The sequence below is a fragment of the Hemibagrus wyckioides genome, linkage group LG29, assembly GCF_019097595.1.
Source record: "Hemibagrus wyckioides isolate EC202008001 linkage group LG29, SWU_Hwy_1.0, whole genome shotgun sequence".
Classification (NCBI taxonomy): Eukaryota; Metazoa; Chordata; class Actinopteri; order Siluriformes; family Bagridae; genus Hemibagrus; species Hemibagrus wyckioides.
The window spans coordinates 8,759,759-8,823,586 of record NC_080738.1 but is presented as its reverse complement, the minus strand read 5'-3'; the positions used below and the strand labels follow the sequence as shown (position 1 = coordinate 8,823,586).

The 63,828-nt window shown below is 38.8% G+C and overlaps 2 protein-coding genes across 3 annotated transcripts; both read right to left on the bottom strand.

The window, feature by feature from the left end:
* Positions 1-3,794: 3,794 nt before the first annotated feature.
* tasp1 (taspase, threonine aspartase, 1) lies at positions 3,795-34,136 on the bottom strand. 2 transcript variants are annotated; one of them, XM_058384942.1, is made up of 14 exons: positions 33,952-34,136; positions 33,210-33,427; positions 30,771-30,838; positions 23,575-23,643; positions 21,852-21,972; positions 18,663-18,747; positions 18,511-18,590; positions 16,773-16,879; positions 14,603-14,743; positions 14,362-14,440; positions 13,218-13,328; positions 7,231-7,338; positions 6,723-6,796; positions 3,795-5,770 (listed from the first exon to the last, which is right to left on the bottom strand). In XM_058384942.1, exons 2-14 carry the CDS (start codon positions 33,352-33,354, stop codon positions 5,681-5,683), a joined length of 1,278 nt encoding a protein of 425 aa, XP_058240925.1. In that variant the 5' UTR covers positions 33,355-33,427; positions 33,952-34,136; the 3' UTR covers positions 3,795-5,680. The 2 variants fall into 2 exon arrangements, with proteins under 2 accessions (XP_058240925.1, XP_058240926.1); XM_058384943.1 differs by having other exon boundaries at positions 14,603-14,740.
* A 5,085-nt stretch (positions 34,137-39,221) lies between these two features.
* Positions 39,222-55,669, bottom strand: memo1 (mediator of cell motility 1). The gene is made up of 9 exons (XM_058384627.1): positions 55,262-55,669; positions 51,981-52,062; positions 51,706-51,774; positions 51,519-51,631; positions 50,674-50,785; positions 49,632-49,774; positions 42,438-42,514; positions 42,118-42,222; positions 39,222-39,791 (listed from the first exon to the last, which is right to left on the bottom strand). The coding sequence occupies exons 1-9, from the start codon at positions 55,320-55,322 to the stop codon at positions 39,660-39,662; spliced, it is 894 nt and encodes a 297-aa protein (XP_058240610.1). The 5' UTR covers positions 55,323-55,669; the 3' UTR covers positions 39,222-39,659.
* Positions 55,670-63,828: the final 8,159 nt, after the last annotated feature.

The window sequence follows — 63,828 nt, the reverse complement described above, 5'->3', positions numbered from 1 at the left end:
GCCTCTAATCAAATGCAGGATAAGTGTAATTTCTCATAGTTTTTGCACCCTTGCTTGCAGTTAGTTACTAAATGGACAGGAAGTATTTTCCCAGCATTTATGACCCTTTTGTCCCTCCATTTTATAGTTTTACATTATGACTTATTTTACTGCAATATAAGCTGCCCATTCCCATCCCAAACACACACACACACACACTTTTGTTTTGCTTTCCTTTTGGTGGACTTTCTATTGTAATAATTATTAATGCAGCTAATTAATGTTTTAGTTACTCCTGAGTCTAGGCATAACATCAGCAAAGAAAACCTTCTGGATCTTTTTTTTTTTAAAATCTGGACAATTTTTCATTTCAAATGCCCTTGCACTTTTATCTTCCCATGTATAGTCTCTACTTAACTAAATGTATCTGATGCTGCTCTCTTCTGTGCTTCACATTGCATTGGTAAAAGATCATCAGCAATATCGTTCAGAGAAAACAAACAGGCATGTTCAAACTGTTGTACTGTTAAATGTACATAACCTCAAATGAAAATTAAATAAAATTGTCTGTTAGGCTGAACTGAGTTGATTTTAAAGATGGAAGCATAAAACGTCTTAGTTTCACGCACTCACAAAAAACTCACATTACATTCATGTTAATTTGCATACGTTTTCTGAATGAGAACTTCAGTGGGAGGAACTGGCTCTGGTCGTTCCAGCTATCACTTGGGAGGAATGGGGTCAGTGCAATCCTCAAACTGGAATGTAAATGTTCATTGGTGTTCAGAATGCTGACTCACAGATATATGTTGAACCAAACATGCTCAAGGTGTGTAGTGCCACTTTTCTAAGTCCAGGAAAAACAGCCTCCAGCACGGTCTGTATCCAGAAGGTGGATAGTCACACGCTGCTCCACACTGCTCTTTTAAAGCCACATTTGCTTGAATATCTACAAGCTCCATTTGTAGCAGTCCCACATCTGCCCTTTTGTTTAACTGTTTTGTCTCCTGTGAAAAATGATCTCTGAAGTTTCCAGTCAGTTTCTGTATGAACTCTGCATGAGAGGAAGCATCACTCTCATTGATTTGTTTCAGTGCAGGGAAATGTGTGCAGTCCTCTTTGAGATCCTCTTTGAAAATGTCCAGCTTCCTCTGGAAAGACTGGACAGCTGCCACCAAATCACACACAGTTATTCTTGCATTGCAGTTTTAAGTTGAAATCATTTAGATGTAAAGTTATGTCAACAAGGAAGGCCACAACATCTATTTTTCTCTAAAAAAAAATCTTCTAAAAACTGAGAAAACCACCTGGGCCTTCAGGTTCTTTAGTTGTGCCAAGATTTTTATTTTATTTCTAATTGCCCACAAGTGTGCTAGCACCCTTCCTTTGCTCAGCCATCTAACATTGCAGTGAAGCAGTAGGTCATTTGCATTCACATCAACTTCTGCAAGGAATTCTCAAAGAAGGTGATGCTGATGTGATGAGGATGCCCTGAGAAAGTTTCATTACTGTATCCGTAACTTCTGCATACACTTCTGACAGAGTGGAGCACAGAACAGACTTGTTGATAATGCAGTGATATAAATAGAGGTCTGACTCTTACATCCTTGTCACTGCTCCTTTTTCTTTTCCTATCACGTAGGTCAGTGGTGATGGACACAACATGTTTCAGGCTGACCCCTTTTAGCTAAACATTAACATTAACATTTGTTTTATGGCCAGGTACACCAATCAGGCATAACATTATGACCCCTGACAGGTGAAGTGAATAACACTGATTATCTCCTCATCATGGCACCTGTTAGTTGGGTGGGATATATTAGGCAGCAAGTGAACATTTTTGAAGCAGGAAAAATTGGATTTGAGCAGGATTTGAGCAAGTCTGATGAAGGGACAAATTGTGTTGGCTAGAGGACTGGATCAGAACATCTCCAAAACTGCAGCTCTTGTGGCGTGTTCCCGGTCTGCAGTGGTCAGTATCTATCAAAAGTGGTCCAAGGAAGGAGCAATGGTGAACCGGTGACAGGGTCATGGGCGGCTAACATGGGGAGCGAAGGCTGGCCCGTGTGGTCTGATCCAGCAGACGAGCTACTGTTGCTTAAATTGCCGCAGAAGTTAAGTCAGAATACACAGTGCATGATGGGTCAGGGCTGTTTTGGCAGCAAAAGGGGGACCAACACAATCTTAGGCAGGTGGTCATAATGTTATGCCTGATCAGTGCCTTCTCATCTGGTGTGTGTTGTAAGTGCTGTAACACCTAAGATGTCCTCGATGAAATCTTTTTTCTCTGCATGGTAAAATCTGATGTACATCACAAGCTGAGCATTGTCATTAATATCAGTCGATTCATCAACTGCTAAAGCTATGCAAGGTGCAGTCTGAATAACAGCATCAAGTTTTGATGAACATCCTGTGCTAACATTTCAGCTCTTCTTCTGGCTGTTGCGGCCGAAAAGGGGGTTTGTTTAATTTTTTCTCTCAGTTCATGTCTTTCTTTTTCATCTAAAAGTGTTTCACACGCAAATGAGACACACAGGCTTCGAAAAGCTTGATGCAGGAAGAATAAATGTGTATTTCTCCACCCATTCACCTTGGAAAACTCGGTTTTGAGAAAGCCATTGTTTTTCACTCACTGAAATTTCCATCCGTTTTCATGCCACTCTCTGCAGTCCACATTCATCACAAAGGTGTTCAATGGGATCAAAGTTTGCGGGCCACTTGTTTTCTACTGCATAAACCTTGATATGTACACTTGGGGCACCGCCATGCTGGAACAGGTTAACTTTGTCAATCCGGCATCTAGCATCTACCATTAAATCAAGAAAGATGTTCAGGTCAAGCTGTTGTTCCACACAGTCAAAATGTGTCGGTGGCACAGAAAGTCTGCAGAAACAAGCTAAAGATAATAGTTTGTGTCAGTGTGCTCCATATCTAATATAGGCCTAGTGGGCAATCCATAATTCATCACAAAGGTGTTCAGTGGGATTGACAATAGATCTCTGTGCAGGCCACTCGAGTTCTTCTACAGAGACCTTGGCAAAGCATGTCTCTAGACCTTGATGTGTGCCTGGGGCATTGCCATTTTGGAAAAGGATAGACTTTGTATTATTCATTGTCTGTATCCGATCTATCCTCGGGTCACGGGGAGCCTGTGCCCATCTCAGGCATCAAGGCAGGATACACCCTGGACAGAGTGCCAACCCATCACAAGACACAGCACAAACACACACTCATTCACTCACACAAGCACTTTAGAGACCCCAATCATGTCTTTGGACTGTGGGAGGAAACCCACCAGGGAGAACATGCAAACTGAGAGAACATAAGACTCGAACTCCAGATGGTGGAGATTACATGCAAGTGATTTTCACCACGATTGCCAGTTATCCAGGGTTCAGTGAACTACACATTGGAAGACAGGCCATGATTAAGTTCAGAGGGTATTATGAAGAACAAGGGTATTGTCAAGAACAACAGTACACTAAGTGACAAACAAAACAAAACTGAGTTGGCAGCTGTTTTGCATGATATGGTACATCAGGCTGGATTTTGGTTTGAATGATATTAGAAAGTCATTTGTTGTAGTTGAAAAAATACTATCATGTCATGCTGTAGCTATGCTTATGTTACAATATTGTTACGGAATTCACACTCCATAAAAATTTCTCTGGGATAAAATAATGTCTAAATCTTGAAAACTCATGTGAGCTGCAAGGTTATAAAAACACAGATGTCCATAAAAACAAGCATTAATATTTTGATAACATGATTATACAGTAACAAATGTTTTATGAAAGCTAAAGCCCACACATGGCTGTGGCAATACCCATTTATTTATTTCAGTTCAACAGTCAGGAGCCATCGTAATTTAATACATTTGAAGATGACAGAAATGTTAATTCCTTATATTCATATCACTCTAACAGAAAATAACACACAAACAGTTCCATCAAAGATTCATTTAGCTCTTCTTCATAACATTCTTTCTGGAAAAAAATAAAATCTTAACCTTAAACTTGAACTCAGTTACTGTAGGACAGTTTACATTTTGTGTAAATTGAAATTTATTTCACTTTTTCACTGAACTAAACAAGCAAGGGCACGTTCAAAATATAACAAGGATAAAATACAACACAAAACTTTATTCAAGAGACTTAACTGTGTTGTGGCAATATGAAAAAAAAATCTTACATATTTCTTTCTTCAAGCTTGACATGCCTCTATGAAGCAGATGGAACTTAATAAATACTGTCAATGATAGACAGCTACATCCTTATAATATATGCCATTGAATCTGTCAGATATATCACCAGAATGGAATTTGCAACAGTTTCTGAAATGTAAAGAAAATGTTCCTGCACCAATATACATGTGCAAGGTATATAGCCAGGTTTAATACAAAAAATAGTGCAATTTTAATTTCTAGAGCAATCAGCACATTCATTCATGCTTTCTGAAGAGGATAGTTCCCTGCCCGACAACACGTATGGGACAACTTATACTCACAGCAAAAACTGTTCTAAATATTATACTACTGCAATAAGACTTTGAAAAGCTAATAATAATAATACTCCCAAAAACTACTCTGTGCAACAGCGATAAACATTAATAATAAACAAAATAGAACACAATTTAATGCTGTATGCAATGATCTTAATAAACCATTCCCAGATAAGTGAGTATAGAAACTCCATGTAGTAGCCTATCAAATAAGGTGCATTTATAGTCCATAGATTCTTTTTAAATTAGCACTGTTCATAACAGTACAAAGATACCATCAGAGCATTTTGTAATATTCAGAACAAGATTTGGTCGAGATGCTGTATGGTTCATTTTATTTAATGAAGGGGCAAAGCAAATGGATTTAAATATGGACTGTACAATACATATAAGGAATACAACTGAAAGTATTTATCTGTGCAAAACAAGAGCAGCAGCCTTATCGTTTGTGGTAAGCATATTCAATGATTAAATCCTGTATACCTTCATGTTGCTTGCATGCTCCCAAAATAACAGCTGTAATTCATATTTTATTTACACCGCTCAGCCATAACATTAAAACTACATGTTTAATATCATGTAGATCCCTCTTGTGACACCCAAAGTGCTCCGCCTTGATGGCATGGATTCCTGAAAATATGCTGTGGTGTCTGGCACCATGAGGTAAGCAGCAGATCCTTTAAGTTCTGTAAGCTGTGAATTGGAGCTTCTTATAGATCAGACTTTGTCTAGCGCATCCCAGAGATGCTTGATTTGGAGAATTTGGAGGCCAAGTCAACGCGGTGAACTCTTTCTCATGTTTCTCAAATAATTTCTGCTTCCAACACACCAACTTAGAGAACTGAATGTTCAATTGCTGCCTAATATATCACACCCCTTGAAGAGGTCACTGTAATGAGATAATGAACGCTATTATGTCACCTCTCAGTGGTTGTAATTGTTATGTCTGATCAGTGTCACACGAACAAACACACACATACGTCATCTCATAGCACTATGGATATTAAAAAGAGACTAAAATAAGAGTAAGATTAAGCTACCTTGACTGATTAAATTATTTGTTTCATTGCTTAAATGTAAAGCCTTTTACATGTTAAATAATCTCCAAACTTGTCATTAGCATAGACTTTAGCATAGGCATATTGCTATTAAAAAAACAAAAAAACAACCAAAAAACCCCCAAACAATGTACTCTGATCAGTCACTCAACACCCCCAAGTCGACACACTCCACCTTCAATCGCAAGTGACTGTCCTGCCACAGCCCCAGGAGGCAGTCTAGATATATGAGCCTAGAGAGAGAGAGAGACAGAGAGAGAGAGAGAGAGAGAGAGAGACAGACAGTGAGTGAGTGTGTGTTCACTTAAGTTAGTGTTCATTTCCAAAAGTATTCCATTAAATGATCTGTAAAGTTACTTTCAGACTAAAATCAAAATATTCATTCAGTGAAGAGTGTTAAGTGATAAACTGCATTCAGCATAGACGATATTTAGATAGACGTTTTCAGGAATACAAGTAATATTCAACATATTAGAGTGGCAAGTCATTTCACCCAATCACACCACCTTGGTCACCCTCTTCCTCCAAGTTTCATCAGTGATTGGAAGGAAATTCCCCAGAATTAAAAAAAAAACTATGATAAAATGTATATGATTAACTTAATTAGCTAACTACATACAGATAATTTGTTAATCACATTTTCAGATAACTAAACTAATGGACTGGGCAAGCATCATTCACTGTTGTTGCTTTCGCTAGAGAATGCAATGATTATTTGCATAGACTACTGATATGGCTGCGATAGTGGAGGACAACTAAATTGAAGGTCAATAGAAGAATTCACTAAACACGTCTGCCTTGGTCTACACTTTACCGGCTATTACATGACAGACTTACACAAACTTTCATGTGGTCAATCACTGGTTTGTGAATGCAGAGTGGAGCTGAGGGGAATGAGAGGTAAGTGTGGCAAATTATGGTAATGATTTCTTCTCTTTTGCAGTGAGACAAATAAAAGTGGAAAAGAAAATACCCTGACAGAGAGAGCAGAGCACACAGAGCTGTGTGTGTGAAGTTCCCTGAAAAGCACCAATAAAAATAAAAACAGCACTTTTTGAGTACACAAGCCTGCCTCCAATTTCCACAGTCCCAAATCCTCTGAACCACAACAATGTTCACATTAACTGTACCATTAATTTGAAGGGCTCTATAATTTTATGATATGGCTGGTTGTGATGTTCTTACCCTAGCTTTCCTGTCATTTGCAGACATGTACCCCACACACATACTCTCCGTAGTATGAGTCCACAGAAACTCCACTGTATATTAGGGGCAGAAAAAGAGAGTTATTAGAAAGTTTATATACAAATAAACAAGAGATACACAAAGAAATGCATAAAAGAAATCCCAGCTCCCCACTTGTATGTAGTAGATGAGATGCATATGACCAACATATCAGTGTTACAATATCAGTACAGTACCCTGACTGTAATTCTAAATCTCACTCAAATAAAACAAATATTTTCTTTGCATGGCACAAACATCTTTAGGGGTGTAGCCATTATTTTATCTGTTTAATCATTTAAATATTTGGCTCTCTTTCTGAATTCAGATTTAATATTAAGTTCTTATTTGATGCCCAAGTGCCCTTGCAAAAGATACAAGTATTGTTTTGCTATTAAACATGTAATTGCTGCAAACATCGTGTCACTGAAGTGTGAGTGCTATGCTGCGTTGTGAGTACAGAACATACCTAGTAAGGCCTGCAAATTTCCAGAGCTGTGGTCCTCTCCACATCTACAGCATCTCAGAACAATTATGCCACCCAGAACACCATCCTCACTGGCCAGAAATGGTGAGCCTATAAAAGACACATATAGTCTTTACCTTTACACATGCAGCCGTTTACAATTTTTTTTGTAAATAGTTCTTCACGTGAACAAGGATTTTCCTTATGCGTGATGCCTTTTCTGATCTTGAAGAAATGTTTAATCTCATATTAGATGAAATACTATACATTGTTTCAGAATGTTCTCAAAAGTTCAATCTCTGTTAAATTGTATATGAATAAATTTGAAAATGAATGCATTTCACCATTTGTTATATGTATGTATATGTTATATGTCTGTTGTCCTCAAGTGCTACTGGAAACTTGAAATAGTAAAATAGTATTCTAATAGTATTCAATAAAATGACATTATCCCCATCTCCTGCTCAAGACCTTTTTAGTCAATTTTATTAATATAAATATTACATTTTCATAAATATTTTATATTGTTGCCTTGATTTCACCAATTTGACATGAAACCTGTTTGATGAAATTAGATCTTGAAATAACTGTTGCTTCTGTCACAATCAGCTCATTAATTTTCTCATTACTCCATGAAAAATCTTGAGCCATGTGATGGACCCATCAAGGGTGATTGCCCAGGATAGGCTCCTGATCAACCATGACCCTCTCCAGGATAAATCAGATTTCAAGCAGCTTGGAGGTGCTGTGCCTTGAACATCAGTAATGCAGACCTTTGACCATTGAGCCACCACTATTATAAGCTAGATGGACATCCCATTCAAAAACCATGGACAATGATATTGACTTGGCCTCCTCTACAACAGTCTCCACTGGTCTGAAGAAGGCTACAAGATTTTGGACTGTGTATCCAAACAGTGAATTTGTACTTATCTGGTCAAAAGAGCATTGATAAGGTCAAGCACTGATTTGGGGTGAAAAGGCCTGTCTCACTTTTCACATTCCAGTTTATCCCAAGAATGTTCACTGGGTTAAAAGGGTACATGTCACTGAGGCTCTCCACATCAAACTCATGAAATCTCATCATGACCATACTTTGTGTACAGGGGCACAGACATGCTGGAACATGAAAGGATCTTCCCCAAACTGTAGCCACAAAGTTGGTGACATAGAAGTATCTAAAATTTCTTATGGTGTAGCATTAACATTACTCTTCACATGATAGCCTTTAACATGGCCATTAACATTTCTCTGCCAAACATTACTGTTGGCATTATACATTCTGGTATGTAGTGTACTCTTGGCATCTGCCAAATTCAGATTCATCCATCAAACTGAGAGACAGTTACATGTAAAATTGCACAAACTGACTTGTGGTAAAATTTCTGAGCTCTTCAGTATAACCCATTCTATTGCCAATATTATGGATAGACACAGAGAGAGAAAGAGAGAGAGAGAGAGAGAGAGAGAGTGTCTGACTGTTGTTCTGAAGCTCCAGTATGGCATTGCCCTGCCTGTATACTGTGGGCAGCTGTTGTGCTGAAATATGAACCTTCACTGGCCCTTCTGTCTGGTTACTAAAATGAACAGATGGCAAGCTGATTGTTCCAAACCTATTCCATTTCACAACCACTATGACCACTATGCTCTTGGAAATGGTTTTATTCTCTTGCCCAGTCCTATGTCTTAGCAGAGGTCTATGGTCTATAGAGACCTCATGGCTTGGTTTGGTGCAGTGTGAATTGTGGAACCTTATGCACATAGGTATATGCCTTTCTAAATCATGCCCAATCAGTTGGATTTGCCAAAGCTGTACTCCAGACATGTTCTAGAGATCTCTCAATGTAATCAAAGCAAATAAGATGAAACTGGGTTGAATTGGGTGCCTTAGCCAAGGGTCTGAATACTGAGCTATGCTAAACCAATTTTTGCTCAATCATTATGGATTACTGTGTATGAATTTATTGCAAAAAATTATAAACTGAATCTGGTGGATGTGCTATTACAGTAACAGACTACATCAGGTTCCTCAATCAAAGCCTATCACAGAAACTGAGTGACTGAAACTGTCCAGGTTCCTCAGTTCCTGTTCTTGGCTGACAGAAGTGGAACCCAGCGTAACTATGGAAGTATAATAGTGCCAAAATTCTTGAAAGCAAAATAGCATATTGAATCACATGAACTGAATAAAAACTTGTCACAAAAAAGAAGTTTTAATTTTTCTGCTTTGCGATTTGATCTGAATGAAAAAAATCCTTAGGGTATTTACAGAAAAATACAATCTTCATTATTTTTCAACCTCACAAATTCAGGTTGAAAAAATTCAGGTATTAAAATTCAGGTCGACAAAATATGAGCCTTCAAATTCAGGTCGGAAAATCCAGGTCTTAACATCCAGGTTATTACAGGAAGAGCAACGGATTGCCGATTGGAACATGGCCCTGTAACCTGCAGTGGAGAAACGGCTCTGAGTGAGATTGCGCAGGGATTGCGGGCTGTGAAGACAGTGGACCAGGGGCGTCACTAGGGCTAATCATCATCAATAGGGTTCAAGCCACGAATGATTTTAATCTAGCCCTGAATATTTTATCCTGAATTTCACCACCGGAGTGTAGAGAAATTAAGTAAATGTTGATTGTTTTAGCTGAGCACTGCTGCCGTTTACTGTACACGATTTTGTACACAATCTTATTATTCAGATAAAAGTCTAACTTCTAATATTTAATGTTTAACACAGTTGATAAAAGTAGGCTAACAAATGTATGTTGTGTCAAAAAGGAGGCCCACTGTCTTTGATTCTGAAAACCCCGGACATATAGGACCCATTTGATTATTATTCCATACATAAGACGTACAAAAGCCTTAAATTAAATAAGCCTAAAGATAGATCTAAATAAAATATAAACTATTAAAGTGCTAAGACATTACAGTCTGAACATCATGACCTTCTATTATTCAACTAATGCAGTATTTAAGTTAAAATACAGACATGACTTAGGTGAAAAATGGACCAGAACAGACTCCATCATTTGGCTGTTCTGTCAGTTGATAAAGGAATTCTCAGCACTATAAATACTAGTATGGTAATTGACCGTTTTGCTCAAGTCAAGTCTCTGAGAGCCTCTGAGAGACTTGACTTGTCACCCTCAAAGAAATAGGATAGAAGTCACCAAGAGCATGAAGTAGACAAGATACAAGCAGCAAGACAGGTAAGAAGAGAAGAGAACAAGAAGAGAAGAGAACAAGAAGAGAAGAGAAGAGAAGAGAAGAGAAAAGAAAAGAAGAGGAGAGGAGAGAAGGGAAAAGAGGAGAAGAGAAGAGTAAAGAGAAGAGAAGGGAAAAGAGGAGAAGAGAAGAGAAGAGAAGAGAAGAGAAGAGAAGAGAAGAGAAGAGAAGAGAAGAGAAGAGAAGAGAAGAGAAGAGAAGAGAGAAGAAAAGAGGAGAAGAGAAGTGAAGTGAAGTGAAGTGAAGGGAAAAGAGTAGTAGAGAGGGAAGAGAAATGAAGTGAAGAGAAAAGTAGAAAAGATGAGAGACAAGAAGAAGAGAGAAGAGACAATGAAAGAAGAGAGAAAAGAAGAGAGGAGCCAAAAAGAAAGAGAAGAGAAGAGAAGAGAAGAGAAGAGAAGAGAAGAGAAGAGAAGAGAAGAGAAGAGAAGAGAAGAGAAGAGAAGAGGAGGCTGTAAAAACAAAAATAATAGAGATTATTGTAAAATAATAATAATAAAAAGGATCTAAACGGCACTGCTACACACACAAGCTGTTAAAGAGATAATATTGCAAGGCATACCTGTGTAAGAGAGAAAATGTAATGAATTTAATACAGTCCTTTTTTTAGTAGCAGGACTCTGAAATGATGGGAGGAGTCAGAAAAAAGATTGAATTAAATGTTCTAAAGTTTGTGTTAATTTGTGTTTATTATTAAACAATATTACATCAAATGCTCTTACAAAACGTGTTATTCTTGCTTACCCCCACTCCCTAATTAGCCCCTGATGTTTTCAAATCCTAGAAACTCCCCTGCAGTGGACCAAGGGGTAAGTTAAATTAGTTTTATTAATTAACAGGGCAGTAGGAGTTATTTTAGTGTACTGTTCACTTTTTTGTGTCTTCGGCACAATTAGTCAATAAGCAAAGTTACGTTCTTTTTTAGACTAATATTGGATTAAAATAACTCATACTGCCCTGTTAATTAATAAAACTAATTTAACTTACCCCCTGGTCCATTGTGTTCACAGCCTGCAATCCCTGTGCTCTCACTCAGAGCCGTTTCTCTGCTGCAGGTTCATTACAGAGCCGTGTTCCAATCGGCAAGTGATTCTCCGTGAAGTAAACTACACAGGGAGCAGGATGCACTCTTTAAAGTGCACTGCGACACGGGCCAGAGAAATCCATTGCTCTTCCTGTAATAACCCGGATATTAAGACCTGAATTTTTCGACCAGAATTTGAAGGCTCGTATTTTGTCGACCAGAATTTTAATACCTGAATTTTTTCAACCTGAGTTTGTGAGGTTGAAAATTAATGAAGATTGTATTTTTTTGTAAATACTACAGCCTTTTTTGTAAAAGGATTTATTTCATTCAGATCAAATCGCAAAGCAGAAAAATTCAAACTTCTTTTTTGTCAAGTTTTTATTCAGTTCATGTGATTCAATAATTTCAAGAATTATACTTCCATATGTAACCTTCTATTATGTTTTAATCCATCAGCCTGAAAGTGTTATGTTTTGTGCATTCTCACATGCTTTTCTGCTCAGTTATCAGAATAGGGTAAATGTTAATCTCTGTGATTTTGACCAGAACATTAAGTTGGTGCCAGACAAGGTGGTTGAAGTATTTTTATAAATACCGGTCTCCTGGCTTTTAAGTACTTGGGGTCGACAGTCCAGAGTAATGGAGAGTGTGGGAAAGAGGTAAAGAAGCGAGTGCAGGCAGGTTGGAATGGGTGGAGAATGGTCAGGAGAAATATCAGCGAGAATCAAGGGGAAGGTGTACAGGACAGTGGTGAGACCAGCCATGCTGTATGGTTTAGAGGCAGTGTCACTGAGACAGAGACAGGAGTCAGAGCAGGAGGTAGCAGAGCTGAAGATGTTGAGGTTCTCTTTGGGAGTGACAAGGTTGGACAGGATTAGGAACGAGTACATCAGAGGGACGGCTCATGTTGGACGTTTGGGGGACAAAGTTAGAGAGGCCAGGTTAAGATGGTTTGGACATGTTCAGAGGAGGGAGAGTGACTATATTGGTAGGAGAATGTTGGACATGGAGCTGCCAGGCAGGAAGAAAAGAGGAAGGACAAAGAGGAGGTATATGGATGTAATAAATGAGGATATGAAGCTAATGGGTGCAAGTGTTGAGATGCAGAAGATAGGGATAGGTGGAGAGAGATGATTCACTGTGGAGACACCTAAAGGGAAAAGACAAAAGAAGAAGAAGAGGTCTCCTGGCTTTTCATGCCAGAGGGTTTCATGCTAGAGTTTACTCTGACCTAACTGATGAAAGAGGGCAATAGCAAAGGGGGACAAACACAGCAATTTGAGTATTGTTGACTATGTGTATCCCTTCATGGCCGCAATTTTTCATCTTCTGCAGCATGGTTTTTAAAAAACATGGCAAGGAGTTCAGTGGTCTTCCCAGTCACTGGACATGACTCCAGTAGAACACCTCTGGGATGTGGCAGAATGGGAGATTTGCAGAACAGCACCTGTAACATCTACAAAAACTTGTGTGATGTAATCAACATGGTCCAGATTCTCAAAAGTCTGTTTCCAATATCTTGGGAAATTCATACCAAAAAGAATTAAGGCTGTTTTGAGAACAAAGTGGGGCCCATCCCAGTGAGTGTATACTGTGTGTGTGTAAACTGAAATGTGTTTCTCCATTGCATGTATCCCAAACACAAGTAAGCTGTAACGCGGATGCTTTCACGATTCCGGCTGTAGAGACCAGCATTCACATGTAGAGTTATATAAATGATAAGGTCAGAGTTACTCACCAATAAACTTGTTTTGCATAGCCTCCAGGAGAGCCTGATGAGCATTATCAGCCTGCATAGCTGTGGAGCACTCTCTAGCTAGCATTGTGCGCATCAGATGCTCTCCACATCCTATGACAATCAAAATGAACAAGAAGATTCAGCTACAGATTACAACATTTAGTTAATATATGTATACAGCTGACGTTAGTTTACATTTAAACTTTAAATACATTTAATCATACACAACATTTCCTGTCTTAGGACAGTTAGGATCACCCTGTTATTTTATTAAAGTAAAATGTCAGAATAATGATTTTATTCTTTTGATTTGAATCAGCCTCCTTGCTTCCATATAGTTTTATATGACAAATGACAAATTTTATTTGTCACATACACAATACCACATGTAGTAAAATGGTTTTTTTTTTCTCCCACATATTTCCTATAGGATTGAGGTCAGGGCTTTGTGATGGCTACTCCAATACCCTGACTTTGTCATCCTTTTGCCAACTTTAGAGGTATGATTTGGGTCATTGTCCAATTTGCAACCCAAACAGACCCATTTGCAACTGAGCTTTAACTTCTTGGCTGATGTCTTGAAAATTTGATTCAATATATCCAAATAATTTTCCTTCTTCATGATGACCTCTATTTTGTGAATTGCACGAGATCCACCTGCAGCAAAGCACTCCCACAACATTGTGTTGCCACTCCCATGCTTCATGGTTTTCGATGATGTTCTTTAGCTTGCAAGAATCACCATTTTCTCCATACCTAACAATGGTCATTAGGGTCAAACAATTTAACTCTTCTTTCATCAGACCAGAGGACATTTTTCCAAAAAGTATTATCTTTGTGGAGAAATCATGGGCGTGTGCAGAACTGCAGTCTGGCACTTTTTGCACTTTTTGCACCAAAACATATTCATTTCTAGGAGACAGATTGCATCTCATTCCTGAGCAGTAGGATGGCTGTGTGATCCCATAATGTTTATACTTGCATACTATTGACTGTACAGATGAATGTGGACATTGCACCCATGGATAAAACACTTGTAAAGGTACAATATTTTTTGGCTGATTGCTATCAAGTGATGCTATGAGTGTGAATGTCTCAGAATAGACCAAACATATCTTATATCACAACAAGGTTGTGTTCATACCTGAGGTACTCACAGCTGTAGAATAAGGTCTGGCATCACGGGCATTTTCAGCCCAACAACCACACCCATACTGAGCAGCCTTAGAAAAGAAGAATAAGATACACAAAGACAAAGCTCTTCAGCTTTCAATACAGACAACAGAAATATATTCAATGAAAATCAAAAAGTCTTTAGCAGTTTTAAATGCGGAAGTTTCACTGACTGCAGCAAATTGCAGTTAGAAGCAATAAGTGATTCTTACCTGGCCTACTCTGCCCGGGTGTTTCATAGCTAAACCTCCACTGGAGACAGCAGCTGCAACATTCCCTTGCTGATCCACAACAACAGCTCCAACCGTGTCCAAGGAGGCAGGCTCCTCTAAATCCACCATTTCATTCACCTGCTTAAAGAAATCCTAATTATTGTTCTTTGCACCAATTACCACAAAGACGCAGTGTCATACATAGAAGATTGTCTATTGTAAAGTATTCTATAACAAAATCACAGGTCACAATTATTTACCCCCAGGGTTATGCTTTTGAACAAAAAAATAAATATGAGGTAACAGCAAGAACAAATTCAGCATTTTTTTAATTAAAGACAACTGTAAATGCATTAAATGTAAGTGGCACTATGGTCATTTAAAGCTCCTTAGGTTCTAAAAAGCCAAGTTTAGGACACATTTTCAATATTTAATAGTAAACAGGTGAAGATAATGGTATGTAACTGCTATGGGTTAAGTAATAGAGCTTTATCTGTAAGTTGATCTTGGATCACAGGTCCAGGAGGTTTTAAAGAATGTACCAGGGAGACTCAGAGCCAAGAAACAGAGACAAGATAACACCTCAAAGTATACTGAAGCATCAATAATAGTTTTGTGTCTGATCTTTTTTGCATGCGAGACAAGGAGAAACAGGAAAAATCTAACAATTAGTCATAGTTGCCAGGATGTGTGTGATGCCGCAAGTGTTTTCTTTTAACGGAAAACAAGAAAGAATGTGTATCATGAAGGTGTTACATCAGTCCTCCTGTTTCATTTCTAGGCAGAGACTGCAGCAATAGTGGTTATACATTTGTTGATGCAAAAACTAAGGAAGGCAGAATTAAAGATTTCGAAAGACACCAGTCTTCAGTGAATGAAGTCATTAAATCTGAAAAAGCTTTGAGAGACATATCTGAATACATATAATACATAAGAACTAAGTAGAAAGAAAATAGTGCTAAAGACAAAGCTAGAGCTAGAGGTGTATGACATAGAGAACAATGTCATACACCTCAATTAAAAAAAAATTAAAACGCCAAAAAACCACACTGAACCACATTCATTGGGATCCCTCTTCTAAAGCTAGTGTTAATTAAACATCAAGCAGACGGCCTGTATGTGTTTATGCAAATGAAAAAAAAACTTGACTTTCTATATAACACTATACCAAAACATGCATTCTCCATAGCAAGGAGAACTGGAAACCCAATGACAACAAGATCAAGAAGTGCTGCTGGGGAAGGAAGTGACAGCAGTCTACAAGAAATCACAGCTCTAGTGTGAGTTTATAACCCATCACAGTGAGGTGGCAACCATACCATCATAGACCTAGACATTCTGCTACAACTCAAAGGTAGTTCTGACTTCCACCAAGGCAAAGTCATCTGGATTAACACTGAATCTGGTCTATTTACGAGGCAGACTACAAACGGAACCAGTGGCACTCACAAACCAACTGGAGGACAGCCAAAACCTGCTCATGATGTACAGCATGTCTAACATTGTTTTACCACTGAAGAAAGGTGTCAGGCAAGTCAAAAAAACCCCAAAATAAACAAGCGAATACCATTGAGAAAACCAGAGAGCGGTGCAAACACCCACGTCAGCAGACTGATTACATTCACATTCGTGGTAGTAAATGGTAGATACCGTTACCCTGAGTTACAAATGTGCTTTTAAATCTATCAATAAATACATTCTGATACCGGTTCACTAGATCCCATACTAAGAATATTGTTAGTCTTAAAAAAAAAGTTTGAGATCAAGAGCTGAGTATGAGAAAAGAGTTACAGATAGAGAACACAGAGTTTAGAAAAATAAAAAACATCCTGTGGTTGAAACGCCTTGTTGATGACAGAGAATGGAGGAGAATGACCAGACTGCCCCAAGCTGACAGGAAGTCTACAGTATCTTAAATAAGCCCTATTTAAAACTATGGTGAGGTGAACACATAATACATTAAACCTTGATGTGAATGGCCTACAAGAGCAGAAGACCACATGAGGTTCAAATCCAATCTCACCCAAAATGGACAGCTGAAGACTGGAAAAAGACCAGATGTTTTTTTTTCTCTTAATCTTCGACTGGTAGCCTGTACTACCATTGCAAAATTAAACTACTGTTAGAGACTGTACTGCCTATAGAAATTGACTATTTTTAGTTAACTCACAGTTCCACTTGACTGTCGCCGTCTCTTAAAAGAGTTATGTTCTGGTTCCATCTTCTCTGCCATCTCCATCTTTCGTTTATTCCTTTTGTAGGCTGACAAACTAAATTCTGAAATATTTTAAAAGAAATATCAGTATTTGACATTAGATGTTTCCCTCTACAAAATATTTCTCTCCTCATATGCCACCGCTCAACAAAACATCCACATGGCATGTAGTTTAAGGCTTAACACATTGCCTTTCGTACATCCTCATTTCAATCTTCTCTTGTGATCACTTCATAGGATCCTGATCATATTATGTATTACTCCTTTAATAAAGTAAGCAAGGACTTTAAAGTCATTCATTATTGCATTATTAGTCTCTCAGCTAATGAATACCATGGTGAGGCGTGTATACAAAATATACACTGCTCAAAAAAATTAAAGGAACACTTTGAAAACACATCAGATCTCATTGGGGAAAAATATCATGCCATATCTATACTGATATGGACTGGGTAATGTGTTATGAATTAAAGGATGCCACACTGTTTGATGGAAATTAAAATTATCAACCTTCAGAGGGCTGAATTCAAAGACACCCCGAAAATCAAAGTGAAAAATCGATGCAGAAGGCTAGTCCATTTTGCTGAAATTTCATTGGAACAACTCAGAATGGTACTCAGTAGTGTGTATGGCCCCCATGTGCTTGTATAATGCTCCTAATGAGACAACGGATGGTGTCCTGGGGTATTTCCTCCTAGATCTGGCCCAGGGCATCACTGAGCTCCTGGACAGTCTGAGGAGCAACCTGGCGGTGTCAGATGGACGGAAACATAATGTCCCAGAGGTGTTCTCCTGACCCAGCTTCTCCAGACCCTTTCACATCTGTCACATGTACTCAGGATGAACCTGCTCTCATCTCAATTCTGGTGTTCAATGGCAAATGCAATCAAGCTCCACGGTGCTGGGCAGTAAGCATAGGGCCCATTAGAGGACATTGGGCCCTCAGACCACCCTCATGAAGTCTGTTTCTGATTGTTTGGTCAGAGACAATCATACCAGTGGCCTGCTGGAGGTCATTTTATAGGGCTCTGGCAGTGCTCATCCTGTTCCTCCTTGCAACAAGGAGCAGATACCGGTCCTGCTGATGGGTTAAGGACTTTTTACGGCCCTGTCCAGCTCTCCTAGAGTAACTGCCTGTCTCCTGGAATCTCCTCCATGCTCTTGAGACTGTGCTGGGAGACACAGCAACCCTTCTGGCAATAGCACGTATTGATGCTCATGCTCATCGCCTCATGCTACTAGTAGTGACACTGACCCTAGCCAAATGCAAATCTATTGAAAAACAGTCAGAAAAGATGAGTAAAAAAATTGTCAGTGGCCTCCACCAGTAAAACCATTCCTGTTTTGGAGGTCGTCTCTCTGTTGCCCATCTAGTGTGCCTGATGTTAATTTCAATAACACCAAAACAGCTGAAATTGTTTAACAACCCCCTCTGCTACCTAACTGACCAGATCAATGTCCCAGGAGTTTAACTAACCTGATGCTATACTCAGGTCAGCTCAGATTAAAAAGTGTTCCTTTAATTTTTATTGAGCAATGTAGAAGCCACTTAAAAGTGTAATATTTGTCTGACAGATGTACTTGTAACTGATCATTAAGTTTTGTTGTATATTCTAGTGTATATATACAGCACTTAAGTTTGCTGTATATTCTAATGAGCTATGATATTGTTGATATTTTACAAAATACTTACTGGTGGCCATCTTCTCTGAAGGACATGGAGGTATACCATGACTGACTGCCCATTGCTGAGCTCCAATCCCAGCTAAAAAACTAAAAAAAAAAAAAAAAAAAATTAAGTCTTTAGTAATTCAGAGCAATCAGGGTAATAAAAACAGAGCTCACCAGGGAGGAATTCTTCCAGCTGAAAGTTTCCCTTTCTGTGCTTCATTCAGCAGTGCTCTAGCCACCAATACTGGATTCTTGATTCCTGAAAACATATCAACAAGAAAAACCTGTTGGTGTTTGCGTATAGGTCTGATTAAACTGAGAGTAAATAAATCAGTATATGCCAGTATTGTACTCTATGTCACAGACTCCATGCAGTTACCTCATTTAGTATTTTGAGCAGAAACATGCTGTAATTATAGGGGCCATTGTGAGTAGATATTGCACCAATCCAATACGCAGGATCAGTATGGGGCCGATATCAGCAAAAAATGGTGCATCGAAAATCAGAGAAGAAAACAATAACGAAATTAAAAAAATTAGCCCTAACGTTAAAACTACCTATCTAACTGACTTAAGAAGTTTCCCCCTGGGATTAATAAAGTTCTTTGAATCTTGAAGCCGTCGTGGATGGCTGCCTCATTGTGGAGTTCTCTCATGTTTTTGTTACTTTTGTTTCTGTGTCTTACTTTTTGTCACTCTTTCCTGATCAGTTTCCCTAGGGGATGAACTGCTAAACATTCAGCAGAGCATACCTGATAATTTTGCACCGGTATTTGATCGTTCAGATGTTCTGTTGGACATCTTATTCAGAGGTGCAGCAGTGCTCCACAAGTACAGAAGGAGACGCAAATGAGGGAAACAAGCCGGAACGTTTGTGAAACTCTTTTTGAGGCTTTAGAACTCTGCTGCCAAGCATACATCTGGCGAATGTCCACTTTCTCTTGAACAAAACTGAAACTTTTTCTCATTTATTCTGGTGAGTGTGTACTTCCTACCACAAGCTGGCTGACCACATTGGAGACTTGACAACACCAGGACTCGTCCATCATAACTATGGGAGACTTAAAAAAAGGTCAAATTTTCTGTGAAATTCCTAAAAATACAGACAACACATCTCATGTCCCACCAGAGACAAAAAAATATACTGGACCACTGTTAGACCACTGTTAACCATGTCTGCTCCAGGGGCGCTGTATCATGGCTGACCCTGCGCTCTGACCCCAACCTCCAAGGATGGGATATGCGAAGAAAGAATTTCACTGTGCTTTAATGTATATGTGAAAAATAAAGGCTATTTCTAATTTCTATTTCTAAAGGATGCATATTGTGCCATCCCACGTGCAGCCTTAGGACTCTCTGATCACTCCATGGTTTATCTACTTCCAACCTACAGGCAGAAGCTAAGCTGCAACTATAGATTTGGACGAGCTTGAGGACGCTCAAGCATGGTGAGGTTGAGGACGCTCACATCCGGGACTCTCACCATCAGCACTCCTCAGGGATGCGTCCATCTCGTTGTTGGAGATAAGGCCCGCCACAACAGTGTTGACAGCAAACCTGATGATGTTGGTGGAGCTGGAAGTGGCCACATAGTTGTAGGAGTACAGTCAGTACAGCTCAGAACACAAACCTGGGGGGCTCCAGTGTTAAGGGTGAGGGAGGGTGGAAGATGTTCGCCCACCTGTATTGCTTGTGGTCTGTCTGTCTGGAAGTTCCAGGAAGATCCAACAACACAGGGGATTGGATGTGGACCAGGATCTAAGAGGTTAGTATGGAGAAAATTATGGTGTTAAATGCTGTAGTCAACAAACAGCATTTTGCCATAACTCAGGGCTGTATGATGGGGGTAGAGTGGTAGAGCGGTTTGGACAGTACACAAATAGTAGTGGGTCCAGTGTGTCAGGCAGTGAAGAAGTAATGAAGTCTCTGAATAGTCTTTAGAATTACTCCATCACAACAAAGTTCAGGGCTACTGGGCAATAGTTGTTAAGGCAGATATGCTGGGGTTTCTTCGGGACAGGAATGATGACTGTTTAAAGCAGTTGGGAATTATAGACTGTTCCAGGAAGAGGGTGAATATCTCAGTGAATATCTCAGGTGCTAGCTGGTCAATGTAATGACCACGTTTTCTGCTCTGGCACTCTCTGCCTCTTTCAGTGATCTGCACGCGCTGTAGGATGCAGCCTTGTATTCATCCATGTTCCTGGGGGCGAGTCCTGCATTGTAGGCAGTGGAGCAGCATGTTGGAGCATTGTGGATGGTTTTATGTATATAAATAAACAATAATAAATAAAGCGTGGTCGGAGCAGTCGTAATGGCAGCCAAGCTCACAGGCGCCGTCTGTGGTGTTTTTTTCTTTTTTTTCTCTGCCGTAAAACTGATTGTGCAGACCAAACTGTATGGCCTAGAGACTTTAAGGGATGGTAGTACACCAGCAGTCTACAACAGCAGTCACATCCTGATTGGCCACACAGTGGCGCTAAAGTGATTAAAATTCATGAACACGGCAACATGGGTTTTAGACCGCTTAATTTTTACAATTAGAATTTGGAATAGATAGACAGCTAGATAGAAATGACAAAAATAGCCAAAACTTTTGAATTGTTTTGTCAAAAACCCAAGTGTCTTCTTGTAATTTTTAGCCTAAAAATAACTTTCGCAAGACTTCATTTAAATCATAAAAAAAACCAACTACCATTTCACAGTTTTTCTTTCTTTATAACTTCAGCAATTTTTTTGCTCAGATCATGTTTAATGAAGACCAAAATTTATTCAAATGTTTTTGACAGACCAAACCGTTCATGTATAATGCTTCAACGAATAGCACAGCAAAACAAATGTTCCAGAAACGCACCACCTACTTGTCACAAGATAAACAGCCATTTTGTTTATACCTTCTGTTTGTCCTAAAATCATGGAACTATATATCCATGCTATCTTTGGATTCAGTTAAAAAGTCACAGAAGGACAGAAAACTGTGACAAGGCTTGGCACAGAGGAGATTCATCTGATCAAATAATCAATTGTTTTTGTTTAGATATTGAACTGGAAGCAAGAAAGGAAAGAAATGAAAGAATTAGTAAAACTTGCGCTACACAAGAAGTGAGTTGTTCCCAAATGCTCCTGTGTTTTATTCCTATTATAACTATCTATTTTACATCATTCTTTTGTGACTTAAAATTGTACTACTCTGTGTTAAACATTTCTCTAGTACTTAACAAGCTCGAATTCAAAAAGACCCCTTAATAATACCAAACATGAGTATATATACTTCGCCTTGACATGTATTTGACATAGTTTTTAAAAAAGGCCAGAGATTTTTGAGTATGTAGAAGGATATGTAACCAATATTAATCAACCCACCGCTTAAAGCACCAACTGCTCCGTAATCTAATGATTTTCCCTCCATGATGCTGGCATCACATTCAATATCCCCAACCAGGTTTAGATTGGACCCAGTACCAGCATTGGTGAACGGTGAATCCTGTAAACAAAAACAATACTAAAGATAACCTTATGCTTGTCCAGATTTTGCATCTCCTGCATGGATTATCTTTCTGTTGTTACGCTTCATTTGCTCACAGTGGAGGCATTATGAACTGTTTCTCTACAAAACGCAACATATTTCTAAATTATCAATAAATTTACAGTTTGTGTGAGCAGTATAAATTATTATTGTTGTTATAATTCTTAGTAGTACTGATTCACATAAAGGTATGCATTTTACAATATCTTTATAAAATACTTGGATATTGCATTCTACTAGAGTTGTAAACGGTTTAAGAAGACTGTTCAGGTTTAGTGTTATGAATTATTCTTCCCATGAAGGGCACTTCACAAAAGGTGTGTCTGTAAATCCAGAACTCACTTCTAATCTGACCAGATTATCAGCAAGTCCACTGATTCAGTTACTACATAGCATGTTACATTTCTACTAACGTTATTATCAGTTTTAATGATTGAACAGACATATGATATGAGCAGATATGAGCAATTGAGGGTTAAGGGCCTTGCTCAGCTTGGCTGACCTGGGATTCGAACTCGTAACCTTCCGATCACTAGTCCAACACCTTAACCACTAAGCTACCACATCCCACAGCCCTTATTCTTTCAGTGAACCTGTGTGGCAGCCTACATAAGCACTCCAGCAAGCATCTAAAGTAAAAAAGACAACAATTTTGCATTGAGGTATGCTATTCTGATGCCAGTGAAAGACTGCCGCATCTGCATTTAACTTCAGAATAATAAATTAAAATTTAAAAATAGTAAATATGACTAAGAAAACTGTCTCCTTTATAGCAGCCTTTTTTTATAGCCTTAAGGACTAACAGGTAACTCAGTCCCACACAATCATTATTCCTTTCACATTTAATAATAATATCCTTTATTCTATATATTCATGGAAAAATGACAGTGACATTTTGTAAATATTTTACAAAAAGGCTAATCTCAATTTGCCAGTTATACAGCATAAGCAATGGCATGTATGCATTGAGGATAAAATGACTGCTGTTTACAAACTGAATTATTTAGTTATAGATGCATTTTGATGCATAGATGCATGCATTTTGCTATGAAACATGACCAGCAACTTTGATCAAAGCAGAACATTGAAAGTGAGAGGAAGGCACAGTCAGCTAGCAGGTTCACTAATATTTAGGCAGACTGAATGTACTTTCTACCACTGTACTTGTTAAAGTGGCTGCTTATTTACCTAATGAGATATCTGTAGTATTCCTAGGCAAGAAGATTTTGCTGAAATGTTTTATTTTTTTTAAATTACAGCTGTGAAATTGTCCCGATCTGGGTGAAACATTTTTTAGATAGCCGTTTGTCAAATCAGACCAGTTTTCTTATACAGCTACATATTTCTATGGCCACTGGCATATTGGACAGTGTCAGCTTGGCAGTGCAGTGAACCTCCGCTCCTTCCAATCAGTAACACTGAGCCTGCTGAGCCATCATTGCCCATGTGCTGATCTGTTCATTCTCAACTTTTTTACACAACTTTGATTAATAAGGACCAATATTATTAAAATATTAAAAACAAGCTTAGGGGAAAGAAAAAAATGCAAAGAGCCATCACCTCTAGCTCTAGAAGAGCTGCAGTCACTGCCTCCACTGCCATGGCACCATCTCTCAACCTCTCCATGGCCTGCAAAAGAACATTTATTTAAAGTACTACTTTTTTTTAGTAAAAAAAAATGCTATTTAAAAATCACACAGGGTCATAAAACGTATGCCATTTACTGAATTTATATCATTCACATTAATATTAAACCCCTATAGATTCTAATATAAAAAATGTCTAGCGTTGAAAACATGAAAAATTGCCTTAGAACCCTACACTGTAACCCTTTACTATAAATTTATCAACTTAGGTCATTTATCAAAGTATTTTACTGTATCTCTCTTACAGAGTGTCTGCAAATATATATGCCTCATTAGAGACATTACATTCTCTGACTGATTTTATATATATATATATATATAAAATTATTACACATACATATATGTTATATATGTGTAATATGTATTAATAATACACATATATATACACACTATATTGCCAAAAGTATTCGCTCACCTGCCTTGACTCGCATATGAACTTAAGTGACATCCCATTCCTAATCCATAGGGTTCAATATGACGTCGATCCACCCTTTGCAGCTATAACAGCTTCAACTCTTCTGGGAAGGCTGTCCACAAGGTTTAGGAGTGTGTTTATGGGAATTTTTGACCATTCTTCCAGAAGCGCATTTGTGAGGTCACACACTGATGTTGGACGAGAAGGCCTGGCTCACAGTCTCCGCTCTAATTCATCCCAAAGGTGTTCTATCAGGTTGAGGTCAGGACTCTGTGCAGGACAGTCAAGTTCATCCACACCAGACTCTGTCATCCATGTCTTTATGGACCTTGCTTTGTGCACTGGTGCACAGTCATGTTGGAAGAGGAAGGGGCCAGCTCCAAACTGTTCCCACAAAGTTGGGAGCATGGAATTGTCCAAAATGTCTTGGTATGCTGAAGCATTCAGAGTTCCTTTCACTGGAACTAAGGGGCCAAGCCCAGCTCCTGAAAAACAACCCCACACCATAATCCCCCCTCCACCAAACTGTACACTTGGCACAATGCAGTCAGACAAGTACCGTTCTCCTGGCAACCACCAAACCCAGACTCGTCCATCAGATTGCCAGATGGAGAAGCGCGATTCGTCACTCCAGAGAACGCGTCTCCACTGCTCTAGAGTCCAGTGGCGGCGTGCTTTACACCACTGCATCCGACGCTTTGCATTGCACTTGGTGATGTATGGCTTGGATGCAGCTGCTCGGCCATGGAAACCCATTCCATGAAGCTCTCTGCGCACTGTTCTTGAGCTAATCTGAAGGCCACATGAAGTTTGGAGGTCTGTAGCGATTGACTCTGCAGAAAGTTGGCGACCTCTTCGCACTATGCGCCTCAGCATCCGCTGACCCCGCTCCGTCAGTTTACGTGGCCTACCACTTCGTAGCTGAGTTGCTGTCGTTCCCAAACACTTCCACGTTCTTATAATACAGCTGACAGTTGACTGTGGAATATTTAGGAGCGAGGAAATTTCACGACTGGATTTGTTGCACAGGTGGCATCCTATCACAGTTCCACGCTGGAATTCACTGAGCTCCTGAGAGCGACCCATTCTTTCACAAATGTTTGTAAAAACAGTCTGCATGCCTAGGTGCTTGATTTTATACACCTGTGGCCATGGAAGTGATTGAAACACCTGATTCTGATTATTTGGATGGGTGAGCGAATACTTTTGGCAATATAGTGTAAATACACCAGTGGTGTGTGACAGTAGTTTCCTGTGATGCAGAATAAATGGACGACACGGCATAAGAAGACAGAGAAATCATTTTTCATTCAAATAATCTAACATTTGCGTTGGTGACCAGGTTAAATGGACTTTGGAGCATGAGAAGTCATAGATAATTGTATGTTGCAGTATTATTGTGGGAACTCAATATTTTTTGGAGCCTATCGTACCCGTTTCCATGAATGGTTTGACCTTAGAATGGTAAACTAATGCTTAGGCCTAACTTTTACTTAGTCCCAAGCAAACAGTTCACAACTCTTCACCAAGTATATCCTTCTCTAAAAAGGTTTTTGCTAATTGGTTTTTTTTTGCCATTTTATGCTGAATAGGATACAGCACTAATATAAATCCTAAAAAACATTTATTTATTTATTTATTTTTATTTATTATTTGTTTCAGGCTCTGTCAGTTCCTGTCAGGTCATATTAAAACAGATTTCTGAAAACTTGTCCATTCTCAGTTTGATTGTTGTACTATCTGTTCACATTTGAAAGAATGTTAAGACTAATGTATTGTTAATTGTTAACTGCACTTGAAATGTTTTGAATAAAAAAATAATGATTAATGACAAACCTAATAATGATTACTGACAATTTACTGCACTTTGGTTTAAAAACATACTTCTCAATAGAATGAGATTTTCCTTTTTGCATTTCCTATTGTCACTACAGTTATAAAAATAACAAAAAGCAATATTTTAATTATTTGATGAACAGTAATTCAATCTATAAACACAGTATAAGAATCAGTAATTACAGTAAAAATAGAATATATTGCTGTAGACAAAATAGCTTAACACTGTAGAATGATGTTACAGTAGGATACTGTATTTGGTAACAAAACACTGTACTGTAAATGTTGATTACAGTAGTAGTCCCTTGAAAATACAGTGGCAGCAACAGCAGCGCTCCTTCACAGTAACATGTCCTGGATTGTCCAGTTGATTACAAACTGTGCAACCCCTCCACCTTTCTTCTTACAATTCAGTCTAGAATCACTGTCCACCCTCACTGGCAGAAAATCATGTGTCAGTGAAACAAAATCCACTGTCCTGTCCCAATACTCCCTCTGGGTGCTAACCAGTGCTCTGAACTCATCCATATTTTGCCAAGAGACCTAATATTTCCCATAATAATGGAGTAACTGAAGGGCTTATAGGGTCTCATTCATTTTGGATCCATCCTCTGTATAGTCTTAGCAGTTCTTCATGAATACTGAACTGCACTCATGACCTGTGATTACTGAAATGATTCTGAATAAATTTGATTTTATCCAAGCTAATATTATATGCATTTCACACCTAGGCCTTCACTGGTGTCCTTCCTGAATTAATCCACCTCTATACCATCATGACGCCATGACAATAGATACTAATCAACCATTAAATAGCAAAGTAAAAAAGAAATTAGGCTACAGTATTTCACACCTCACAAGGAAGTCAATTTTATTACAGTCTGTCTTGAAAATGCATTTGTAAGGATATCTGCGACCAAATCGATTTCTTCTCCTCTGTCAGCCATTGTGAGTTAATGGAACAATTTCATTGCCACTTATTTTAAGCTACGGGCACCTGCACTATGGATTCTGTAGGCCTTAAGGCAGATTTCTATCACCCTGGCAACAAATGATGTCAGCCACTGGCTGAAATATGATTGGATAAATACTATTAACATAAATATACACTACTGGAAGCAGCACAACCAAGAGAAAAGCTATGAAATGTAGAGAATAGACTATTGGGAATAATTTAATACACATTCATGGAAAAATATATTAAATATATTAAAATGCAAGTCAGTGATTCAGATCACTGCTGTTTAGGCCAGCAGATGTGTGTGTATTATTTATGATGCATGTGTATTATTTATTAATACATATTACACATATATATAAAACATATATGTATGTGTAATATATGTGTAATATGTATTAATAAATAATACACATGCATCATAAATAATACACACACATCTGCTATATATATATATATATATATATACACAGTGAGGAAAAAAATTATTTGATCCCCTGCTGATTTTTTACGTTTGCCCACTGACAAAGAAATGATCAGTCTGTAATTTTAATGGTAGATTTATCTGAACAGTGAGAGACAGAATAACAACAAAAAAATCCAGAAAAACGCATTTCAGAAAAGTTCTACATTGATTTGCATTTTAATGAGTGAAATAAGTATTTGACCCCCTATCAATCAGAAAGATTTCTGGCTCCCAGGTGTCTTTTATACAGGTAAGGAGCTGAGATTACAGTAGGAGCACTCTCGGGGACTGCTCTTAATCTCAGCTCATTACCTGTATGAAAGACACCTGTCCACAGAAGGAAGCAATCAATCAGATTTCAAACTCTCCATCATGGCCAAGACCAAAGAGCTGTCCATGGATGTCAGGGACAAGATTGTAGACCTACACAAGGCTGGAATGAGCTACAAGACCATCGCCAAGCAGCTTGGTGAGAAGGTGACAACAGTTGGTGCGATTATTCCCAAATGGAAGAAACACAAAAGGACTGTCAATCTTCCTCGGTCTGGGGCTCCATGCAAGATCTCACCTCATGGAGTTTCAATCATCATGAGAACGGCGAGGAATCAGCCCAGAATTACACTGGAGGATTTTGTTAATGATCTCAAGGCAGCTGGGACCACAGTCACCAAGAAAACAACTGGTAACACACTACGCCGTGAAAGACTGAAATCCAGTAGCGCCCGCAAGGTCCTCCTGCTAAAGAAAGCACATGTACAGGCTCATCTGAAGTTTGCCAGTGAACATCTGAATGATTCAGAGGAGAACTGGGTGAAAGTGTTGTGGTCAAATGAGACCAAAATCCAGCTCTTTGGCTTCAACTGAACTCGCCGTGTTTGGAGGAGGAGGAATGCTGCCTATGACTCCAAGAAGACCATCCCCACCGTCAAACACGGAGGTGGGAACATTATGCTTTGGGGGTGTTTTTCTGCTAAGGGGAGAGGACAAGCGCACCGCATCAAAGGGACGATGGACGGAGCCATGTACCGTCAAATCTTGAGTGAGAACCTCCTTCCCTCAGCCAGGGCATTGAAAATGGGTCGTGGATGCAAAGAGGAGTGGGCTCAAATTCCTTGAGATGTGAGATGTGTGAAAACCTGGTGGCCAACTACAAGAAATGTCTGACGTCTGTGATTGCCAACAAGGGTTTGCCACCAAGTACTATGTCATGTTTTGCAAAGGGGTCAAATACTTATTTCACTCAATAAAATGCAAATCAATGTATAACTTTTTTGAATTGTGTTTTTCTGGATTTTTTTGTTGTTATTCTGCCTCTGACACTGTTCAGATAAACCGACCATTAAAATTACACACTGATCATTTCTTTGTGAGTGGGCAAATGTACAAAATCAGCAGGGGATCAAATAATTTTTCCCCTCACTGTATATATAAAATACACACACACACACACACACACACACACACACACACACACATACATACATACATACATATACATATACATACATATATATATATTATATATATATATATATACACATATACATATACAGGGGTTGGACAATGAACCTGAAACACTGGCCAATTTAGTGTTGGAGGTTTCATGTCTAAATTTGACCAGCCTGGTGGCCAATCTTCATTGATTGCACATTCCACCAGTAAGAGCAGAGTGTGAAGGTTTAATTAGCAGAGTAACAGCACAGTTTTGCTTAAAATATTGCAATGCACACAACATTATTGGTGACATATCAGAGTTCAAAAGAGGACAAATTGTTGGTGAACGTCTCGCTGGCGCATCTGTGACTAAGACAGCAAGTCTTTGTGATGTATCAAGAGCCACGGTATCCAGGGTAATGTCAGCATACCACCAAGAAGGACGAACCACATCCAACAGGAGTAACTGTGGATGCAAGAGGAAGCTGTCTGAAAGGGATGTCCGGGTGCTAACCCGGACTATATCCAAAAAACATAAAACCACAGCTGCCCAACTCACTGCAGAATTAAATGTGCACCTCAACTCTCCTGTTTCCACCAAAACTGTCGGGAGCTCCACAGGGTCAATGTGCATGGCCGGGCTGCTATAGCCAAACCTTTGGTCACTTGTGCCAGTGCCAAACGTCGGTTTCAATGGTGCCAGCAGCGAAAATCTTGGGCTGTGGACAATGTGAAACATGTATCGTTCTCTGATGAGTCCACCTTCACTGTCTTTCCCACATCCGGGAGAGTTACGGTGTGGAGAAGCCCCAAAGAAGCGCACCACCCAGACTGTTGCATGCCCAGAGAGAAGCATGGGGGTGGATCAGTGATGGTTTGGGCTGCAATATCATGGCATTCCCTAGGCCCAATACTTGTGCTAGATGGGCGCGTCACTGCCAAGGACTACCGAACCATTCTGGAGGACCATGTGCACCCAATGGTTCAAATATTGTATCCTGAAGGCGGTGCCGTGTATCAGGATGATAATGCACCAATACACACAGCAAGACTGGTGAACATGAAAGTGAAGTTGAACATCTCCCATGGCCTGCACAGTCACCAGATCTAAATATTATTGAGCCACTTTGGGGTGTTTTGGAGGAGCGAGTCAGGAAACGTTTTCCTCCACCAGCATCACGTAGTGACCTGGCCACTATTCTGCAAGAAGAATGGCTCAAAATCCCTCTGGCCACTGTGCAGGACTTGTATCTGTCATTCCCAAGATGAATTGATGCTGTATTGGCCGCAAAAGGAGGCCCTACACCATACTAATGAATTATTGTGGACTAAATCCAGGCGTTTCAGTTTCATTGTCCAACCCCTGTATGTATGTATGTATATATAAATAAATAAATATATATATATATATATGTGTGTGTGTGTGTGTGTGTGTGTTTTATATATACAGTGAGGGAAAAATTATTTACTTTAAAGCTATTATGACAACATTATAGTTAGTGCAGGAATATCTGGCAATCCAATGTGACCAAGGTGGAATAATAAGGTATCATTTCAAAATACAAGATACCTTGCACCTTTTTTGTCTTGCACAAAAAAGGAAAGATCATGTTATGGGGCTGGGGTTTTTTATAGCTAGGACAAGAAAGAGGGAATCATTGATCTATTTTGGCATCATGTCTGTAAACTTTTGCTAGACCTAAAAAACTATTTTGATACATCTGAAATTTCTTCACAAAAGAGCAGAATCAATCCGTCAAATCAGGATCTCTTACACCAAAAAAAGGTCATTTTCTTTCCCCCATAAAACATTTCTTTTTGTTTTTTTCTTGGCTTTGGCTGGTTGCTAAATCACTGATGAGAAAATATCTGACATAATTTAACATTAAATTTATTTTACATCACAAAAACCTGCAGTTTTAACAGTCCAATACGTTTAATATCCACTAATAAATACATTTAAAAAAGAAACTAAAAATATAAAATATGATAGACACTAACTTTCTGACAGGCTCTTTTGCAGACATGTTTATACTCCTTGGCTTTGGATTCAGAATGATACCCTGCCCCTGCATGAAAAAAAGAAAAGAAAACAATTAGTATTTCAATAATAAATAATAACATAATAACCAATACTGTTAACAATTTACTGCAAAAGGCAGAATTTAACATGTTAGCAGTAACTAATTTCTTGGAACATAAAACATATGGGCCACAGAGCTGGAAGCCTACAATCATATAGGATGCATCTGTATTCTGTAGTATTATAACTCCCCTATAATGAAACCAAGATGTCTAGCCCAAAGCTGCTCCAGCTTGATAATGTACAAAGCAAGCCCTATCATGATATGGTTTGCCATGGTTCTACACAGAGCCCTGACTTTAACCCCACTGAACATCTTTGGGATGAACCATCAACACATTCAGGCTTTCCCGCCCGACATCAGTACCAGGACCTCACTAATGTACTTATGGCTGAATGGCCAAATCCCCAAGCTGCCTGTCTCTACTGTGCAACAACTAGAATCTTAAACATAACCCTGTCTTCACATGTCTCTGATTAACACTGCAACTGATACTCATGCAACATTAAATGGATTAAATAAAAATGATTCCTAATGTACTAGATTCCCTTTTTATTAACATGCTTCTTCAATGTTTTTCTATTTATCAAAGATGCATGACCACTTTACATAATTATGGTAAATTTGAGGGAGATCATTAAAGAATGGCCAAGCTGTCAGAAAGGCTGATAACTTAGATAACCAATCTGTGCAACTGTGGTGAGCACAAAGCGTCTCAAAATACAGAACTCCTCGATGCGGATGGGATACAACAGCAGAAGATCACACTGGGTTCCACATCTGTCAGGCAAGAACAGAAAGCAGTGAGCACAGTCTCACCAAAACTGGACGGATGAATACTATAAAAATGCACAACTGTACGGTCAGAATTTGGTACCATGAATCCATCGACGCAACCTGCCTTGTGTCAACAGTCCAGGCAGGTGTAATGGTGTGGACGATGGTTAGACCACCATTAATACTAATCCTAGATTGTATGCCACAACACTGAAATATTGTTGCTGACAATGTGTATTTCTGCATGGCCACAATTTAACCAACTTCCAACATAAAGTACTATAATAGCAAATAAATACGTCCAGCATGATAACGCATCATGTCAAAGTCATAAAGTCTCAAACTGTTTTCATGACAACAAACATGACAATCAGTTCAGTGTTCTTCAGTCCTTCCCTGTACTTGATCTGAATACCACAGAACATCTTTGGGATAGAATGGGAGATTCATAGCATGAAAGCACACCTGAAAATCTGCAAGAATTGCCTGATGCAATAATGTCAACATGGACCAGAATCACAAATCTGATTTTTAAAACTTTTGTAGAATCCATGGCACGAAGAACTGATGCCATTTTGAAAGCAAAGGTTAGCAAATTATTTAATTCGATAATGGTGGATTATGCACCTAGCTAGCTCTGTGCTCAGAGTAATAAAAATGCTGTATAAATACACCGATCAGCCATAACATTATGACCACCTGCCTAATATTATGTTGGTCCCCCTTCTGCCACCAACACAGCCCTGACCCTTCGAGGCATGGACTCCACTAGATCCCTGGAGGTGTGCTGTGGTATCTGGCACCTAGATTTTAGCAGCAGATCCTTTAAATCCTCTAAGTTGCAAGGTGGAGCCTCCAAGGATCAGACTTGTTTGTTCAGCACATCCCACAGATGCTTGCTTGGCTTGAGTGCCTATTGTTGGCGCTTTCAACATTGGACAGGGGTCAGCATGGGTACCCTGACTGGTCTGCAGTTATGCAGCCCCATACACAACAAACTGTGATGCACTGTGTATTCTGACACCTTTTTATCAGAACCAGCATTAACTTCTTCAGCAATCTGAGCAACAGTAGCTCGTCTGTTGGTTCGGATCACACGGGCCAGCCTTCTCTCCCCACGCCTTGACCGCCCAAGACCCTGTCGCTGGTTCACTACTGTCCCTTCCTTGGACCACTTTTGATAGATACTGACCACTGCAGACCGGGAACACCCCACAAGAGCTGAAGTTTTGGAGATGCTCTGATCCAGTTGTCTAGCCATCACAATTTGGCCCTTCATCAAACTCTCTCAACATTGAGGACAAAATGTTCACTTGCTGCCTAATATATCCCACCCACTAACAGGTCCCATGATGAGGAGATCATCAGTGTTATTAAGTCAGTGCTTAAGGCTTATTGATGTACATCATGAGTCCTCACACCTAAAAATGCTCTAAAAAGTTGTAAAGAGAGATTCTACTATTTTATTTAGAATGAGTTCATAGTAAAGACCTTTTAAAAAAAAAAATACATAAAGACGATTTATAAATCTGATTTCTGATATAGATCATGTCCGAAAGCAGAAAATTGAAACCCCTACCCGCATGCACCAACACGAAACCCACAGCTCTGTGCTCTTTGCTGGAGATCTGTAAAGCTTGCTCTTTGCTGTTCTGTATAGTTCTTAGACAGTTTAGTGGGGGGCTATTCCCTCTGCAACCTGTTGATTTGATCTCTTTCTCCATGACCCGTTCGCAGAAGCAGTGGCATCTTGCTCTACCATTCACTCACAGCATGTACATACTGGCCCTTTGATTCCTATAGAAACAAAAACATGAAAAGCAACCAGAAAGAATAAATCTATTGACACAATGTGCAGCATATAAAGAAGCAGTCATTACACCAGTTTACTTGATCTTTTTAGATATTCTTTAGTTAACCTGAATGATTCAGCTTTTCCTGCATCATGAACAACTGTAACAAAAATATCCTCTGTGGATCTCAGGTCCTAATTCTAATGCATTAACTGTCATGCAATAATAAATCCTTATTCAGCTTAATGGATACCATTATCATATGATTGATGGTTATAGTTTATTGATCACTCCTAGGCTGAAGTGGGACCGAAACTGGGCAGGTTGTGAGTTTATAGTCTCGCCAAACTTCTTAAGAGCAAGCTCATGTCTCTAGATCAATGGAAATGTAATGATGTCTCAGAAGAAAGATCCTGAACAGATATTTATACAACAGTAAAACAACACACTGTGCAAACTGTGCAGTTTTACAGCAAGGGTACACGGCAATTAGCATTTATATAATAAAATATAAATATATATACACACCAAAACATATATAGATGTCAGTACTCCAGGTAGTTTCCATTGTGCATGAACACTAAATACATACTGTACCACGTGTTCAAATATATTTCCAATTTAGACAGCAGCTCTTCTCTACGTTGACGTTTATTTTAATCTCTTCTTCTTCTTCTTCTTCTTCTTCGTACTAAGAGTCTTCTGCTTCTTCTTCTTCCTCTAGCGTTTAGCAATTCACTGACAAGTTTATTGTCCTTTTACCGCCATCTATGGTGATGGAGCGTAATATAGTAGGAGATACACTATATTGCCAAAAGTATTGGGACACCGCTCCAAATCCTTGAATTCAGGTGTTGTTTTTCAGGGGTTGGGTTTGACCCCTTAGTTCCAGTGAAAGGAACTCTTAATGCTTCAGCTTCATACCAAGACATTTTGGACAATTTCATGCTCCCAACTTTGTGGGAACAGTTTAGGGATGACCGCTTCCTGTTCCAACATGACTGCACACCAGTGACCAAAGCAAGGTCCATAAAGACATGGATGAGTGTGAAGGTCCTGACCTCAACACAATAGAACACCTTTGGGATGAATCAGAGCAAACTGCACAGTTCACCTCTGGGGCAGCCTCCCATCACTCCAGAACATTTACAGTACTAGGGTCATCGGGAGGGCTGATAACAGCATCATGGACAATACACATCCACAACACAACAACACAGACTCTTCACACTTCTGCCAACAGGGAGAGTGGAATCAAGGACAAAAAACTGCTTCTATACACAAAGAATCAGACTCCTGAACAACACATTCAGCACTAACCCTCTCACTCCCCATCACTCCCACTAACTGTTACCCTGTTTGTAGCACAATACACATTACTCATTATACTCAGTTGTTATATATAAATTTTAGTCTATATATTTATATTATATTTTCATATTTTTTATTATTTACAACAGTGGAAGCTTATACAATTTTTAGTTTACAAAGTTTACCCAGAGAAAGCATATATAATGATAAAAGCAGTTGGCCTAAAACAAGATATTGACAAAACACCACTCTTTACCTTGGTATGTGTAGAAGAGTCACCATTTACATCTACAAACTGATCATGATCAGTCAAATAAGACTTTAGCCAGGAGAGGTCTGTTAACTCTAAACAACAAATTCTAACCTATCAAGGACAATAATATGACCAATGCTGTCAAAAGCTGCACTAATGTCAAGAAACACATGCAATGAGACACAAACAGAGGCCAGTAGTAGGTCATTTACTATTTTATCCAGTGTTGTCTCTGTGCGATGATGAGACCTAAATCCTTACTGATTAACGTAGGTATGAACGGCTCTGCTACAACTCTGACATGGGTCAAGGTCAGGTGTTTAAATTAGAAGTTTGATAACTGGGTTAGGTACATAGCCAGTTTTAGGTACATAGCCAGTGCTAAAGCATGAACTGTCTATTTTTAGAAGAGGTTCTAGTATTTTTTTGGTTGAAACATGAAGCAGTAGAGATCTAGTACACCAGAAAATTAAAAAAACAAAAAAACAAACTATGATTGGTCTCTCGAAGGTGAGTTAAATATTGTAGTCAGTGATCTGATAAAGAAATATTGCCATCTATAGGGTTAATTAATAATTTGGTTTAAAATCTGGTTTTAAATTTATAATCTGATTTTTTGCCTCAATTATTTCATTTTGCACATGTTTCTGTGGTGCTCTTATTACCAGTTAGTTTTGCTACAGTATTTAATAAGAATTTAGGACTTTGTTATCTTTAATTAGGGAGAAATGTTAACTCAGTCACCTGATCATGTTCTGTAGGGTCATAGTTCATAATCATAGTTCATAACTAGGAGACTATCAGCTATACTATTATGTCCTGATTAACCCCTTGCTGAATCTAGGAACATCCAAGCAACCACCTGTATACCATGACAACCACCTAACAACATCCTAGCAACCACCTGGTATCTCACAGGAACCATGTAGCAAAACATGTGGAATATCACCTCTAGCAACCAAATGGAATATCAGAGCAGCAACCTAGCACTAACCAAACTAATATCTTGAATACCATAGCAACCACCTGGAATAACAAAGACAGTACCTAGTAACACTGCAGCAGCCCTAGCAGTAGCATAACAACCACTTATCAACAATGCTATGGTGTTAATAGCTGGCTGCTATGATAGTCCATGTGGATGGTAGGGCCAACCACATGGAATATCATAGCAGCCAGCTATTAATGCCATAGCAACAAACTGGAATAGTACAACCACAATTTAGCAATGTCTTAGCAATCATAAGGAAAACTATAGCAAGCATCTAGCAGCATCCTAACAACAATCTGGAACATCATAGCAACCACCTATTAACACCTTAGCAACCAGCTGGGATAGCATAGCAACCATCTAGCAACACTTTACCATCCATTTAGAACAGCATAGCAGCCCCCTTACACTCTGGCAATGACCCTGAAATACACACAATCAACCACCTAATCATATCCTATGAATACACTGGGATAGTAAAGCAACCATCTGAAATACTATAGCAACTACCTGACAACCACCTATTATAAATCTAGAAACCAGATAGGATAGCATAGCAGTCACCAAGCAACCAAATTTAGCAAGCCAGATTATTAGGTATGCTTATTATTAAGGCAGAATGTATGTTGTATGCAAAATGCAAGAAGGGACTTTGACCAGACTAGCTATAACAGCCTAACTAAAAGGTAGAGCCAGAGGGTGACACTGACATAATGGAATCCTGGGACATAAAGCAGCCAGCCCCATTACCATCAACAAACCTGAGGGAACATGTGAGAGTGGGTGGGGGAGAGTTGGGTGACAAAATCCAAATATCCCAGTTCACCCTATGTCTGCGAATCCTCAAGATCTTGTCCTTTAACTATAAAAAAAACTATTCACAAGACACTCACTGTGTCTGTGTCTGAATGGCTAACTATTCATCCACAGTCATACACATTGTCCTTCAGCAGCATTACAGCTTTGAATTGTCTTGGAAGTCTCTATTAGCTTTCTAGAGGAGCATTTCCCCCCATTCCGCAATGCAAATATTCTTTAACTCGCTCAGATTAGATAGAGGCTTGAGCAACACAAAAAAGGTTAATATTGTTTTAGTTTTATGGGCAGATGTTCCCTCATAATTTGTATTCAGATAGCCCATTGGAAACGTTACGTATGTGTGAATAAAAATAAGTTGTTTGAATTCATAGCCCTTTAAGAAGCTGCATTGATGTGCATCTGATGTGAATTATTTTGCGAAATCTGCAGCATACTAGTTCTTTTTCAGATTTTACCATCTCTTAAATAGATCCTCTGTGTACCTTCCCACCCTGCCACTTCTACACTGTAATCAGAATAATCAGATATAATAACAGTGAAACATATTTCAGAAACAATCAAGCTCAGGAACACCAAAAGTACCAGAAAACCACACAGGGCAATATTATTTGCCCAGATTCAAAATGCTTCAAATGCAATGCAATAGATGTTGTGCAAAATTCAGTTGAGGTAGTGGGTGTTGTGCAGACAAATCCACAAGAGTCCAATATCTATGAGTTGTCCTGTTCAAAAGGCATGCAGGAAGTAGCTTCTCTTTATTCTCTTTGCCTTCGGGGAGTGAAAGTGCTTCCTTGACCTCAGCAGAGAGAAGAGTCCATTGTTTTAAATGCGGAGGTCTTTCACTATCTTCCAGCAGAACTTGCCTTTGTTAGACTGGAGCTCAGTGATGAATACAGACACATTGGTCAACATTTTATTGCAAGATGCTAATGAAATTTTATTTCTCTGGAGCAGTGAGTCCATCTGTTAAAATCTGTAGGCCATAGTAATAATAAGAGGAATATTTCCTAAAGGGAAAGAACAATGCAATTACACATGTAGTTTTATATACTAATAAGGTATGTAAGCCAATAGCCCAGGAGAGCCGTACCCTTTGTCTCCTTAAAGATGTATTGTAAATTCCTCTGTAAAAGACATGACTGCATGCCAAAAGCAAAAGTAGCTATAATCAAATCCCCTCAATATTTCCTGGTTCTGGAAAGTTCTTGTTAAAGCTTCGTTGGTGTGATATGAAACTCAAATTACTGAAAAATGTCTATATATGGCTTAGAAAATAGGAACAAAAGCACATAAGGAAAATTTTCCTACACATAAACAGTGCATCATGAACCAAAACCTGAATGGTAAAACCACTACCTATCACTAACAGCAGTAAGACAGCTTACTTTGCCTTGTGCTATAATGTTGAGGCTGTTTTGTCACTGAGCTGGAAAAAAACAAAAAAACAAAAAAAAAAAAACGGATTTTAAAGTTTCACACATAAGATAAATATACCTGCTTTACCCTACTTTATGGACGGGTTCATGATGGATCCTAGATACAGTGGGCATGAGGTGGGAATATATAACATATACAAGAACATGAAAAGTACAACTATATACAAACAAAGTAAAATCATTCATTGATTCAGTTAATTCCGGTCCATCAATTCAACTGGACAAGCAGCATTCAAAGAGTGCCAATATTTTTCCAATAACATTTTAAATTGTGTTTCATTCTTCTTGTTCAAGCAATAGTTTGTTACGTTAACACCAAAACTACACTTAGTATGGGCAGTCAGTCTGTGTTAGCATGCAATGCTGTATTCAGTGGCTTCTTTGGGAACAAGTTTTGTTTATTTTGGTCATATTAGGTCATCTTAATTCTGAATGGTGAAATGAGCATCAATGGTGACGTTTATATCCACTGAACCCTGACAGTGGAAAATTTCTTAAGGAAGGCCACTGGCGCTAGTTCATGAGTGCCAACATGATTTTGCTGAGCTAAAAATAGGAGCTGAATTTAAATTAGCTTACCCTCTAGCCTCTTTTTAGTGTGCTGCTTGACCAGCAAAGAGTTAGATTAGTGAGCATCTGAGAATCTATTCGATTAAAACATTCTTACATTTAAAATATAGGAACAGGGAAGAAAATATCCAGACAAGCAGAAAGACAATTTAATGGACTGAAGTAAAAAATAAAAACTTTGACATATCGTAATCCAGAGGGAAACGGGATGTTATCTGCGTAGCCCTTTACTGACAACTGAAACAGGTATATGATCAATGAGGGCAGAATTACTCATCACTGCTATTCTCAGCACCTATAATAATGTAACAAAGCAGTCTGTCACCTCCTTTTTATTTCATTTCATTTCTGCAGCATTGTATGATATTTGTATTTATTAGGTAGGTTACATTAACAGAGATCTGCAAAGAGGGCAATGTCAATATGGATACATGGTTTACTTTATTTCAACTTTAATGGAACCAAATGTTCTTACAGATATTTAAGAACTTGACAGGTAAAGTCCTTGCAGATTCCATCAAGCTACAAAATCGACTGCTGGAAAGCTTGCAGGAAAAACTGAAAACCGAAAACCATCCACAGCAGCTCAGGCTGCAAATGTACTTCAAACTAGAGCATTAACCAAGTTGAATAGGAAATAAAAAAGGGAGGGGGGTGCAATAGTTGAAGATATTTAATTAGTACTTAATGCTTTATAGCTCATCTCAGCATATCTAATGTCCTTCCACCGGAAAAGGCAAAGAGAAAATAAGGAAAGATGGTGGAGAGGTTGAGGGAGATTGGGCTATTTAAAGTAGTTGGAGATGTTGCCGGGGTCTTCAAGAAGCCAGGGAAGTTGCTCCTGGGTGAATTCACCTCAATGAACTACAAGAGCTCCAGCAGCATAACTCACTGAGCTGTCTGACCAGTTTCGGCACTGGCTGGACTGGGCATAATTGAGGAAAGAAAAGTTCATGTCTAGACCACTCTTTTTCAGCTCTGCCACAGCCTAGAGAAAACACAAGAGTAATCAGTCAGTTTCATGAAACACAGTTTCATGAAATGTAGAAACCTTGTCATTTTGCAGTTTTTATTAATCAGGGCATAAACAATTATTGTGTGGTACTCAACAACTTCTATAAACAACCAAAAAAAAAAAGACCAGACTTCAATGTGGTATTTTTTTTATATAGTACACAGTATTTGTTCCCCCCCGAAAAAGTGTTACAAAAGAAATGCACAAAATTAAACACCAAGAACTGTGACCAACCCTAAAAAGGCAGAATCTTTACAGTTTGGTGTTCTGGAGCATTCAGGTTTGTCTGTATCATGGCAAGAAAAAAAGGACTTGAGCCATGGCCTCATTAATCAGGAACGTGTTAAAAGTCCATGTTTAAGAATCTAAACAAACTGCAAAAGTTCTGGAACAGTATCCTTTGGACAATACAATGAAATGCTATGGCAGGATCTAAAGAGAACCCTCATACATCAATAAACAGAAGGAATGTTATAAAGATGTGACTAAAACTCAAAGAAAATGTTTACTTCAAGTTATTGTTGCTAAAGGTGGTTCTAAATGTTACTGAATTAAAGGGTATGGTTTTCTCCCACCTGTGGTTATTTGTTGTTTTATTAGAAATTGGTGAGGACCATAAACAATTGAAAGTAGGTGCACTACAGTATATATACACGTCAAGGCTTCAGTTCATGTCCACATCAAACATCAGACAGGGGAAACGTGTGAATATTCACTCTGACTTTGGCCTAAATGGTCTGGCTTGAATATTTCAAAAACTGATGATCTGGGATTTTCACATCCAACAGCTTCTACAGTCAAATGGTGCAAAATAAATAAAATAAACAAAACAGAATGGTGTGGAAAACCCAGTTCAGTAGGTACAAAACACCATGCTATTAAGAGAAGTCAGTGGAAAGTAAACTGCAGACATTGAAGCAAGTAATAAAAAATTCTCTATAAAATTCACTCTCTCATTATTCCAGCATTTTCTAACTGACCTAAAACAGGAAAAGTTTAGTCTGATTTTAATATCAGACAGTGAGGGAAAAATTGTTGTGTCTTTTTATACAACATGTTTAAATTTCTGGTTTGAACTGTATACTACACACTAGGGATGCCACAATACTCAATATAATATTGAAGCTTTCGGTACGACCTCCACGGTTCAATACGCGTATGTGAACCGAGGTTTTTTTTTTTTTCCTTAAAATAATAATAACCATGCGTTTTATTACTCTCTGAACCGTCTGTTTGTGTTTGCCTGTACTGTAGGTTTACACGCTGAGACAGACACGCCTCCCCGCAAGTAAATATCCAATCAGTGAGCGCTAAAGTTAGAGGTGGTAACCATGCTTGCGATGCTGGTGTCAGATTTCAATCTAACCCTGGAGAGCGATGAAGTGAGACATGAGAAATACGAGGAAGCAGCTCTGTCTCTCAGATCTGTGGTGTGGGGACATTTTGGATTTGTTGTTGACTATGATGGCGATGAAACAAAAATGCTAAACAAAACATGACTGTGTTTAAGCACCTTTCCACACGAGTCACCTACTGACATGGAAATACTTCCAACATGACCACACACCTGCAGCTCCATCACCCAGAGTTATCACTGTGTGGAAGCAGGGTGGCAGAGCAGGTAACACAGGCATCCAAAAAGATACAGTCCCTAACTGATTCCTTCCGCCATTCAGACCCAACTGGTTCCGAGAGACACAAAAAATAATTATAACATCATAATTGCTAAAGATTTGCAGCCGTTTTCTGTGATCTGGGCTTTCAGCAACTTATAAAAAGTGCTCAGACCATGTTACACACTACCGACACGGCCTTTTTTCCTGACCTCTACGACAAGACACGCAAAAAAATCTAATAACAGATAGTTGGACCTCGCGGGTAACAGAGAATTATCTCACCCTTACTGTTCATTACATACCGGATTGGGAAAAAAGAGCGCTGTACTCCAAACCCCTCCTATCCCCTGTATAAAAGTCATACAAGCGCTAATTTTTATATCTCACTATTTTCAGTACACTATGAATGTGTACAAGTTGATTTTTGCATTTAAGTAAAATAAAGAGAATTGCAACTAAAACCAGTTTTTTTCTTCTTAACATACTTACTGTTCCTGTCACCTAAGCAAAGAATAATGGAAGAAAACCCTTTAATTTGCCAACCGAACCGAACACCGTGGTTAAAAACCGTGGTACGTATTGAACCGTGGGTTAACTGTATTGTTGCATCCCTACTACACACACACACAAAGAGAGAGAGATAGAGATTTACTCATATTTGTAAAAGAGGAAAAGTAACTTGCATTTAGTAGAACTCCAATGGGGTGGCGACCACAAATAGTATTGTGATATTTCCTCAAGTAGTTACTGAAGGAGACGGGGTCCAGCTGTTCTATAATTCCCATACCCTAAAGGGAATGAATATTAATATAACATCATGCGTTTTGATATCGATAAGTAAAACATTTTTTAGACATGCACTTATTCATAACAAAAAAAAAATCCAGTGGATTTTCACATTGATAAAAGTTTCTACTAATAAAAATGTTCCAAACTTCTACCTGTGTTTAAACTCCAAATAACTTAATGCAACACAGAAAACCACACAGATAAAAAGGTTTACCATTTTGTCCAGATGCTCAATGGATCTATAGATTTCACCCTGATTTTCATCATAGTATGTATAACGGAACCGTTGACCTGAAATAATGACAAACATTATTTATAGAAAAACTGAGAAGACTTAAATCTGTTCACACTTAATATAGGCTACCTCTGTTAGTTTGCAATTTACAATTTTTGTATAACAGCACAGTGTGGAATGTTATTCTCATGTTTACAATACCATAGAGGTCCCTATATATGAGTTATTGCTATAGACATAAGCTATTAGATTATATATCAGAACATAGAACATTAATATTATCCTATCATTCGTGTTAGACAGCCAGAACTACCAACGTTGCACAAAAATAACACATACCACCTGAGCAGATTAATGGTGCTGTGGTATAAGACACACACACACACTAGTGCAAGGAAAAACAATACCAGAGTCATGTGCATGCAGTGACAAAGAACACAATCTTCACAAGTGGTCACTTGTGTATAATAATTATATTTTGTATGGCCCACAGGCATCTCACAACAAGAAACACAGGGCCTGAAGTACAGCTGTAAGTGAGCTTACCAAAATCTGTGTTAACCGTGCACACTGAGGTGGGAATATAAAGTAGCTAGTAAATTTAGCCAGCTTAGATTATTTTGTGTAGTACAGTCTTTGAATACCTAAGATAACTTCCATCCATCATAGATGCACACATCTCCAGAGTAATTAGAAAGGCATCACTGCAAATTTTTCAAAACATTTTAACCATGGGATTGTGGTTAAAATAATCGCCATGTTGTTAAAGAAATGATCCACTTAATGAGGTAGGAGATTTAGCAATACCTGCTTAATTAATTCTAAGATAGTGCTTAGATTTTGCCTGAATCAGGTACAGTACAATGAAAAGCAAAAATTCAGTTCAGTCAACACAACAATTTGGAATGTCCTGAAAAAGAAAAACCACTGACATACTGAATAACACACTGAATCGCACAGCCAAGGAAAACGATAGCTGATAATAGAAAACTACAACAAAAAAAAAATAAAAATAAATAAAAAACCAACAGCCTCCAAGGGACAGAGGTGAAGGTACCACAATCAACTGTTCAAAGAAGACATGTAGAGGCCATAATACAAGCTACGAAACACATAGGAGGCAATGTCACAGCTTTAGCTTGTATGGCTGCTTCTGAAACATGTTAACTAATCTTTATTCATGATTCTCACTCAAGATGGCAATTCAGAAGTTTACAGGAACATTGATTGTGAAGAACTTTATTATTCAGCAGTATTCACAAGCATAGACTGGGATCTTTGGATACTGTCCTCTCCCCACTCTTGCATTTACTTGGGTTGATGACGTTTGGCCTCTTTATGGCTCTCCTTTTAAGTTAATCCTAGCATAGCTAGTCTGGTCAGAGTCCCTGCTAGCACTCTGCACACAGCCTTAAAAACCATAAAGATGGCACTGGACTGATCAGTTTTGCTACGACTACATTTGGTATGATAGCTTTCAGACTGCAATTGTCAATCCATCAGTGAACGGAAAATAACTTCATCAAAATAGACTTCATGTTAAAATGAGTATGAATTTCCTTACTACACAACTGCACTTTTAGAGCATGCAGTAAAACAGTTAGAGAAAGGAAATTGTTTATAACCACACCCTGCCCATTTCAGTATTATTTGTTGGCCAGAGCATGGTAAATAGGGTATGTTTTTGGCTCTCTATCCTGAGGGTACCCAAGTTGTTGTTGTTCTTTCGGCTGGGGTCGCCACCGCGGATCATTTGGTTACTAGTGCCACCCAGATGAGGATGAGTCTGGTTCCTCTCAAGGTTTCTTCCTAATGTCACCTCTGGTTTGGTGGATTTATATATTTCTGTAAAGCTGCTTTGTGACAATATCCATTGTTAAAATAAAAAATACACTTTAGAAAACTGAAAATAAATTTGAAACTGAACTGAACTCTACAAAGGATTTTATCAGGAGGAAAAAGTAGAAGCCAAATCAAATCAAATCAAAACCAAATCAAAGTCTCTAGTCTTTAACCCAATTGAGAATGCATTTTACCTCCTAAAGAGGAAAAGAAGGGAGAAAACACTAAATATGAACAACTGAAAGAAGGTACAGTAAAAACCTGGAAAAGCATTGAAATGAAGAACCCAACTTATTGTCGTCACTGTAGAGGACAATGACTAGCAGGTTTATTGCAGTTACTGCAAGTATTAAGGGATATACAACCAAATAACTGTTATTTACTTCAAGACTCCATCTTCTGATCTTAAAATCCCAATTCTTTTCTGGACTGCACAAACGAATTGAATTGTACATTTTTTCTTACATACAGGACAAGTATCAAGTTTGTCACAGAAACACTACATGCTACTTCTAAATGCTACAGCTTCACCCCATCCAGTGATCAAATGGCATGAAATGTACTGAATATTATCAGATCATGATGCCAAACACAGGAGTCAAATTCTTCTACCATACAGAAAAAACTGACATGGCCTATCTCCTTGTTAGAAAAATTGGTACCTAGAGTTTAAATTCCAATGGTACTTGGGTACCCTCAGGGGAAGCCTCCTGGTGGTCCAGCGGCAGGATCCCGCGTTCTCATTGCTGCGGCCCGGGTTCGATTCCCGGGCAGTGCGCTAACCCAGCCACTGAAGAGTTAACTCTCGGTGCCGGCCCCAAGCATGGATTCGATGGGAGGGTTGCGTCAGGAACGGTATCCAGCGTATAACCTGTGCCAAGTTGAACCGTGCAGACCAAATGACCCTTATGGCAACCCCAGAACAACAACAACTTGGGTACCCTCAGGATAGAGAGCCAAAAACATACCCTATTTACCATGATCTGGCCAACAAATAACACTGAAATGGGCAGGATGTGGCCACAAATGCCTAGCCAAAAGGTGGTGCTAAGCACTGCTGACAAGTGTCCTTAACTGGTGCTGCATTTACCATGCGACAGAATAACAGCAAAGTACTACTGTTAAAAGCCTTCATTCATGAAACAGTGATAAATGGATTTGTAATGGATGCATAAGACAGAAGTATTAAAAGCTTAAAATACTGAAGGCAGGCTATGTGTTCTATGAATGTATAATCAGATTTTATGATATTTTTAAATTTTCATGCAATGACGAAAACTGAATTGAATTTAGTTATAGTGAAGAAATAAATCAGGGAATTAAAAGAGTAGATTAAAAAAGTCGAATGCATTTTATGAGGAGGTTTTTTTTGGTTATAGAAAATCCTAAATACAGCTTTAAGCACACTAGATAATTCAGTCTCATAATATCTCACCCCTAGACACAACTTCAATCATTTGCAGCCTGTGGTGTAGTGGACAACAGTCTTTCACCTAGAGATCACTGCCATATTGTGGCAGAACTGTAAGTCCTACATTCTCACAACGGTATCATGTAATTTTGTCACCATTTTGTATTAAAAAAACCCTGAAAAACACTTGATTGGGGAGACACCAGCGATGAGGACTGACTGTTCAGCAAAAAGAACTGAAGGTAATGTGAAAAATATGAGTGAATGAATTTGATATACCTGAAGACTTGCATCTGCCATTTCTCAGCTCTGAGCTTGTTATTAGTAAGAGATGGATTTGAAGTGCAGATCAACAAGAAAATCAAACGTACTTCAACACCACACTCTCAGCGATCACTTGCGGAATTAGAAATTCAGCAGTTGCCTTGGTACGTATCCTGAATTATCACAAAGTGTGACATCATTAGAGCCAACTAGTATTCCTAGTTCCAGGTCAAGGGTACCTACATAAAGTTTACGCAGATCAACATTTTAATCAACAATTAAATCCCGTATAAATTGACAAACCACGTTTAGACCCTAGAGGAAAGAAACTGAACCAATCAGGGGAGAAACATATCAAGTGTAGATGTTTCCAGACAAGTGTATTACAATTAATCATATAACTTCCTAACATGCGTTCTGACATGCACAGGAATTCTGAGGCAGGACCTTCAAACACAAGAAGCACTTAACTGGTTTCAATAGGAATAATGACATAAAAAGGGAAGATAGAAGAGGAACTGTTCTTCAGGTGACCAAGATCAACACAAGATGGCGAGAACAATTCACTGACTAAATGAAGAGGGATAGCAAGGCTGCATACAAAAACCCCTTATTCCAACAATTTGAAAAGTCAGAGGCACAAAAACTAATGGAATATGACGGTCACATCCATGGCAAAATTTCTGAAAGGTCAGTGACTTCAATTACCAAGATAACAGTACATACCTAAATGTCTGACCTCAAAAGTATGGGGGTCCAGTAGCACTGTTATGGACCCAAACCATTCTAGCAAAATGCAGACTCAGAGACAATGCTGGATCTTAAAGTCCCATGAGACATTTCACTATAATCAGTCACATCTCCTTAATGTGTTATCTTAAAAAAAAGCATGTTATGCGGTTTAGTGCCAGGATATATACTACATACTATTGAATCAGGCACCTTTCTAGACTAAAAGACGACAAGCTGTGATTACAAGCAATCAGGAGGAATAACAGACGATAATCTGAGGAGATCTGTATTTGCACTGAACATTTAATATCAGCTACGTTGCTAACCATATGAGTAAATTAACTAAGAATTTAACGGGTTTAGCTTCCTTATTAGCTTACATGAAAAACTTACAGTGGTTATAACAAGGCTTTGTAGCTTGACATCAAAGTAGGTTGATAGGATACGCTCTTACTGAGGAGTTGGCTAAAGGGGACACTTTTGGCTTGCTAGCTTTGTTCCCCTTTGTTTACAGTGTTGTAATCACAAAACATCATGTCCTGAATATGCCTACAAAACAAAAAAAGATTCACAGAAGCATTAAGAAACTTGGGCTTGTATGGCTTATTTCTCTCTAGTATAAACACTCGCACCAGTCATTTGGATGTGAGATTAAAAGATAGATACGAGAGGACAGTTTCAGCTTTCATTTCCTGGTATTTACATCTTGATGTGTTAAACATACAAACTTTCATATCTGATCAAACATTTCTAGGCGGACAAAAGGGATAGATAATACTTGGAAGTAAAATAAAGTACATTTAATATTTGGTTGCTTATCCCTAGCTTGTCTCACTGACATCACCAAATTGTTGGTTTCTTTGCATGATGCTTTTCCAGGCTATTATCACAGCCTCTTTTGTTTCCGGGGTTTCTGCCTTCAGTCTCCACTTTACAATGTGAAATATTTGCACAGCTGGGTTACAGTCTGTTGACTGACTTTCCACTTTCCCCCTGATAAAGTCCTTGGTTGAGCTGCTAGTGCGTTTTGGATGTACATAATAAAGTTCAGTGCTCAAACTTTAATTAAATAATAAATCGTAGGTCCACATGATTAATGCGGATGCATTTCTCTGTGATTTGGCAAATCACTCCCAAATTCATTCTGCTGCTACTATTATGAGACACATCATCAATAAGGATTAGTGAGCCTGATCCATAAGCATCCATGCAAATCCAAACCATAACACTACCTCCATCATGTTTCACAGATGAGCTTAGATGTTTTGGATCATGCGCAGATTCTTACTCTTCTGCTATCGAAATCATCTTCAAATGCTAGACCTTCACCCCGTCCTGAGGAAGAAGGTGATGACATCACTGACTGTTGTTTTCATTCTCTCACAAGGTGTCATCATTATCTTGTTTTTCTTGCCCAAACTGATTGGTGTCTGTTGCGCAGTAGTGGTTTTTTATTTCTTTTTTAAGGACATTCCAAATTATTGTATTAGATATGCCCAATGTTTGTGCAATGACTCTTTGATTTTCCCTCTTTTCTCTGCTTAAACATGGCTTGCTTTACTGATAGCTCTCTGATCCTTCATGTTGGCTTATCCTTTTTAACAACAAATGCAGTCTTCATATGTGAAACTGAAGGGTAATACCAAAAGTAAAGGTTAAGAGCTATTTATCAATCCAACAGAACACACCTGGGTAAGAAGAATCAAATCACCAATATTCCAGTATTCTTATGTGGCTAAAATATCGGGTGGTCTGATACAAAAGGTGCTGTGTTTTATTTAAATACCAGGAAATAAATGAGTTAATAAAATAAAGATGTTCAACTTTTGATCCCAAACCCAAATGTCCTCAATCAACAGTAAAAACAAATTAATCAATCTCGCTGTTCTAATAGTTTTAGGCTACGTCTACACTAATCTGGATAAATCTGAAAACTGCGTTTTCGTCTAAAAACGCTGTGTCCACATTATTGTTTTCAATCTTGTTGGTAATCCACACTAAAACATCTAAAATGACGCTTCCACCCGCATCATTTCCACCTGCCGCAGTGGAGGAAAAGCACTGAGGTTTTTAAATAGACCGACAGTGATGTGGAGTTGCTGCTTCGAGTAACACAGGAGTATAAAGTTGGAAGAGCGAGTGAGAATGTATGCTGAATTGGTCACATGACTGTGTCACATGTATGTGTGCATACATAGAGTGGATAATATTTTATATATGTTTAATCTAATACTTAAATTAGATGGTGGTGGTTCAAGTGGTTAAGGCTCTGGGTCATTGACCGGAAGATCAGGGGTTCAAGCCCCAGCACCACCAAGTTGCCACTGTTGGGCCCTTGAGCAAGGTCCTTAACCCTCTCTGCTCCAGGGGCGCTGTATCATGGCTGACCCTGCGCTCTGACCCACAACCTCCAAGGATGGGATATGCGAAGAAAAGAATTTCACTGTGCTGTAATGTATATGTGACGAATAAAGGCAAATTATTATAATTATCTTTAAAAAATCTGTTGCTGAGATTACAACCAAGTAGCAGCTGCTCAGATCTTTTTACAACCAGGTTTCATGTCATCTCTTTTTGTTCACAATCACCAAAAGGGCCCATAAAAAACAACCAAAAAAGACTTCTGCTGAGAAAAAACAGTGAGAATTATAATGATATCTGGATCAGTCTGGGAATTAACAGACCCATTATGCATACCTAAATTTGAACCTAGGTCATGTAAGCTTTCTAACGTTTCAACTTGGTATTTAGTGAGTTCAGACATTATTCAAATTATAGTTGTATGTTTCAGTTTCTTAACAATTTTAGTATTCAATGTGCGGTTAGAACAAAACTCAGAAGGGTAGTATGTGTGTGTTAGAGAGAGAGAGAGAGAGAGAGAGAGAGAGAGAGACAGAGAGACGAAGAGAGAGAGAGAGACCCACCCCAGTGGCAAAAATCTGATGAAATTATAAATAGGTTGGATTCATCAGCAAGGTATTTGCTGAGCAGCTTGCCATACTCCTGCTCTTTAGATTCACTCAGAGCTCCCACCAGCACCGGAACAATGCTGAACTCATCTTTGCAGCTGTGATTTAGAAGGAAAACAACCATTACTGTTAATTATTACATGTCTAATTTATATTAAATATACACCATCCATTTTAATAGGAACTCCTGTACACCTGTTCATTTATGCAGTTATGCCAATCATGTGGCAGCAGCACAGTGTATAAAATCATGCAGACATCGGTCAGGATCTTCTGGTAATATTCACAGCAGATTGGGGAAAAATATATCTCTCTGACTGTGGTGTGGATGTTGGTACCAGATGGACTGATTTGAATATTTCAGAAACTGCCGATGCCTTGGCAATAGTCTCTAGAGTTTACACAGAACGGTGTGAAAAACAAAAGATGTGAGTGGAAAAGCCTTGTTGGAAAGAGAGGTCAGTGGAAAACTGCGAGATTGATTCAAGCTGCCAGAAAGCAAAAAGAACCATCATCACAAACTACTGTGGAAAGAAAAGTATCTTCAGCTGCATAGATGAGCAGGGATACAGTTGTTCCTGAAGCAGACAGTGAGTGTATAATCATGTGTATTGTTTCATTCATCTAGGTATAAGCAGTTTAACATTTTATAAGGTTCAGTCACTGTAATGGTGTGTTTCCATATAAATGTTTCTCGAGGTCCTATTTTAACATGGACCTGTCTCCAGTACAAAACAGGCTTCTCTATCTTCAGGAAACAGCATGGTAAAACAACCCCTCAGAACCAATAACCCCTCAAATGAGCAAGAACTAATAATGGATGCAGTATACCTGATATTTGAAATATGTTGCATGCATTGTACTTTTCAGGACAGGACTACATAAACAACTGTGTACTATACATTACTGCATTATTAAAAAAGATGTTGTGACCTTATTTATTGTACCCAATGAGCAGACAAGGGTAGTTCATGACTGCAAGCCATGTGTTGACTACCTTTCCATTGCTTTGGCAGTGTAAGGCAGGTGCATCTCAATGCTGTGCTCATCCTCATCTGTTTGCAAAGTCATCCTCTCAAACATTCCCGTTTTCCAGAGATCAGCGTACACTAAAAGGAGGCAAATTCAAATAGCGGTACAGGAATTGTGAGGCAGTTTTTTGAGACACACATCCATATTAGCAATGATTGTTATTCATGAAGGACAGGTTTGACAAGCAGAGTACTGATAGATAAGAAGAAAACTGCTAAATCTTTTCGAAACTCAACGGCTCTCGGATCCTAGTACACTTAAAGAAAAGCATTTACCCTATTGTCCAGAGATCATAAGTTTAAATCCCAGTGATGCTCAGGCCATCTGCGGTTGGGAGAAAGTAATGTGACCACCACCTGCAAAACTATGAACTTTTTGGGGGTTGTCTTGTAGTTGCCTCTTCAGTGAACCTGTTGTCACTTTGATTTGCACCAAAGCAGGTGAAACTGATTCACAGACACTTCTACGTCCTAGCTGGACAGACTGAATTTCCTTAACTGACCTGGTGTTATACTGTGATGTTCCCGTTATTGAACAGTGTAATTAATTACTTAATTTCAGTATATTTACTTTTTAACCATATGTTCAGCTAATTATCTAGCAGCAGTTAAACCTGCAAAATACACAATAACCAAGCAACTATTCATCACTTGACATTACACACAGAGGTTTTATAACTTTCTTGAAGGTTTTGTTGGATAAATCTTTCTCAGTTAAAAGAAGATTGGTCCAAAACAATAAGCTAATTTTTTTAAAATCAAATTAACCTTTATATAGAAAAAAGTTGATGAACTGCTATCAGAGCTTTACCCTTCTGGTCGATCCTCAGGTCATACAGTGGTGTTCTGTAGACCTCGGCAGGGGACAGAGCACATCGTGACAGGGGCACATGGTGGGAAGGTCCAAGAATAAATACCCTCCGGCTACCAAAGAAGAATGCTGTCAATAACATGCTTAACTTCAACTCAAATTCAGTGCTACATAATCATATACTCACGTAATAGAAGGGTCCACTTGCTTGTAGGCATGTGCTGCACAAGCACCACAGTAAGTATAACCAGCATGTCTGCAACAATACACAGTAGGTAATAAGAAATGGGGCTTAAGTTTCATCAGAAATATATATGTTCAACAGATTAATCATCTGTTCTTTTAATTGGCTTTCATGTTGGTTGCCATGTAAAGAGTTTAAGCAAAAGGAATGAAGAAAATACTAGAATTCAACATTTTATTTAAAAATGTCTTCCATTAATAAATTACACAATCACATACGGTGCTATAATGGCTCTAGCAGGTCCTAATTTAGATTGTGCTTGAGATAACCAGCCCTCCAACTGTGCGTTAAGCTGGGATCCTATAATAAAAGAGAAAGAAAGAAAATCACATTAGTACTTATTAAATAACAATGGTTTTACTAACAAGAGCAAATACTGAAAAAATTAAATACGAAATATTGTATTTAGCGCTCTACATACAATACTGAACTATGGCGCAAAATGTATTAGATCACCGGCAGTTTAGTAAGAAATACAGCATGGAAAATTGAAAGCCATTCAGAAACTGAATCTGAGACTACGTGTAGGAGGTGGGCTGAATTCAGTTGCAGTGTGAATGTGAACATAACGTACTCAGGTCCTTACTTGCTTGGGAAATAAATTGTGTGTGTGTTTTTAGCTGATGTTGACAGCATTAGTTTACACAACACACATGTACTATGAGTGGCAGGGAAGGGAAATGTGGGAAACGGCGGTGAGGTGCTTCATTTTAATTACGACACAGTGTGAAAACCACCTATGAATTCGTGAAAAACGTTTAATCGTTACATAAATATATCATTTGTGAAGACTGTCTTGTTTTTGTCTTATTGCTATTCTTTCTTTATGTACAAAATTATAGCACCTCATGTTTCTGATTACTCACCTTGCTTTGTGAACAAGTGGAGACCTCTTAAAACTACATCATCATACACATTCATACAGCATTTATAAGCCACTGTGTTACCAAGATGTCTGTTATTGCCCTTGCTGTTTTTTTAATATCGCAACTGTAGAATATTTTTCTTACAGAATGAGGTACCTAACTAAAGGAGAACTGCTGGAACATTCATAATGCATCTATACTATATAGGATGCAAAAACATTACTATATAAACAACACTACTCAATGATTATTAAAATAATGTGATTAATCTTTTGTTCTATTCTATTATACTCTATCTATTCACTTTGATTATTTTATGAAATACGAAAACGTTTGTCTTGCAACTAAGGACTATGTGCATTTTGGCCAATGTAGGTCTAGATAATATCATGATTGATAAATATGGCCATGTGCATGTGTGACAGAGCTAAAACAAACAAAAACACGGAAAAAGCAATACTGCTGAGCAGTTAATAAGCATGATTGAAACTGGTACGTTGTGCTCAGAACTGTTTCTCATATTTCACATAAACAAATGATTACAAATCACAATATGATACATGAAAACACAATGTTATGAAGCGAACAGAGTAGCATAATGTAGAGAATCCAAATACTTAGGAGTGCTGTTAACTAGCCCTCTGCCACTGAATTGCACACATTCATTTGACTGTTACTGAACATAAAGCCGATAACAGAAATCTAGCTAGGTAAATCTAGTGGACTAGTTATGGTTGTGTAGGTTTGTTGGATGACTTTCCACAATTTCCTGAGGGCTTTGTGTCTGATAACGATTATCTTGGGCTATTTGGCTTCAACACAGTTGATAGGAAAAGGATTGTTCTTATGCCTGCTCTACAGGCACTATCATAAAAATCCTGACAAAATCTGGAAGCGTGTACTTATATGTATGACTTCTTTCAGGTGCAGCGATGCACGTCATGTACAAGTCTGCTTATGATATGTGTGTATATGAAATTACACTGCCGCTGCTGAAACCTTGAGGAAAGCCCTTAACACTCAACAGCAGTTTTAGGAAATGAAAAGAGCTGATCTGGAGATAAGGGCACCTGCCAAATTTCTTGGGGTTATTTACACACACATTCTTACATGATAACGGTGTTCAAAATAAAGTACTGTGTGAATGTAGCTACGATATTTTCGTCTGATTTGTTTAAAAGCAGCACACTAGATATGGTTCATATATTTCTCCATGGTACGATTTCCATGTCCAGGGTACACACACGAACGGACCATTTTAAACAAAAAACGTGACACGAAGACATATAACTTTGTCATTCCGCACGCAACAACTTAGAACAACTTCTTCTTCTTGAGATTTGTTGGCGGTTGACAAACAACAAAATGGTGTCTTTCTGCCACCAACTGGTACATTTTTTAAAGCAGATAGTAAACTGGTGTTTGTGTTCTTAACTTTTACCAGGTGTTTGCATCTTGTGGCAAAGGACATGCTGGTGTAATATTCTATTTTTGGGAGCTCACCAGCATGTTCTTGCTGGTCAGTAACGTACCAAACATCTGATTTAGACTACAGAGCGACTGAGCTCATGATTATTGACTTTAAAATGTTTAAAAATGTCATTGCTCTCATTCAACCCTGTACAGCACCATAGAACACTGACATGTAAAAGAGGTTCGTAGGACACTTATGACAAGTAATGACACTTTACACTGGTGATTCAGTGATCCCAGTACATTAAACACACACAAAACCAAAAGAAGAAGACATTTTAGTATCTTAATAGATGAACAGATCAGCTACAGTGACGTCACAGGGTCCCAGGCTTTGCTAGCTAGGATCATGTATGTAGATGAAGGCCGGACAGTGAGACCAGCTCTGATTTGCCAGGGCCAGCAAGCTGACACACTTTAAGCCAGCTTGATAATTTGCTGACTAAGAAAGATGCCAATTTGGTAACAGCATATCTAGCCAAGAGCCCAAATTCAGAGGTTAGACGAACGATCTTTGCCGTGTTGACACACTTAAAAAATATTGTTTTTACGATACGGTCCACCATGTAAACATATTTATTATGACATTGTGGCATAAATCGAGAAACTACACAAGCATGCTCGGGTTTTATTTTCCTGTTTTGTAGAATAGCTAGTTAGCTAGAACAAATAGCTATCATCATCATGCTACGTTGGATACTGATATGAATAATGTAAATGTAAGAGATGATCGCACCATCAAAGACACCCGGTGATGTTTGTTTCTTATCGGACACGGCTTTATAAACTAGATTCCCCTGTAAGGTATTACATTAGAGTTGTTACTCAAGCCGTCAACACATTTTTAGCTTACCGGTTAGCCAGCGCCTTTGTTCCTAAACTCACTCAGCAATAGAGAGCCGTAACTAAGGTGAGTTATACAAATCACTCCATGTGACCTGATCATCTGGCACTAGGCCCTAAAAGTTAACAGTGTTGGGTGTTAATAGTGCTTGTCAAGCAAGGAATAACAGCGGAGAGTGAAAGATAAGGCCTTGTTATGTAGACCTGAGGTATTTAAAAATTCACAGCTGATCACACTGAGCCCCCGCCCGTTCAGCGCCAGCTAGCTAACGTTAGCTAGCTTGCAGGATCTCGGGCCCCCTTTCCCCTGGCTCTACCTGAGGCGGTGTACCAGCTGCCGGCGTGGCTCGCTTCTCTGCACACCATTCGGTTCGACATCTTGGTACCCGAGCCGCCTATCTTGGTCAGATAAAAAAAAATGTCTGACTGGTCAGTGGGGTAGAAAGTCAATAACACTCAGGGAACAATAGCCAAGCCGCTAGCTAGCAACAGAATGAACAAAGTAGTTTGGGAAAAGCCGCACGCTGAGTAATGTCATAAAATAGAACAAATACTTATAACCTATACGTGGAAAAAAAATCAACGTTCGTATATAAAAAACCGAAAGAAAGGTCACTTTGATATAATTGATGGCTTTGTAGAACAAAGCACCGAATATAGTTCATCCACTCGCAAGCAAGTAACAGCGGTATCCGGCTCGGCTGCTTAGCAAACACTCTACTGAGGTTCTGTCAGAAAGACGGAGGATCTTATTGGTCCATGAAGTTAAAGCCATACTGACTTATGATTGGTCGAGGAAGGCAAAAGGGTGTGGCGAAGTGTCTTTGAACAGCCAATCAGCAGTTTTGTGAGACACCGTAGGTCCGAAATGGAAGTCCAAATATACTAAATAATCTATTAAAGTGCAAATTTATTACACTGATCCTTTTAATGAATCCATTTCTTTGTTCAAACACATTTCTGGAAAGTCAGCTTCTGTTATAAGGAAATAGGATTAACCAATCGTGATGATACATTTAAAAAAATTAATACAATTAATTTCTGGTTATAGCAGTTTTTAGATACTAGTAAGACTTACATCCAGTGCAGTACGCATGCGTGAATTTAAAGAGACATTTTGTGTGTGTACATCCTGCAGTATACACAAGTGAGGAGAGTGTACAGAGGAGATGGAAGGAGAACTTTGAAGAGCTGATGAATGAGGAAAATGAGAGGGGGAAAAAAGAGTAGGAGGGGTGAACTCTGTGGAACAGAAAGTAGATAAGATTAGAAAGGATGAAGTCATTTTGATGAAGGATGAAGGGTTTTAGAGAGTGAGAAAATGCCTGAGGAATGGAGAAGAAGTGTATTAGCGCCGATCTTTAAGAATAAGGGTGACGTGCAGAGTTGCAGCAACTATAGGGGGATAAAGTTGATGAGCCATACAATGAAGCTATGGGAAAGTGTAGTGGAAGCTAGGTTAAGGAAGGTAGTCGAAATTTGTGAGCAGCAGTATGGCTTCATGCCCAGAAAGAGCACAACAGATGCAATTTTTGCTCTTGAGAATTTTGATGGAGAAGTATAGGGATGGTCAGAGAGAGTTGCACTGTGTGCTTGTAGACTTGGAGAAAGTGTATGACAGGGTGCCAAGAGAAGAGCTGTGGTACTGTATGAGGAAGTCAGGAGTAGCAGAGAAGTATGTCAAAGTGGAGGTGGGACTCCATCAGGGATCGGCTCTGAGCCCCTTCCTGTTTGCTATGTTGATGGACCAGTTGTCAGAGGAGGTCAGGCAGGAGTCCTCCTTGGACAATGATGTTTGCAGATGACATTGTGATCTGTAGTGAGAGCAGGGACAGGTGGAGGAAAACCTGGAGAGGTGAAGGTTTGCGCTGGAGAGAAGAGGAATGAAAGTCAGTCGTAGTGAGACTGAGTACATGTGTGTGAATGAAAGGGAGGGAACAGTAAGATTACAGGGTGAAGAGGTGAAGAAGGTACAGGAGTTTAAGTACTTGGGGTCAACAGTCCAGAGTAATGGAGAGTGTGGGAAAGAGGTAAAGAAGCGAGTGCAGGCAGGTTGGAATGGGCGGAGAAAGATGTTGGGAGTTCTTTGTGATAGCAAAATTATCAGCAAGAATCAAGGGGAAGGACAGTGGTGAGTCCGGTCATGGTGTATGGTTTAGAGACAGCGTCACTGAGGAAGAGACAGGAGTCAGAGCTGGAGGTAGCAGAGCTGAAGATGTTGAGGTTCTCTTTGGGAGTGACAAGGTTGGACAGGATTAGGAATGAGTACATCAGATGGACAGCTAATGTTGGATGTTTGGGGGACAAAGTTAGAGAGGCCAGATTAAGATGGTTTGGACATGTTCAGAGGAGGGACAGTGAATATATTGGTAGGAGAATGTTGGGACATGGAGCTGCCAGGCAGGAGGCAAAGAGGAAGGCCGAAGAGGAGGTATATGGATGTAATAAATGAAGATATGAAGCTAGTGGGTGCAAGTGTTGAGGATGCAGAAGATAGGGATAGGTGGAGAGAGATGATCCGCTGTGGAGACACCTGAAGGGAAAAGACAAAAGAAGAAGAAGACATCCTACAGTATACAGTTTGAGTTGCTTTGTTGCACATCTATGGTGAATTCAAGATGTGTGAAAATATTTAGTTAACACAGGACAAATAAAACAAGGCTACAGACCAGATTTGGCCTTCAGGCCTTGCAACTGACATACAGGGGTTGGATAATAAAACTGAAACACCTGGATATAGACCACATTAATTCATTAGTATGGTGTAGGGTCTCCTTTTTGTTGGCCGAAACAGCATCAGTTTGTTTTGGGAATGACAGAGACAAGTTCTACACAGTGGCCAAAAGGGATTCTGAGCCATTCCTCTTAGACAGCAGTGGCCAGGTCACTACATGATGCAGGTGGAGGAAAACGTTTACTCACACACTTCTCCAAAACACTCCAAAGTGGCTCGATGTATTCCGATCTGGTGACTGTGCAGTTCATAGGAGATGTTCAACTTCACATCCATGTTCATCAAACCCACTCTGTCACAATTTCTGCTTTGTCACAATTTCTGCAATTTCTGAAACTAGTGTTTGGCATTGGCATGAGTGACCAAGTTGGTGTGAGTGATTGTACATACATATATAGATCATATTTATACCTATTTATAATACCTACTACACCTGTACATAAGACATCCATTCTCCTGTACATATCACCACCATAGCTGTATATCTTTATTGTAATTTATTGTAAATATGCTTCTTATGCACTTCTGGCTGGATGCTAACTGCATTTCATTGGCTCTGTACATGTATTCTGCACAATGACAATGACAATAAAGTTGAATCTAATCTAATAAATGTTGAGATTTGGCTATAGCAGCTCAGCTATGAATACTGACCCAGTGGCGTTCCTGACAAACAGTTTTGGTGGAAACTGGATAGCTGAGGTACACATTTATTTCTGCAGTGAGTGGGCCAGTAATAGTTTCATGGTTTTTGGATACAATCCAGGTCAGTACCCATAAATCCATTTCAGACAGCTTCTTCTTGCACTGACAGTCAGTCCTGTTGGATATGGTTTGTCCGTCATGGTGGTATGTTGACATTACCCTGGATAACTTGGCTCTTGATACAACACAAAGTGTCCTGGTCACAAGATGTACTACAAGACGTGCACCAACAATTTGTCCTCTTTTCAACTCTGACATGTCTCTAATTTACAAATCACACTTTACTTTTACTTACTGAATGAAAATCAGTGAAGATTGGCCACCATGTGCATATAGAGGCATGAATCCTTCAAAATATATTGGCCAGTTTTCTTGTCCAGCCCCTATGTGACTGTATTGTTTAGAAGCCATTATTTCATACACAATATAGAACATAGCATTTTGTATTCAAGTGCCTTTGTTTGCGTATTTCTTTCGTTCTTTCGTTCTTTCTTTCTTTCTTTCTTTCTTTCTGTCGCTATGTATGTTGTTCAAATGGAGACTCTTCACTGTCAAAATGTTTGAGATGGCCAAACATATCAAAGAAGCATATAAGGCATAAGATTAAGAATGAATGAATTATGAAAGGGGTTGCCTAGCTTGTCCTGACCGCGACAAGCAGCATTTAAATTCTTGGGCGCGTCTTTTACATACATAGCGGTATGATTAGTTTAAAATGATCGCGCTGTGGAAAGTTGTGGAGCTCGCGGACGCTCGCTTTCTTATTTCAGCTCTATTACCGCTAATTATCTAAAAGTGGTGCCCTTGTAATTTACAGTACTCCCAGTAAATTCAGTAAATTCTCTTGTCTAAGCAAATGAATGATGAAACTCAGACTCGAAAGTTAACCCTGTAAGACCCAAATATAGAAAAAAATGAGCAAAATTTTTTTTGACCTCTCAGATATTGTTTTAGGAGGCCTCTGATGTAGAAATTAAAGATTTTTCCAGTTTTTTTACATTTTAGTAAGTTTTTAGGGAAATGTTGTAATATTGCAACGTTGGGCCTAGTTGGGAGCAGAATTTCTGTATTTGTACTCACTTTGAACAGATATACAGAACATTTAAGCATTCATTTGCAGGGTTGATTGCTTACTTAGCCCCATAACAGTATATATCATGAGTAATAATCACACAACAATCATAGTTTTATGAATAAGCATTTATTAATAAAAATATTGGAAAAAATTGTATTTACAAAACTTTTTCTTCGGTCACTTTCAATGTGCTTTGAATGAAGTCTGTGTTTACTTGCAGTCATAGTCCCTAAGACAGTTCTTTTCATCTGAGAAGCACAGGCGAACATTGCACTTGCTACACAGTGTGTTTGTGTATCCATTATTGCAGTGTCTGCAGCGTCCTCTCTTTGTCTTTACTGGGAAATGTGCAATCATGTCTTTGCATACATCCAGTGGGGGGTGGTCCGATGACCTCTTGGCTGGGGGACTCACATCTGTTGAGGATGGTCTCTTCTGAGGAAGAGGAATAGTGTTCACCAGGATGAGAGAGGATGCAAGCTGTGCCTGAAACTGTCTCCTGTTCAGCCTCTCTTTCTTAGTCATCTTCAGAGCTTTACAGTCTCGCTTGTAGAGGAGCCAGGAGTTAATCACAGCAAGGATGATGGTGTGCCAGAAGATGTAAATGTACCAACGGTGGGATTTCATGGGGAACTTGTACTTGGCAGCAAATGAGTCCAACAAATCCACACCTTCCATATGTTTGTTGTAGGTATCATACTAAAAGGAACACATGCATCCCCCCAGAGCACTTACAGGTTCACATTCAAGACCATTCACACCTGTCCCTGAACAATGCAACAGGCATCCCTCCAAAAATCCAGACCATTCAGAGCCTGTTTTTCTATCTCCTAATGCTACAAACTGCTACTTGCGCAACACTACCACTCTGGCCCAACGTTGTAGAATTACTACATAACAAGCTCTAAATCAAATTTGATGAATGTTTTCCAAAATTAGTAAATATGTATGTGTCCTAGACATAATAAACACAAAAAAAATATTTAAGGAATTTTACTTACTTGAATCTTGACAAATCCAGTCATGCAAAAAAGGAGATGAGCTCAACGCGAAGTTTGCAGGTAGAGTGAGTTCATGGCCAGATGACCGGACCTGTAAACACTTCTTCTATCCAATAGCATTGTGAGGACAAACAATAGGACCCATTAACTATGTAAATGTGGCCTTGAGAAAAAAAAAAACATTTGCAGGCCTTTTTTTTAGAATTGTTAAAAGTGATGTTGTAATTCTGCAACAGTGGGCTTTACAGGGATAAACTGTCCTTTTAAACTAAAAACGAAACCTTTTATTATTATTATTATTATTATTATTATTATTATTATTATTATTATTATTATTATTATTATTATTATTTATTTCTTTAATTCTTTTTTTGGACAATAAACCCTGAAATGTCTTCAAACAATGTGTATTGAAATGTCCTTTGTGACCTATGACATATGTCTATGCTCCAAAAGTTAAAGGTATAGTTCACATTAAAATTAAAATTCTGTTATATTTACTTTCCCTTAGGTCATTTCGAACACAAATACTGTTAAACTTTCATAACATATTTCCCCCCACTCTATTTTACCCCATTAAAGCTCTGTTCAATAAAAGGGCAGAAGATGACCATACACAAGTTTTATGTTATATGGACTTGTCCACAAGTCTATTATTTGAAATAATTGAACAATAATGTCTAATTGTGATGTGTATAAAAGATCAAGTTATTAGCACAAATGCTAATGACAGAATCAGAGAGGTTTTGAACATTTTATTCACATCAGCTGTGCAGTATAACATGAAAAGCCTGCCTGGAAATTCAGGCATATTAAGGGGTGGCAGCAGCATAGGAAGCATGTGGATGTAGGATTCTGCCCATGGGATATTGGAATGTTACAGCTCTGAACATCCCAAAAGGAAGGGTCATGAATTGGTGCAAACAAAAAAGGCATGGACAAGGCTGTTTTTACATGAGATATGGGAGTCAATATCTGCCAACATTCCTTTGCCAAATACAAGTCAAATAAAAGTGAGTCACACATACACCCACACGTACCTATTTTGATGAGTTTTACATTTTTTTAACATTTACATTTACATTTCTGGCATTTGGCAGACGCTCTTATTCAGAGCAACGTACAAAAGTGCTTTACAGTCTCTATCACTGAATATATTAACACTGGTTCAATAGGTTACAGACTTAGTATACTATTAGCATAAAACTGAGTTTTTATTTATTTATTTATTTATTTATTTATTTATTTATTTATTTATTTATTTAAAATCCACACAGAACAGGACTGAACTGTCTGCTTTGGGAATCAGGACCGCTGGGCTGGTCCAGTCAGTGTGGGACTCCATGATTACCCCAATACCAAGCATGGCTGTGAGCTTCTCCTGCACCACCTGCTTGGGTTTGGGCAAATGATAAGGGCAGCTGTCTATCACCACCCCTGGGGCATCTCAATATGGTGTTCGATAAGATTAGTGCAGTGAAGTACAAGTGAATACATGTCAGAAAATTAACAACCTCCTTGATTTGGGACCATGAGAGTTAGTCTCCACAGGAAACTGGGGAACTGAGCCACCCATTTTAGATTCACCTCCAGTCTTAATTACTCCCACTCCAGAATGACCATAGCCACAGAACCCAGCATGGTCAGTGGTCTATCAGATGACATTTGCAAATGTCCAGAGGACCATTAGTACAGTGTTTTGTCCTGGCCTAGATGCCCTGCCCTATGATTATGATGAGCTGCCTGGAATAAAATTTCACAACGGCTCTTTGTGACCAACAATTGGGTTATTTCATCTTTTATATATGAGTGTGCTGCATAAAGCTGTAGAATCAATCTTTAATAACTGCAAAATAGTTGAAACTGCTGACAATCAATTACTTTTACTTGATTGGAAGTGTGCTTGAGGGTTTTGTGTTGTTTCTGTTTCCAGGGTAAATCACAAAGGGGGATTCCCCTGAAAGGAAGGGGGGAGCTCAGAGCTGACAGCCCGGGCAGTGTCACCCCAGTCAACACTGCACACATGGATAGACAGCCACTGCAGGATATTTGTGCATGTGGCTTTAGTCCAGGAAATGTAATAAAATGGCCAGAATCACCTGGAAACATTGTTGTACCCATTTACATACATGCAGAGACCATCAACAGAGTCATGAAGTAACAATATGGCATAATATTTTATATAATTTCCATAGCCACATGGGCATAGATACCCCTTTTTCTTCTCACCTTAAACAAATGTACAGAGCCATTTTTTGATGGATTCAATTAATAAATCAATCACTTTTTACTTTGAAAACCATAAAAGCAAAAGAAAACAAGTTTTTCATACAAATAAATGAATCTATGAATACATTTTTTAAAGAATGTAGAAGTGAGATACATTAATTAACTTGTACTGTAGCAATTTTATGAATCTGCTATGACCATGTAGCCATATTCACATAAGGCTTTGCCTTAGTCCTAAACCTATGGGTTCATAGGCAAGGCTCATGCAGATATATACAGTTGTACTCAAAAGTTTGCATACCTTGGGAGAATTTACAAGATATGTACCATTTTTTAAAGAAAACATGAGTGAGAAGGCAAAACAAATTTATTTTATTTCTTATAGAGCTCAAGTTCATATGTAAGGCATGGCACAATCATCAAACAAAACATGACAATAAAGAAAATAACCCCTGTTCAAAAGTTTGCATACCTTTAGTTCTTAATATCATGTATTGCCCCCTTTAGCATCAGCGATGGCATGCAGTCTTTTGTAATAATTGTGCATGAGGTCCTTACTTCTCTCAGGTGGTATAGCTGCCCATTCTTCTTGGCAAAATGCCTCCAGTTCCTGTACATTTTTCGGTCGTGTTGCACAAACTGCATGTTTAAGATTTTCCCAAAGTGTCTCAATGATATTGAGGTCAGGAGACTGTGATGGCCACTCCAGAACCTTCACCTTTTGTTGCTGTAGGCATTAGAGGGTCAGCTTGGCCTTGTGCTTTGGATCATTGTCATGTTGGAGCATCCAAGAGCATCCCATGTGTAGCTTTCATGCTCTAGAATGCAAATTGTCTGACAGTATTTTCTGATAACATGCTGCATTCATCTTGCCATTAATTTTGACTAACTTCCCTGTGCCACTGGAGCTCACACAGCCCCAAAACATCCACCACCATGCTTTACAGTGGGAATGGTGTACTTTTCACCACAGGCCTTGTTGACTCCTCTCCAAACATAGCATTTATGGTTGTGACTATAAAGTTCAATTTTGGTCTCATCACTCCAAATGACTCCAGAAGCTGTGAGGCTTGTCTAGGTGCTGCCTGGTGTACTGAAAACGGGCCTTTTTGTGGCATCATTTATGTTAAAGTACCTCCT

Excerpts from the sequence above, each read along its gene's own strand:
- tasp1 (XM_058384942.1), bottom strand. The coding sequence starts at position 33,354 with ATGGAGAAAGAGATCAAATCAACAGGTTGCAGAGGGAATAGCCCCCCA. Across the intron at positions 21,973-23,574 it reads CAGCTCTTCTAGAGCTAGAG|GATTCACCGTTCACCAATGC; the intron begins GTGATGGCTCTT and ends TTTTGTTTACAG. Across the intron at positions 14,744-16,772 it reads GGCGACAGTCAAGTGGAACT|CAGGTGAATGAAATGGTGGA; the intron begins GTGAGTTAACTA and ends GATTTCTTTAAG.
- memo1 (XM_058384627.1), bottom strand. The coding sequence starts at position 55,322 with ATGTCGAACCGAATGGTGTGCAGAGAAGCGAGCCACGCCGGCAGCTGG. Across the intron at positions 50,786-51,518 it reads CCTGAGGATCGACCAGAAGG|TGTACGCTGATCTCTGGAAA; the intron begins GTAAAGCTCTGA and ends GCCTCCTTTTAG. Across the intron at positions 49,775-50,673 it reads ACTGCCAAAGCAATGGAAAG|CTGCAAAGATGAGTTCAGCA; the intron begins GTAGTCAACACA and ends TCTAAATCACAG.